Source organism: Bubalus bubalis, chromosome 9 (assembly GCF_019923935.1).
Source record: "Bubalus bubalis isolate 160015118507 breed Murrah chromosome 9, NDDB_SH_1, whole genome shotgun sequence".
Taxonomy (NCBI): domain Eukaryota; kingdom Metazoa; phylum Chordata; class Mammalia; order Artiodactyla; family Bovidae; genus Bubalus; species Bubalus bubalis.
The window spans coordinates 11,261,903-11,333,991 of record NC_059165.1 but is presented as its reverse complement, the minus strand read 5'-3'; the positions used below and the strand labels follow the sequence as shown (position 1 = coordinate 11,333,991).

The window sequence follows — 72,089 nt, the reverse complement described above, 5'->3', positions numbered from 1 at the left end:
AAAGTAATGCAATAAAACCCAACATTCCATTCTATGCTTTGCTTCATGGTATCTCCCCAGAACAATAGCTTATTTATCTGAATAATTGTATTTGTGTTAAAATTTCACAGAAGGTTTTTGGCCTCTAGTGAATTGTTATTGTTCAGTGGCTCAGTCGTGTCTGACTCTTTGCAACCTCATGGACTGTAGCATGCCAGGCTTCCCTGGCCTTCACCATCTCCTGGAGCTTGTTCAAACTCATGTCCATTGAGCCAGTGATACCATTAATTGATTTCACACAGTTATGAAATTCTAGTGAATTCACTATATGAAATCCTCGGCCTTTACTGTCAGTTCCCAAAATAAACATGTCTTTCTCTCCATAGGATAAAAGGAAATATAAATAAAGCTATATAGCAAGTTTGTTTTTCTGAATTGCTGGAGAATGATGTTTATGCTTAGTCGCTAAGTCCGGTCTGATTCAGAGATGTTTATGCTTAGGTCAAGTTGAAGCATTTTATGAGAGGAAGAGTGTAGGAGAGAGGAAAGGACACTAAGTAATTGTGAACAAAAGAAACAGTATGAGTTGGCTTTTGTGGATGAGGATACATGGATGGAGTCAAAGAGGGAAAAGATAAAGATGTGTTAATTTATTCCTGTTCCTTTTCTTCCAAATTGTGTTCTCAACTGCCACCCCGCTCCACCCCACAGCTTCACTCTGACAGCTAGGATAGAGGCTGAGTTTTCATTGTTAATATCTCAAGGAAGTTTTTTTGGCATGTAAACAAACATTCCCGGCACATGGGGCTATAGATCAAAAGACAATTCATGATTTGGAAAGCACCTTAGCTTGAGTAGTCTTCAGGAAGCAGGTGGATGTTAAAAGCAGATCAAAAGACAGACTGCAGACCAAACTAATAGGTAACTGCAGAAGGCAAAATAAGTTAAATGCTATGATGTTTCCTCTAATCGGAACCTGCAGAGGCAGCATCTAATCTCAGTGTCTTATGATTACAATATACAGTTCTAAATTGAATAATTCACAAACACTAACATTAACCAATAATGTATGCCCTCCTTCTCCATTAGTAGGCTGTACATCTGGCTGCATTACAAGAAGCCAATATAGACATCCATGTCTTAAGATTACTGATAGCCTTGTCTTGTTTACAGATGGACCATCGATCAGATTCAACCTTTAGGTCCACAGAGTGACTCATATTAGTAAATACCATTTGCTGAAACAGTGTTTAACAAGGTAAATATACACTTTAAAAGTAAAGGGAAAGTGAATTAAAAGGCTGACCATTTTAAGAAGGCTTATTAGAAATTTATGTTCCATCAGTATATGAATGTTCTTTACTGTGTATTTTAGTCATTTCAACATCTAAACTATCAAGAATATCTTGAATTATCTCATGAATCTCAAGCTTTAAATTTTTATCATATCTTACCCTTAACAATATATTCAAAATATTAATAAGAAGCAAACACCCAATAACCAGTGCTTCCAACTTGTGTTGATAAACGATAGGAAAGATGAAGAAAGTGTGATGTATAAGTTGGCATGCTCAGTCTTTTTACTGTTGCTGCTAATTATGGTATCTGTCCAATTTAATTGTTTGCTTGCTTATTTTGTTTTGATTTTAAAACAAATTTTTCCATGTCTCAGTGTGTTTTAAACTGTTAAGGTTTGTTAATTTCAGACAAATGCAAAAAATCTTAACAAAAAATCAATGCAAAGCTTTTCTCTCTCCATATATATTTGCATTTTTAGTGATATACTTTTTGTATATCACTAATTTGTATATTACTAATTACTACACTACAAATCTAATTTGATTCTTTGATTTTGGATTATTTCAGTCAATATTTGCTATTTTCAATCAGAAGGAAAAAAAAGTTTTGAGAGCCTCTGTTGCTGTTGTTCATTTGCTAAGTCATGTCCGACTATTTGTGACCCCATGGACTGCAGCAAACCAGGCTTCCCTGTTCTTCACCATCTCCCAGAGTTTGCTCAAACTCATGTCCATTGAGTCAATGATGCCATCTAACTATCTCATCCTTTGTCACGCCCTTCTTCTCCTGCTATCAATCCTTCCCAGCATCAGTCTTTTCCAAAGAGTCGGTTGTTTGCATCATGTGGTCAAAGTATTGGAGCTTCAGCTTCAGAATCAGTCCTTCCAATGAATATTCTGGGTTGATTTCCTAGAAGATTGACTGATTTAATCTCCTTGCTGTCCAAGGGACTCTCAAGAGGCTTCTCCAGGACCACAATTCGAAAGCATCAGTTCTTCAATGCTCAGCTTTCTTTATGGCACAACTCTCACATCCTTACATCACTACTGGAAAAATCTATACCTTTGACCATACAAACTCTAAATTTTGACATGAAGATGTACACACACACACATACATACACACAAACACACACACACTTGTGAAAACATTCTCTCAATAGGATAAAAGAAAATATGAATGAAGTTAGATATCAAGTTTGTTATTTTGAATTGCTGGAGAGTGATGTTAATGCTAAGGTCAAGATGAAGCATTTATGAGAGGAAGAGTGTAGGAGAGAGGAAAGTACACTAAGTAATTGAGAACAAAGGACGTGATAGGAGTTGGCTTTTGTGGATAAAGATACATGGATGGAGTCAAAGCGGAAAAAGATAAATGTGCTACAGATAAAGATGTATGTGTTTGATGAACATAGATGTAGAAATTCAGAACAATATATTAGTAAACTGAATTCCACAATGTAAAAAGGGTCATAAACTACAATCGAGTTGGATTTATTCCAAGGTCACAAGGATGATATAACATTTGCAAGTCAATTAATGTGAAATACCACATGAACAAAAGGAAAAGGGTAGAAATCACAGAGTTTTCAATAGTCTCAGAAAAATCCTTTGACAAAATTCAACATCCATCCATGTTAAAAACCAGTAAAAGTGTATAAGGAAAAAACATATCTCAACATAATAAATCCCATTTATAACAAATCTAGAACCAACACGAATACTTAGTGATGAAAAGCTGAAAGCCCTCCACTAAATTTAGGAAAAAGACAACGATGCTCACTCTTGTCACTTTCATTTAACATAGTATTGGAAGTCTTAGCCACAGCAATCAGACAAAAATAAAGGCAAACAAATTAGAAGGGAAGAGGTAAAGCTGTCACTATTTGGAGATGACATGATAGTTTACGGAGAAAACCCTAACATCTCCAGGTCAAAACTACTAGAACTGATAAATGAATTCAATAAAGTTGCTATATACAAGAATAACAGACAGAAACTTATTTATACACTGTAATAATTAACTATCAAAATGAGAAAATAAAAAAAAAACTTTTTTAAAATCACTTTGAAAAGACTACAATACCTAGGAATAAACTTAACCAAAGAGGTGAAAAACTTATGCTCTGAAAACTATAATACAGTGATGTAGGAAACTGAAGATGATACAAAGAAATGGGATCCAAAGTAATCATGCTATCCAAAGCAATCTATAAATTTAATACAATCCCTATCAGAATACCCATGACATTTTTCACAGAACTAGAACCATTAATCCACAACTTATTATGGAACCATAAAAGACTCTGAATTGCCAAAGAAATCTTGACCATCCCCCCAAAAAACAAAGCTGGAGGTTTCACTCTCCCAGACTTCAGACTATGCTACAAAACTACAGTAATCAAAACAGCATGATCCTGATGCAAAATCAGACACATAGATAAGGGAACAGAATACAGAACCCAAAAATAAACCCGTGAATCTATGGAAAATTAGTCTACAGCAAAGGAGACAATATATAATGGAGAACTGAGAGCCTCTTTAACAAATGGTGCCAGGAAAACTGGACAGCTACATATTAATCAATGAAATTAGAACATTTCCTTATACCATATACAAATAAAATGTATCAACAACCTAAATGCTTGACCTGAGGTCATAAAAATCTTTAGACAAGTTTATAGATGATCACTCTTGGACATAAACTGTAGCTTTTTAAAAATTTTTCTCCTAGGACAAAAGATGTGAAAACAGAAGTAAGAAAATGAGACCTATGTAAACTTCCAAGTTTAACTTTACACAGCTAAGGAAGCCATCAGCAAAATGAAAAACATATGGAATGGGAGATAATATTTATAAATGATGTAATAGATTCATGTCCAAAACATATGGATAGCCCATACTACTATATGATACTAATATCAAAAAATAAACATCCCATTAAAATGAGACCTCAATGTGAGACCAGACACTACAAAACTCCTAGAAGAAAACACAGGCAGAACATACTGTGACATAAATTGCAGCAATATCTTTTTTGATCTATCTCCCAGAATAATGGAAATAATACCAAAATAAACAAATGGGACCTACTTAAACTCAAAAGCTTTCACATAGCAAAGGAAACAAACAAAATGAAAAGACAACCCACAGGTTGGGAGAATATACTTGCAAATGATGTGACTGACAAGGGATTAGTTTCTAAAATTTACAAATAGCTCATGATGTTTAACAGTATCAAACAAACAACACACTCCAAAAATGGGCAGATGGACTTAACAGACATTCTCCAAAGAAAGCATACAGATGGCCAATAGGCATATGGAAAGATGTTCGACAACACTATTATTAGAGAAATGCAAATCAAAATTACAATGAGGTAGCACCTCACACTAGCCAAAATGACTATCATCAAAAAATCCACAAAAAACAAATGCTGGATAGGGTGCAGTGAGAAGGGAACCTTCCTACACTGTTGATGGGAGTGTAAATTGGTACAGTGATTATGAGAACAGTATTAGGGTTCCTTACAAAACACCAAATAGAGCTACCTTCTGACCCTGTGGTCCCACTCCTGGGCATATCATCTAGAGAAAAACATGATCCAAAAGACACATGCACCCCAATCTTCACTGAAGCACTATTTACAACAGTGAAGACTTGAAAGCAAACTAAACATCCATTAACAGAGGGATAGACAAAGACATGTGGTGCATATATTCAAGGGAAGAATATTCAGCCATTAAAACGAATGACATAATGTCAGCTGCAACAACATGGATGAACATAGAGAGTCTCATACTGAAGGAAATAAGTCAGACAAAGGAGGGGAAATATTGTATGACATCTCTCACATGTGGCATCTACAAAGAAAGGTTACAAATGTACAAAAACAGATTCACAGACTTTGTGAACAGGCTTATAGTTGCTGGTGGGAAGGATGCGGAAGAAGGATAGTTAGGGAGTTTGGGATGGACATGTACACACTGCTGTATTTGAAGTGGATAACTGACAAGGACCTACTGTATATATAGTCCATGGAACTCTGCTCAATGTTTTGTGGCAGTCTGGGTGGGGGGAGTCCAAGGAGAATGGATACATGTATACGTATGGATAGGTCTCTTTGCTGTTCACCTGAAACCATCACAACATTGTTTGTTAATCAGCTATACCTCAATACAAAACAAAAAGTTAAAAAATAAATATTCCACTCAAAAATGGCATAAGACCACATATCAAAATGATATACGCACCCTAATGTCCATAGCTGCGTTATTTGTAATAGCCCATGTATTGAAGTGACCCAATGGTCCATTAACAGATAAATAGACAAAGAAGTGGTTTATATATGCAGTGGAATATGAGTCAGCCACAAAGAAAGAATGAAATTATGAATTTGGAACAGTATGGATGGATCTAGAGAGTATTAGACTTAGTGAAATAAATCAGAGAGAGAAAGAAACTAAATCTAAAAATGTGTAGAATCTAAAAAATAACAATATGTTTTTGTTGTTTAGTCACTCAGTAATGTCCTACTCTTTGTGACCCCCATTAACTACAGCATGCCAGGTTTCTCTGCCCTTCATTGTCTCCCAGAGTTTGCTCAAGTTCATGTCCATTGAGTCAGTTATGCCATCAACTATCTCATCCTCTGTTGATCCCTTCCCTCCTGTCTTCAATCTTTCCCAGCATCAGGGTCTTTTCCAATGAGTCGGCTTTTCACATCAGGAGGCCAAAGTATTGGCATTTCAACATCAGTCCTTCCAATGAATATTCAGGGTTGATTTCCTTTAGGATTGACTGGTTTGATCTCCTTGTTGTTCAAAGGATTCTCAAGAGTCTTCTCCAACACCACAGTTCAAAAGCAGAAATTATTCGGAACTCAGCCTTCTTTATAGTTGAACTCTCTCATCGATACATGACTACTGGAAAAAACATAGCTTTGACTATACTTTTGTCAGCAAAGTGATGTCTCAACTTTTTAATACACTGTCTAGGTTTGTCATAACTTTTATTCTAAGAAGCAAGCACCTTTTAATTTCATGGTTGCAGTCACTGTCCACAGAGAGGAAAATAAATTCTGTCACTATTTCCACTTTTTACCCATCTATATGCCATGAAGCTATGGGACTGGATGCCATGATCTTAGTTTTTTGAATGTTGAGTTTTAAGGCAGCTTTTTCACTCTCCTATTTCACCTTCAACAAGGAGCTCTTTAGTTCCTCTTTGCTTCCTGACATTATGGTGGTATCATCTATATATCTGAGATTGTTGATATTTCCCCTGGAAGTCTTGATTCCAGCTTGTGATTCATCCAGCCTGGTATTTCACATGATTTACTCTAAATAGAAGTTAAATAAGCAGAGCGAGACTATATAGCCTTGACCGACTCCTTTCCCAATTTTGAATAAGTCCATTGTTCAATGACCGGTTCCAACTATTGTTTCTTGACCTGCATACAGGCTTCTCAGGAGGCAAGTAATCTGGTATTCCCATTTCTTTACAAGTTTTCCACAGTTTGTTGTGATTCACAGAGTCAAAGGCTTTAGCATAGTCAATGAAGCAGAAGTAGATGTTTTTTTCTGAAATTCTATTGCTTTTTCTATGATCTAATGAATGTTGGCAATCTGATCTCTGGTTCCTCTGAATTTAAATGAATATATTTGCAAAATAGAAAAAGACTCATAGATATAGAAAGCAAAACAGTGTTTACCAAAAGGGACATAGAATGAAGTACAGGCAAATTAATGCTATGAGAATAAGAGCTATAAACTACTATGTGTAAAATATATAAGCAACAAAGATATATTGTATAACACAAGAAATTATAGCCAATATCATGTAACAATTTTTATTGAATGAAAAGAATATAGTTTAATATAAACTTTTGGCTAAAAAAGTCTATAAACTATAGTACTATAATAAAAAATGCACATTTTATATGGAGAATTGCCTAATTAATTTTGGCTGTAAATACAAGGTTTAGAGATACTGATACGTGATATATATTTACAGAATAGTTATCAAAACAAAATGTTCTGCAAAGATTTTTGTTTTAGTGTATTCTAGCGGTTTTTAATTATACTTATGTTGTATAGCAACAGCGAGTTATTATTATTTACTTACAGAATCAAAAAAAAGGCACAGCATAACTAAGATAAAAACTCTGCACAAGATACATTTACAGTTAAGAAAATCAGTGCATATGGTGCACTTCAATTTGAAAAATATTAAGCATTAAGTTTTGAGAAGTTGACATTTATTTGATAAATTCACAGAGAAAGGACAGATAATTGAGGCAATAAGAACAACATATTTGTAACTTTTAATGGACTATAATCTGTAAAATGCTGAATCACTATGCTGTACATCTAAAACATAAAATATTGCAAATCAACTATACTCTAAAAAATATTTTAATTAATAATTAACACCAATACAGTATACTAATGCATATATATGGAATTTAGAAAGATGGTAATGATAACCCTGTCTATGCAAGACAGCAAAAGAGGCACGGATGTATAGAACAGTCTTTTGGACTCTGTGAGACAGGGAGAGGGTGGGATGATTTGGGAGAATGGCATTGACAATGTATAATATCATATAAGAAATGAACCGCCAGTCCAGGTTCGATGCAGGATACAGGATGCTTGGGGCTGGTGCACTGGGATGACCCAGAGGGATGGTATGGGGAGGGAGGTGGAAGGGGGGTTCAGGATGGGGAACACATGTACACCCATGGCAGATTCATGTTGATGTATGGCAAAACCAATACAATATTGTAAAGTAATTAACCTCTAATTAAAATAAATAAATTTAAATTTAAAAATAAAAAATAATAATTTTTTAAATAAGAAAGAAAAATATTATTTCAATCCTGAGCATTTTGAATAAAATCGTCATTATATAAGAATAAATATTTAACTCCTTATGTCCATTTAAATATTTCCTTCTTTAAGGCAGGGGTCCACAACCTCCCAGACCAGACCAGTATCTCTTATCAGATTAGAAGCAGTATTAGATTAGAAATGACGTGCACAATAAATGAAATGCACTTAAATCATCCTGAAACCATCCTTCCCACCCCAGTCTGTGGAAAAACTGTCTTCCATCAAATTGGTCCCTGGTGCCAAAAAACAGTTTGGGGACTGCTGGTTTAAGACCTACATCCTGTATAAAGAAAGTACTTGAGATTATACTAGCAATTACAATCTAGCTTTTACTAGTGTCTTGTTCTTGTAAATACACTTCCTATCCTTCCATAAGATGAGTAAAATAATTCTTTTGGGTAGTAAGAGCTTGACAACCACGGCCATTTACTTATTCCAAAATATATTTGAACACATATTACATGCCAGGCACTGTATCAGACACTGCATTTACAGTAATAAAAAATAACCAACATTGTCCTTATTCCTTCACATTTAAATATGAGATTCATGACTTTATGTTAGTTAAATATTCTGAAGCGAGACAGAAGATAACAAAACAACTACTGTGATTTTCCTACATTGTAATCTATCAATGGATTTCTCCATTAATAGCAACTGAAATATTTATAGTTATCACTGTGTTTCTGACTTCTACTACAAAGAATTATTCCATTTCTTGTAAAACCTTACACTGAAAACAGGAAATGATAAACATGTATGATCAGTTCCTCACGTAAAGCTGAATTTTAATGTATCCTATGTTCCTTTTAATGATATAATTATGAAGGAGGTTTTTCTTTAAAAAACTACATAAATTACACAGTCCAGAGACATTTTGCTTGTAATCTAATCTGTTCTAGATAAAAAAATCACACTTACATCATACAATGATAAAACAACTCACTTCTTATGCAGATTTATTTTATGTATTAAACATGAGAGAACACAGTCACTTGTAGGTGTAAGAAGAATTCTAGAAAAGGCTAATTTTATATACATTGCCAGGAAAATTTGGAAATGGATTCCAAGTTCTTGTAAGGGAAGAGCAAACAACTTAAAGATGTAACAATGGCAATCTCAATAAAGATGCTGTTGATTGTGTTTCTTCTCTTTTTAGCTGGACAAGATGATAAACTATCACATTTGAAAAAGCGAAAAGCAAGACTAGCCAGGAAAACACTAACAAAATAAGAAGGTAGAGGGAAGTGAGGGCACAGCTCTGCCATTCAAGAAGTCTGTTACATAAATTATCAGATAAGTTGTTGTTAAGAATAGAAAACCTGAAGTTAAAACAAAAATGAAAATTCAGTAATTTGGTACATAAGTGTATCATCTTAAGTTGGAAAACATGCTTCATTTTTAATAGAAAGTTTGGGGAGGACTAGTCATGAAAAATGAAAGTAGATATCCGAAGCATCACATAAGACATAGTCAAATGTATAAGAAATTTAAACATAAAAAAAGGAAATATACAAGTAGTAGTATTTGAGTAAATAACTATGCTTCAGAACTGACAAAAACTTTAACTATGATTACAAATCAGAAAGTGATTACAAATGTATGATTACAAATCATTACAAGAAAGTAAATGCTGACACATTTAACTTCTGACTATATGAATAATAAGACAAAATCAAACCACTATATATGACAAATCAAACCACCACGAATAAAACTTTTAAATGACTAGTTGGGAAAACAACATTCCTGATTTATATTCCCATTTAATACATACATATCTTCTAAAAATAGAAACTAAGTGAGCCAACAATTCTACTGGAGAATTGGCTAGAGATTTGCAGATAACGGCTCCAAAAGAAAAATAAATAGCTCTTAATCATATGAAAACATGGTTAATTTCCTTATAAAATATGAAAAATTAACTATGAATACATTAGAATACCAAGTCTTTGCTATCAGAATGGTAGGATCCAAGAGTTTGATAGCACTCCATTGCCAAGATTATGAAATGTTAAACGGTACAACCCTATAGAAAGAAATCTGCCTGCCAACATTTAGCAAAATCCCATACATATTTTACCCTTTAAGTCAGCAGTAATACTTCTAGTAATTTTTACAAAGTTATATTTTGTAAAATATTCATTAAACATTTTTATAATGGCAACATTCTAGAAACATAGGCATCTAAATGTCTGCCAGCAGGAAACTGGTTAAATGAGATATGGTTTATCTACATAATGGAAATTATTCAGATGTAAAAGGAATGAGGAACACTTTATGCAAAGTAGATCACAAGAATACTAAGTGAGAAAGCAGGATGAAGAAAAAAGGTGTATATTATGCCACTATTTTTATAATATTTTATGCTAACATGAACCTAGGAAAGGGGTAATATATAATAGATGTATATACATATTTGCTTTCATTAGGTTAACAGTGGAAAACTGAAGCATGATCAACAAAATTATCATAAGGTTTAGCAGGATATGGATAACAAAGACACTGGAATTTGAAAATTTACTATGACTTTGGTCTCATCTCAATATTTTATACAATTATAAAACAAGATTGCATTTAAAAGCCATCTCTAACAATAGCTAAATGAAGCAAACAACCTTAGCTGTGTCTCAGTGGTAGGTTTGCAACACAGAAAACAACTATTCCAAATGGCTTTCAGCGCAGATATTCGTTTGTAAGTTCCCGTTGGTTTATATCCTAGATACAACACACAGCATCAATAATGGGCAGACAGAGAAAGAGAAACTTAAACTGTTTTCAGTAATCATATTATTGGTGGCCCACTTTCTCTCTTGAAATTAAAACAGGGTTTGTAATAGAATCATGCTTTTGGTTTATTGCGTCAAGTGACAAATCCTGGGGCTGCTACATTTTTGTGTCAAGAACAAAGCCACACAAAAGGTCCAAGTGAAGTTCACGCTCATAGCAGACAGAAAGCAAATGGAGTAGGACTCCGAAATGCCAAGAACACTGGTATGTCACCAGAAGTTCTAAGTATTTGTCCGTTTGATCACTTCAATTTCACGTCCTTAAGCTTCATACCTTAATGTTCCTAAAGTCTGTTTTTACTCATTTTAACTTGATGAAATTTACCTTATCTACGTCAATAAATTGTGCGAAAATAAATGAGAAAATGCCTCAAAGTTCTTGGAAAATGGTTTGCTTTTAACACATATGATGCCTTTACTAATGAAATGGATAACAAAGCCAAAAGTGGATAACAGAATGAATGTATGTATCCATATATGTATATGAATTATTCTGTGGCAATTAATTGTTTTTTCAGATGAGAAAGCTAATGTGACATTCTTTCTAGAAACATTTTTTTTGGATTTGAACCACAAGATTTAGACCCCATATAAGTTAAAATACAAAATAGTATTATACAATACTATTACTAATAGAACAATAAATCTGCAGCGCCTCAAGACTCATCCTGATAAACCAGAGATTATATCCTACGTACAAAATTTTGATAGATTAGTAATTGTTTTAAGGGCTAGTCCCCAAATCAGTGCCTCTCTCCTCAGCAAGGTGTTTGCTACTCTAATCTCTGCTAAAGTGCTTTTTTATGGACTGTGCTTTGAATATCAAACAGTTCACATATAGTTTTGTTTCAAATTGGTTTGTTTCAATGCATATATATAGACACATATATAATTACATGTGCCTGTCTTGTCAAGCTACATGTGATTACAACTTTTAAGCTGTCATCTTCTAAAGAGGGTTTTATTTTCTCCTCTTATAAAACTTTCAATATCTAAGCTTTAAAGATTTTTGTTGTGATCTTAAAAAAGTTATGTGTGTGTGTGTATATATATATACACATATACATATATATATATATATATATATTTCTCTTTACCAATTACCTTTCTATTGATTTCCATTTAAATATCAGAGCACCATGCTCTGAGCATGGTGAAATATTTTAGATAGCTTTTATTTACATCTTATTCTAAGTGATTCTAATAAGGAGTCAAGGATTTAAATCCCACAGCTAAATTATTGATTCTTAACCCTATGACTCCTGAGAGTCCCTTGGACTGCAAGGAGATCCAACCAGTCCATCCTAAAGGGGATCAGTCCTGGGTGTTCATTAGAAGGACTGATGCTAAAGCTGAAACTCCAATACTTTGGCCACCTCATGCGAAGAGTTGACTCATTGGAAAAGACCCTGATGCTGGGAGGGATTGCGGGCAGGAGGAGAAGGGGACAATAGAGGATGAGATGACTGGATGGCATCACCGACTCGAAGGACATGAGTTTGAGTGAACTCTGGAAGTTGGTGATGGACAGTGAGACCTGGTGTGCTGTGATTCATGGGGTCGCAAAGAGTCGGACACGACTGAGTGACTGAACCCTATGATAGTATAAAATTTTGCCTTGTATCTTTAAGAAAATTTATCCTTTCTATAATGATGAACTACCAGCATTATTTACTTATATCTAAAAAATAAAAAATAATTTTCCTTCCATGTGAATTCATACTATATATTTCTGACAGTTTGAATCCTTTCTCAGATATTTATTAATACAACTCCATTGTAGCTTTTTAAATAGTATTCATAAAATAGCTTTATTTCCTTAAAATTTATAACTTATTAGTGTCAAAAAGTTACATATGTGCATGAGACCATATTATTAAATTGAATACATCTATAGTATTCCTTTTCTTTATAAATTTGCATCACACTTTTTGTGATGTCAAATATACTCATTGAGGTATACCATGTGAAGTGAAGATTTGCATTTATACTTTGATAAGGAATGTATCAAATTAATTTAAAAGTGTGGGGACAATCTTGGATACGAAAATACAAAATGTTATTACATTAACCAATGAAGTGAAGTGTTAGTCACTCAGTTGTGTCCGACTCTTTGTGATCCCATGGACTGTAGCCCACCAACTCTTCTGTTCATGGATTTCCCCAATCAAGAATACTGGAGTGGGTTGTCATTCCCTTCTCCAGGGGATCTTCCCAACCCAGAGATCAAACCCAGGTCTTCCGCATTTGCATTGCAGACAGACTTTTTACCGACAGAGCCACCAGGGAAGCACATTAACCCATAATATGTTAATAAGTAGTAGTTATTGTTAATGTTATAATTTAATCCATTCTCCTGGTATCACACAAAGAGAACTAGACTTGCAGCTAGAAAATGAGGACTAGAGTGTATTCTTCCCTTTACTAACTCTGATTTGAGATACATGACAATGTCTCTGAGCCTGATATCTGACATATGAAAAAAAAAAAGGACCACAGGAAAATTATGAAATTGAGCATTCCTCAGAAACCTCATATTAAGTAACAGTAAAAAGGAGACAATATAAATTGATTAATGCACATATTCATGTATATACCTGAGTAATCACTGGGCCTCAGTAACATGCAACTCATATGAAGAAAATTAGCTGGCGATGGACAGGGAAGCCTGGGGTGCTGCAGTCCATGGGGTCACAAAGTGTCGGACACGACTGAGTGAGTGAACTGAACTGAAACATGTCTTATGTCAAATAAGTAAGACAAAAGACTCACTCATTGGATTTATGTTATTAGCATCATGCAAAGCAGCTGGTCTGATGGAACAATGGAATGACCTATTGAAAATTCCATAGCTGTGCCAGCTAGGAGACAACACTACAAAGCTGAGGTCTCCTACCTACTGTTCTACATGCTTTGAACCACTGATCAGTATACAGTGCTCTTTCATCTACAGCCAGAATGTAGGTCCAGGTAACGCCTAAGGGATATAAAAAGGAATTCTGCTTCTCATTATTAAACTTAATGTCCTCTGTATAGCATTCTGATTTCTTTTTTCTTCACTTAGGGCTCTACTGTTTCAGAGAAATGCTCCCTCCAGGAAATGTAGCAATGGTTATACAGAAAATCAACACTACCCCTTTGCTGTTCCCAGTGGTAAAGGTAATAGAAATCTACAGAAATCATTAGAGGAAAAGTACTGAGAGCTGAGATCCCAAATAATCTTATTTAATAGATGAAGGCTACAGATACAACTAAGGTTATTTATCAGCTGACTCCGAGATGGGGAGAGTTATCCTAGATTATCTTGTTGGGCCCAATGTAACCATGAGGGTCCTTGTAAGTGGAAGAATGAGGCTAAAGAGCTAGAGTCAAAGACAAAGATGCTGTGCTGCTGGCATTGCAGGAGGAGGAAGAGGTCTTGAGTCAAGGAAAGCAGGTGGTCTCTAAAAGCTGAAAAATGCAAGGAAATTGATTATTTTCTACACCTTCTATAGAAGGAACCCAATCCTTCTGACATCTTGCTTTTAGCCAGTGAGACCCATTTCAGATTTCTGACCTCCAAAGAGGTAAGATAATGATTTTTTTTATTGTTTTAAGTCACTAAATTTTTGATAATTTGTCAACAGCAATAAAAAAAAAAACTAATAAATGCATAAAATTGTTGCTTTTCAGCCAAAACTGCTGATGAGCAAATTAATGCAGTTTAAGCTATAGATGACAACTGATTTTCAAAAATCCACTAAGGACAGCTACTTGTGCATCTGTTCCCATTTTACCTTTATGTATTTAACTTGCCTCTCCCTTTTTATGCAACCATAATTGTAATATTGGGCAACTGTGTGATTTACTGATGCTTGATATTTGACAGAGAGTCAGTCAAAAATGTAGACCCAAGTAAGTATTATCAAGGTAAGGTGAATGATACAGGGGCAGGCTGATTTTCTCAAAACATTGATTCCCCGTCCCTATTATTTTCAGTGATATGAGATCTTATGGTATTAAGTAGAAGATTTTAAATAGTACTTAAAATTGCAATCAGAGTGAAATCTTGCCTTTTTTTCCTCCTGCAAAACTTATTCATTATGTCCACCAAGGAGCTAGGATTGGGGATATATAGTCTTAGCTCCCATAATGTCTTATTAGACATCATAATATCAAAGGAATTTTATAAATGCCTGCAGACTTTTCTAAATTCTCTAAATGCGAAGAGAATCTTCTGAAAGCCTCCCAGCCAGGCTGGATTCTGATTTCTTTCAAAGTATTCCCATGATCTCCAAGGGCCACAGACTCTGAAATGTATATCCAGAAGCATAGAGCTAAATTTTAAGAAGGCTTTGATGTGTTTATGTGTAGTCAATACTCAGGTCATTTAAATCAACCTTTACTTGCACAAAGTCAGGAGGACTTTTGGACTGCAGTTATAATATTTCTGCATTGCTATTTTAATTAACCAGCTTACACTATGAAAAAATTTTCTAAATATTTTTTAATTACAAGGGTATGTGGCTTTTGCATTTTTATAAATTTTCAAATAGATACATCTAAAGAAAAACTAAGACTTTCAAGACATTATATATATATATATATATATATATATATATATATATATATATAAAGAAAAACAGCAGAAGGGAAGAATATTTCAAGTATTTTGAGCATAATTCTGGCCATTTCTGCTATGGAATTTTAATTTCTTTAAGCATTTAAACACAGTTTTTCTGTTAGCTCTTAAACACAAGAATATGGGAATAACACTCTTCCCCCTTCCAAAAAAAAAAAACAATCGCATGAATTCATCACAATACACTATTCAAGATGTTCTTAGTACTCTGTATCTCAAGAGGAAGGGGGTTGTATGAGTTAACATAGCTTGTTTGTAAGTACGTGCGTGCATGCTGTCCCTCAGCTGTGTGTGACCCTTTGTGACTCCATGGACTGTAGCCCGCCAGGCTCCTCTGTCCATGGGACTTTCCCAGGCAAGAATACTACAGTGGGTTACTGTATCCTCCTCCATGGGATCTTCTGACCCAGGGATCAAACCCACATCTCTGATGTCTCCTGCACTGGGCAGGAAGATTCTTTACCACTGCACCACCTGGGAAGGCTCATTCAGAAGTACATGGCTATTAAAATCTCTAAATAATGTAGGCCATGAAAATACCTGATCATTAATTAGGTCAATTAACTCATTTTATGAAAGAATTACATTCTACTAAAAGAAAAGCTATATAATGTGTATTCTTGATTAGAAATAACTCCTTGATATTCCTTGACATATTTAACCCCAGGTAACAATCATTGTGACAAACTTTAGATTTCCATCTGTTTTCTACCACACTGGCCAATCAAAAAATAAACTGCATTTTCTTATTACTTTCATTTTCCACCTATGATCAGCATATTTTTGAACTTAAATGATTCATCTGTGAAGTTGCTCAGTTGTGTCCAATTCTTTGCAACCCCATGGACTGTAGACCACCAGGCTCCTCCATCCATGCATTTTCTAGGCAAGAGTACTGGAGTGGGTTGCCATTTCTTTCTTCAGGGGATCTTCCCAACCCAGGAATCAAACCCAGGTCTCCTGCATTGCAGGCAGACACTTTATGGTCAGCCACCAGGGAATCCCTTTTTATACCAAAAGTGAAAGTGAAGTGAAGTCACTCAGTCGTGTCTGACTTTTTGCGACCCCATGGCCTGTAGCCTACCAGGCTTCTTGGTCCATGGGATTTTCCAGGCAAGAATACTGGAGTGGGTTGCCATTTCCTTTCTTTTCCTTTCCTTTTCCTTCTCTTTTATATTATACTGATCCATGTATTCTTTAAGAAGCTCTATAGTATTTAATATTGTCAGGTAACCCTTTAATACTCATGTCTTATTTGACATTTAGAACTTAAGCAATTTGAAGGTTTTGTATACACCAAGTATCAAATAGACACTGTGGCAAACTCTGTTGCCCTGTTCATATCCTCTACACACTCAACATCTTTACAATTAAGGCAGCCCCTGTAGAACGTCTCAACAGTCTTAGGGAGGGAATCTTTGGATTTCTTTTCTTTCTGTAAGAGTGCACTTGCTTTCAATCAGAACAAGTTTAAAGTGTCAGAGAGATAGTGCCCTTAGAAGTAGTGCTCAGATAATGAATGATGAGAATGAGTGGCTGACTACAGTAGTTTGTTTTACCTTAATTGATAGAGATGCATTTTCAACATCCCAGAGCTTCCCAGCTGGTTAAACTCTAACTGTACCCTGCATTGCCTTCTTTCTCTGATCTTTCTTCACCACTACCTTATTGATGTTTCCTGGAATGGCTTATCAAATAAAATATTTTACTCAAATTCTATCTCAAGGTCTGCTTCTGTGTAGCCTAGACTAAGATATTATTTACTGAAAAATCAAAGAAAAAAATAAATGAGAGAAAAAATGAGATAAAGTGTTGTACTACAGAGACATTGGAAAACTTGATGTGCATAGTTATCTTTGGAAGCCCCACTGGGATAGGAAAAAAAAAATGTCTGGAGAAGTTGCAAAAAGTAACACAAAAGAAAAAATGAAAACTTTCAACAATAGACATTATATTTCTATAGCTCGAGGATAGATTAAAATAGAACTAGGTGATCTTTTTATAATAAAAGACATTGCTACAGATTTTTACAAAGTGGAAAAACAATAATCAAATCCATTTCTAGTGATCAAAGTGTCATATGTAATTCTAAACTCAGTATGAGGTAACTTGGCCATTCCCTTGCAAATTATTGAAGATGGGCAGAAAATACACTGTGGTTGATCCCCAATGACAGTGTCATGCCACGCCATACCTTTCACCAAGCACTGCAACATAAGCCCACATGTTTTGTAGTTTTCCAAGATGATTGGAGAGAATAGCGTTGAAACATGTATATTGCCGTATGTGAAATAGATCACCAGTCCAAGTTCGATGCATGAAGCAGGGCACTCAAAGCCAGTGCACTGGAACAGCCCAGAGGATTGGGATGGGGAGGGAGGTGGGAGGGGGTTTCAGGATGGGGGACACGTACACCCATGGCTGATTCATGTCAATGTATGGCAAAAACCACTACAGTATTGTAAAGTAATTAGCCTCCAATTAAAATAAATAAATTATTTTTTTAAAGGCAGAAACTGAAAAAAAAAATGACATTTTTACTGTCCCATTTTGTTTGAAACACTGGGAATATTGACTACATATTCCCTTGAATCCCTTCAGAAAAATTTAGTTTGCATTTGATAACAAAATATGGCTATAACTCAAACTATTGCTCTTAAGGAATGAGAGCATCCTATGATGCAAGAGATAAAGAAATGGTTTTATGATGAGCAATAAAGGCCTCATCTGCTTAGTATCTTATGGGGATATTCACTACTCAGTATTAAAATAAGGCAGTCACTAAACTATACTTCAAACGAATGTTATTATTGCTATGTAGTCCTCAATGTCAACATACAAATATTTAAAAATAATTATTACTAGACAAAGCAAAATTAATTACATGTCTAAAGCCATGCTGCAATGAACTCAAATTTGCTGAAAGACATTTGAAGGCACTAAAAGTGATTCATGGAGGAAATATGAGCTCAGAAGCAGAGACAGAGATTTAATTGAAGGTAAACGCATACCAGGGAAAGTGTATAGGATAAATAGAAGTACTGCAGTGGGGAATCTTGAATAGATGGAATCAACCAGAACTTAAAGATAGGAAGAATCAACCTGGCTTTTTTCCCCTTTTACTAGAAGAATACACCTGGATTTTCACACTCTATATATGGAGTAAAATTTGAGAAGAGGTAGAAATAATTAACTTTTATCAAGAACCATGCCATTCAAAGTATCATGCTGGACCATAATTCAAGTTATAAAATATTTGGAAATAGACTTCATAATCTGAATTTTAGATCTCATGAAGCTAACTTTTCTATAAGTAAACTCATTTGTTCTAGGTAAACCTCCCAAACTACAGCGGAGTCAGGATTCCACATCAGAATCATACAATAGCACAAATCAAATATTTCCACTAATTTAACTTGTCATCTAGTGGAATAACCACTTGTCATTCAGTGGTCAAGATATTACAGACAAATTCATTTGAATCACTAGTCAGTGAAAATGTCCGTGTCTATGGAGAGATACAAGGAAATGGGAAAGTCATAGCCCACTTCATGAAATATCTTGTATATTTTATATCAAATAACAATTTGATAAACACTTTAGCATTTTTCAGATTCTTCAAAATTAACCAAATCATTCATATTTTCTTTTCTTACAGAGGAATTATCAGGCAAGAAATTACCTCTCATTGTCTTGTGGTCCATGTTACTCTGAAGCCCTCTTTTTTTGCACTTTGATTAGTTGACTTTTGAAATAAGTGTGAATCTGTTTTAAAAAGCAGAGACAAAACTAAAAATAAAGGGCTATGCTAAGAACATATTATGAAAGAAAATTCCATCACATATAAAAATATTAAGATGGAACCTGGTGCAATGTGGTATTTGCCATTTAATGCCTAATCATATTGCTCAATAAATTACTTTAACAGGTATCAGAAATACTATTTGAAAGATCTGGAGGCCTTTGTTGTAGCTTCATCTTACTTTGTTTAATTACTGTCTAGCTCAGTAATATTGATTCAGTTCTGTAACTGCAGTACAGAAACCCATGATTTAGTAAAGGAAAAAGCATGGTGGCCTACTTAAATGTCTTTGAGAAATTATCAAATTGCAACACTTTCTTTAAAAAAAATGAACAGGATGAATTAGAATTTCAAAACTGTTAATTACAATTAAAACTTCAAAATATATCTGTAGCAAAATATAGCTACAGGATCATACAAAGAGATCAAAATATAAGAACCACATTTACTACTAATCAGCCTACATAATAAGTGTATATTTAGTTAAAATAAATCCTCTGTCCATGGGATTTCCCGGGCAAGAATACTGGAGTGGTTGCCATTCCCTTCTCCAGAGGATTTTCCTGATCCAGGGATTGAGCCCTGGTCTCCCACATTTCAGGTGGATTCTTTACTGCCTGAGCCACCAGGGAGGCCTATAGGTGTATATTTACTTAAAAATAAAGCAGACACATATAATACATATAGCTATGTATCATATATTCTTTCATGATCCAGAAATTTATTATATAGGAATAAAACTATTAATAACTCTTCAATAATTTTTCACAACTGAATGCTTTTCACTTTTTATTTTGAATGTGTATATATAAAAGCATACTAAAGGTGTCAAGTAGAATTTTCATGTAGATATGACATAAGTTTTACCTTTTTCTTAATGACTGTTAAAATAGATTTAAACATGCATCTAACTTTATGGAATATTTGGCAAAACTAATACAGTTATGTAAAGTTTAAAAATAAAATAAAATTTAAAAAAAATAAATAAATAAAAAAATAAAAAAAAACAAAAAATAAAAAAAATAAATAAAAAAAAATAAAAGCATTTAATTCAAGCACATTAACACTAAAGTTAAATGAATTTCTTCCTGACATTTTCATATGGTCTTCTAATAAATTCCCCAAAATGATATAAATTCATTTTGTGTATTTTCTTTTATTCTTCCTGGGAATTTAATTATGAGTAAGAGACAGCTGCATAATCAGCACTACTGTTTTCCTATCCATGAGCAGATTTACCCTTGCTCTTCTTATTGGCTATAAAGTACTTGTACTAAGTAATAAATGCTGGAGAGGGTGTGGAGAAAAGGGAACCCTCTTACACTGTTGGTGGGAATGCAAACTAGTACAGCCACTATGGAGAACAGTGTGGAGATTCCTTAAAAAACTGGAAATAGACATGCCTTATGATCCAGCAATCCCACTGCTGGGCATACACACTGAGAAAACCAGAAGGGAAAGAGACACGAGTACCCCAATGTTCATCGCAGCACTGTTTATAATAGCCAGGACATGGAAGCAACCTAGATGTCCATCAGCAGATGAATGGATAAGAAAGCTGTGGTACATATACACAATGGAGTATTATTCAGCCATTAAAAAGAATACATTTGAATCAGTTCTAATGAGGTGGATGAAACTGGAGCCTATTATACAGAGTGAAGTAAGCCAGAAAGAAAAACACCAATACAGTATACTAACGCATATATATGGAATTTAGAAAGATGGTAACAATAACCCTGTGTACGAGACAGCAAAAGAGACACTGATGTATAGAAGTCTTATGGACTCTGTGGGAGAGGGAGAGGGTGGGAAGATTTGGGAGAATGGCATTGAAACATGTAAAATATCATGTATGAAATGAAAAAAAAAAAAAAAAAAAAAATAAAGTACTTGTACTACTATTACATGTTTTAAACAGTACTTAACAGTGTTTCTATTATTTTTATTATTGCCAAGAATAAAATTGGCATTATTTAAAATAATTATTCAATTAGAAGGAATAAACTGGCATATTATAGAGTCTGATATACTACAGCAGGTCATTAAATCAAAAAGGCTACTATCTTTATCTAAGGCTAATATAACACACTAGAGAAAGGCTGTGCAACTTGGAGTTATATGCAATGGACATTAACTAAGCACTTTGGCTGATTTATTGGCATAACTTACTTTTCTGTTAGCTGCACAGGAAGTTTCTAAGAGAGAGCAAGAGGATGGCATTAGCCAATATTAGACATTCTCATCTCCAAGCAAACAGAGGGATTCATCTTCAAGTCTCTATTATGCTTTCTCTTTCATTTAAAAGTCGCTTCAATGTTTCCATTTAAAAAAAAAAAAAAAATGAGGCTTCTGGTCTCAGGAAATGTGAGAAGCTGAAAAGGGCATCTTTCCCACTGGAAAAACTTCAGATTCATGGTTTCCACTTGAAACCATCAGAAATCTGAAGTCAAGGGGTAACCAAGGAACCTGAAATCTGGAGAGAGACAGGAGACTGCAGGAAGTCAGTTCCAAGCATTCGCTTCCTGGAGACCAATGATGCCAGATGGCATATAAACTGACGGAGTCCAGAGAGTGGATACAGTCTCCCTTCCAAAACTACCAAAGAGTGGAAAAAGTACATGATGCTAAAGTAAGCAAGATACTGTATACCAGGCAACAAAATGATCCCTGAAAGATGAGGAAATGGGGTAACAGTACAATTTAGACTCAGCGTATGGACTCCACCTGCAATGCAGGAGACCCTGGTTCGATCCCTGGGTTGGGAAGATCCCCTGGAGAAGGGAAAGGCTACCCCCTCCAGTATTCTGGTCTGTAGAATTCCACGGACTGTATAGTGTTTCTATTGTTTTTATTATTGTGAAGAATAAAATTGGCATTCATTAAAATAATAATTCAGTTAGAAGGAATAAAGGGAGGGTCACAAAGAGCTGGATGTGGGGTCACAAAAGAGTCAGACACGACTGGATAATTTTCAATTTCATTTTCATGAAGTTTCCAGATGCAGTGCAGGCAAGGGAACCCAGCTGGAATCTAGCAGATGCCCTGAGTTGAACTGGGAATCCAAGGAAAGTAAGAGGGCCAGAGTTCTTGGCCCAGACTGTTAGAGAGAGCAGAGCTATACAGAGAATGAGCCTGAGAAGTCTGCAGAGAGGCCCACTTATGTATTTATTAATAAGTGCTGATCAGAGCATGCCTATGAAGAAACCACTAGGGTCTGGAGAAAAAAATCTTCCAGAAGGATGAGAGGTAACAGTACCCAGTGTTCACGGAGGGCCTTGGACAGTGCCTGATCCACCAGCTAGACTCAAAAATTTCAAAAGCCATGGGACTGTATCATCAGTAGGTGCTGCTGCTGCTGCTGCTAAGTCACTTCAGTCATGTCCAACTCTGTGCGACCCCATAGACAGCAGCCAATCAGGTTCCCCCATCCCTGGGATTCTCCAGGCAAGAACACTTGGAGTGGGTTGCCATTTCCTTCTCCAATGCATAAAAGTGAAAAGTGAAGTCGCTCAGTCGTGTCCGACTCTTCACGATCACATGGACTGCAGCCCACCAGGCTGCTCTGTCCATGGGATTTTCCAGGCAAGAGTACTGGAGTGGGGTGCCACTGCCTAGCCCCTAAATGATGCTAAATTAACGCATCAATAGACTGTATCTATTAGATACTGTATCAATAGATGCTAAAATGAATGCTAAAGTACACATATGATAAGAAAAAGTATATCTATTATCTAATCTTAAAATATCTCCCCTTTAATACAAAGGGAAACAATAACAAACCACAGTTCGAAAAACCTGCCCACATGACCTTAAGCAAGTGTTCAAAATTAACACTACCATAATAGGAAAAATAAAAATTATGTGTCTCCTGATATTATTTACTGAGGAAACATAATATTGCTTTTCTGATATCCTCGTGAAAAAAAAGTCAAATAATGAGGAAATACCAGAGAAACACTAGATGAGATATTCTTCAGCATGACTACCCTGTTCTCTAAACAAATCCTTGGTATGTACAATTGATAGTTCTACTGTTCTTATGCATGAAATGTTCATTTTTATAGGAAAAATGCACTGAAATATTTAAATATTATGTTGAACACTTACTCTGAAATGGATCATAACATACGCACAAACACACACAGGGAGGAAATGATATAGAAGATGTAGTAAAATATTAACATTTAGGGAAGCTGGTTTGCTTTAGTTGCTAAGTCATGTCCTACTCTTTTGCAACACTATGGACTATAGCCCACCGGGCTCCTCTGTTCACAGGATTCTGCAGGCAAGAATACTGGAGTGGGTTGCCATTTCCTTCTCCAGGGGTTCTTCCTAACATAGGAACTGAACTCTCATCTCTTTTGCCTCCTGCATTGGCAGGCAGATTCTTTACCACTAAGTCAGCAAGAAAGCATATCCTGACATTCAAAGTTAGATTTTCTAACACTTCTAGCATTTTCCCATTGTTTCCCCAATGTTGGGAAGTTTTAACTTACATTGAGATTACAGTGGCAGAAAGAAATATCTATTAAGGTGAAAATATTTATCATGCACTGTCATCCTTTAACCAAATCCTATGCTATTCTCCTCATGTATACATCTTCAGCACTAATGACCTACTGCTGCTGCTGCTGCTGCTGAAGTCGCTTCAGTCATGTCCGACTCTTCGCGACCCCATGGACTCCAGCCTACCAGGCTCCTCCATCCATGTGATTTTCCAGGCAAGAGTACTGGAGTGGGGTGCCATCGCCTTCTCCGAATGACCTACTACGTATTCACTATTTTACGAAGAGTGTTATATGTCAGGGTCCTTGAACTTACTTTTGCCTTTAGGAATCTTTCCTTTGGAGCATTTCCAAGGTTTACTCCAGGCTTTGGGTTTCATCAGCTCTCTGCCCAAATGCCATGTTCTTAGTGAGGTTTTCACTGATCACTCTGTGTAAAATATCATCTTTTTTGAATCACTTTCCATAAATCAGACTTATTTCCCTTTGAAGCAAGTGAAGCACATTATATGTTTACCTATTATCCCTTCACGAACCCACAGGGTACAGGACAGTTAGAAGCAAATGAATCAAATGTTCGAAATTAATTTCAAATCCAATACCTCTGTTACTCACTTCAAGACACATTTTTATAACAATTAACTGAATGTTGTCCCAACAGTTATTCAGGCATTGGTTTTATTATTTCCCAAAGCTAATAATGAAATACAAGGAAGCTAATATATTTTTCCTGGTTTTATGCCTATATCTGGCTTTTTATGTGAAGATGATGTTCTGAGCCATGAGACTATGACAAACACTCAAACTTCTAGCAAGAAGGCAATGGTGAGCAAGAAAGAAACAAATTCGTGGGCCACAGACTAGGACTCAGAGCCACACACAGAGTTATGCTCAAGAGTCCGTTGGTCTGCTTATTTCAGGTGATCCCTGAGATCTGGGTTTGTCTCTGACTCCTAAGGGAGTCATGTCAAACCTCCAGTTTTAAGAATATATTCACTTTCTTATTTATAAATAATATAAAAGAAAAAATTAGGTCACTCCATTAAATTGAACTTTTAAAAGATATGCACACATGTTAGTGTTAATTTTGGAAAAAAATTATTTTAATTATGCCAAAATAGAGAAACCCTTCAAAAGTTACAAGTAAACACACACACACACACACACACACACACACACACAATACTGATTTGGGAAGAAAACTTTAACTAAAAAAAAAAAATTCTGTAACTGTTTACGAAGTAAAATATATTTGGAAAATGAAAATATTTGCCACACAGTTTAGGCAGCTACACAATATATTAGGAACTAAAATTTAGATCATCCCAAGGATCTTATATTATAAAACATAAGTTGTTCCTGGCTGGCTTTGCAGTTTGAAATTCTGCCTTGCACGCTTGCGCCAAATTTCAAATTGATCTTAGAATGTCTCATTTGTTTCTCTTGGGTACTTGGAAATCTATTTGAATCAAATGGGAAATTAAAATAAAATAAAACCTTAAATGATTTGGCCCTCTTTCTCTCTATCCTCCTCTCTCAAAGACTTCATTGGGCTGCTCTGTCATATTTCGCCTGCATATAATCCATTCGGTTCAGCTCTATCTAATTCGCTGATGGAATTGGAATCTGCTTTGTTCTGTTTCTATTGAATTAAAACAGGAAGAAAAATGGACTCTGTTCACAAGCTCTGGGCTTTGCTTAAAATAGTACCACCTCAGTGGGAGCTCTGCCATACCTGGCTGCTTTGTCTCAGCCCTGCTAGATTGCAAATTGGCTTGGCAATGTGTTTCTGCTTATCCAGCTTGTTTTGCTTGGTTGTTTTATGAATAAGCATCTGATTCTTTATTTCTTTGCTACATTGAAAATCCCTCCACCACTTTTGGATTTGGCAGCCAGCAGAGTGAAAGAGAATACTGAAAGCAAAGTCTGGGAGCAAATTTGATGGCTTTAGGGAATAGAGAGTGAGGCATTTATTTTAAATGATTCATGCCTACTTTGAAAAAATACTCCTAAGTAAGTGGGGAAAAATTAATGTTTGTTTTGTCAGACAATATGGTTTATGAGTTTGTCTATATTTCAATGTCTGGGAAATGTGCACATCAGTCTACTCAAGTTATTACTCTCAGGATAGGAATATGAATTGCAATAGTATAAACCCATTAACTTATGGCAGAAAGCGAAGAAGAACTAAAGAGCCTCTTGATGAAAGTGAAAGAGGTGAGTGAAAAAGTTGGCTTAAAACTCAACATTCAGAAAACTAAGATCATGGCATCCAGTCCCATCACTTCATGGCAAATAGATGGAGAAACAGTGGAAACAGTGACAGACTTTATTTTCTTGGGCTCCAAAATCACTGCAGATGATGACTGCAGCCATGAAATTAAAAGACGCTTACTCCTTGGAAGAAAAGTTATGACCAACCTAGACAGCATATAAAAAAGCAGAGACATTACTTTGTCAACAAAGGTCCATCTAGTCAAAGCTATGGTTTTTCCAGTAGTCTCGAATGGATGTGAAATTTGGACTATAAAGAAAGCTGAGTGCCGAAGAATTGATGCTTTTGAACTGTGGTGTTGGAGAAGACTCTTGAGAGTCCCTTGGACTGCAAGGGGATCCAACCAGTCCATTCTGAAGGAAATCAGTCCTGAATATTCATTGGAAGGACTGATGCTGAAGCTGAAACTCCAATACTTTGGCCACCTGATGAGAAGAGCTGACTCATCTGAAAACACCCTGCTGCTGGGAAATATTGAAGGTGGGAGGAGAAGGGGATGACAGAGGATGAGATGGTTGGATGGCATCACCAACTCAGTGGACATGAGCTTGAGTAAACTCCAGGAGATGGTGATGGACAGGAAAGCCTGGTATGCTGCAGTCCATGGGGTTGTAAAGAGTTGGACATAACTGAACAACTGAACTGAACTGAAACCCATTAAATCTTACCCATCTTAAAGGGAAATCTACTGCAGCTTTTTACTTTAGAATAACATGATGGCAATTGGTCAAGTGATTATGAAGAGAGAGATTTTTTTTTTAAACCCACCAGTACTATTGGCCCATATCCTTCCTTTTATGACACTTAAGACTAGGACATGTAGCTGTACTATTCTTGAATTCCTCATTTGTGAGATGAGCAACCAATTGAGTACCTGCTTAGGACAAATACACATTTTTCTCAAAAGTTTTTGATCTCTTTAACTATACTCTTTCAGCTTCTTACATTTATTTTCTGAATATCTCTACCCCGTGTCCTTTCTAACTCCATACCTAATAAACCAAGGCACCTTGTGTTTTTAGATCTTTTCTAAGACCCCCATTTGTCAAAAATAGCAAAAGAACTTTCTCACTAGCTTAAGGTTTCAAAGGCACTAAAGTTATTTTAGTATGAAGAAAATATTACCTGAAAGTTTAGGAATATGTTTTTACATCAGTGTCAGGATTCCCCTTTTTATGTTGAGCAGATTTCTGACATCCTAAGAAATCTAAAAGAAAAACAGCTATTAATCTGATCTGCAGCAACTTGAGAGGTTTTATAAATTTGTGACAAGTGGTCACATACAGAAGACTGAGAAATGTCCCACCACACACAATGTTCAAAAGTATATATTGCTGTTCATGGCTTATACCTTTTACCAAAGAATTTATATACAATACTTAAAAACCTCAGTTCATTTCTGGCCTTTTCCCAAGCAATACCAGAAGTAGCCAGTCAGGATAAACTGGATAAATCAGTCTGAAAATACACAAACCTTATTTTGGGAGCTCTGTTCCTAATCTTATTGTGAATGTTTGACATTATCACATCCCTCCTCCCTGGCAAGACTAACCTTCTTAAAATGTCATAGAACTTGTACCATTCTGATGTCCAGATGAATAGCCTAGCATGGAACTGCTACATTCAACCTAGGAGGAATGGTCAAAAGCACGATGAAGTAGTAAGAGAACACACATTATTAACAGGTGATTCTTTTCAAACATATATGAAAGGAAAGGACCTATAACTTTATCTTAAGGGGAAATGGCAAAAAGGAAATGAAGCTGTGGTACCCAGAATACTAAAACGACCCTGGTGACCCTTGCTTTTATAATCTCTCCCCCTTAAGTGGGGGTGAAATTTACAACTATAAACAGGTATCACTTATTATATGGCAAAAGGGATTTTGCAGAAGTAATTGAGGGAAGGGTACTTATTTCTCAATGTTAGGCCAATCAAAAGAGAGATGATTTAAATAGGACTAACCTAATCCCATGAGCCCTTTAAATCTGAATACAGAGGTTGCTGCTTCAGTCGTGTCCGACTCTGTGCGGTCCCATAGATGGCAGCCCACCAGGCTCCCCCATCCCTGGGATTCTCCAGGCAAGAACACTGGAGTGGGTTGCCATTTCCTTCTCCAATGCATGAAAGTGAAAAGTGAAAGTGAAGTTGTTCAGTCGTGTCCGACTCTTCAAGACCCCATGGGCTGCAGCCTACCAGGCTTCTCAGTCCATGGGATTGTCCAGGCAAGAGTACTGGAGTGGGTTGCCATTGCCTTCTCCAAAACAGAGGTTGAGAGACAAAGAAAATCTAAACTCTAAAACAATCAGTAACTCTTCAAAATCTGTGTTGGGGTTTACTGTCTCAAATGTGCTGTCTACTGACCTCTCACTCATTGTCCAAAATATTTCTCATTTAAAACCAATCCTTTCTTCTATTTGGAATAGTTACATTTTCTTCTCTAAGGATAAATAAGATGTCTTATAGTTCAGTGACCTGTTTTAAGAAACTAGCTCCATAACTATTGCTGTTAAAAGTGTTACAATCTTTTTTTCAACTCCAGTGTTCTCCTGGAGGGCTTTTTACAATTGCTTCTGATTAGACAAAAGAAAGTTCAGATAATCCAACTCTATAGTAAGGAATTTCCATATAGGATTAGTCAGTAATCCAATTGTTCCTTGATCTTCAGCCTTAAAGCAAATCCAATGGTATAAATGATACAGAATCTGATTAGGATGGTGAATTAGAAGTAGAATGGATTAGAGTGAGACACATATAAATCAGATAAATCCTGTAAAAATTCAGGTGCCTGTTTCATCAGTGAATCTCCTAAGGGAGCTGGGTTCTGGGTATTGTCAGAGTGTCACTCTTTAAAATACAAAACACATTTTTGCATTGATTGTTGGATCTGCTTGGATTTCAGAGTCAGTATATTCTACATTCCCACAATTTCCTCTGACTCATTTATCAGGGAACCCACCATGTTGCTAGGTATGAAAGGGGCCCAGGGTAAGGGGAGGCTTTGAAGTAACTCCAGGCTATTCCACAAAAATATCAGGACACTCAGGTTGGACACGACTGAGTGACTGAACTGAACAGAACTGACAGGTCTTAGGAGCCAGTAGATCTAATGGTGCTTAAAATGGCTGTGGTAAATAAATGCGTTTGCAATTTCTGTAAGAAAACAGTTTCAGAGATCCCTAGGGTTTTGAGATAAATGTCATACCTTCAGCTACTAGCCAGTACCTTACAGCTAATCAGCCCTGGTAGAAAATTAATGCTTGACTGAGTGGTGCCTAAACAATGTGAACTGAACCGCCTATCACAATTATTTGATGTCACCTGACATACCAAGATATACTACTGTGTGTATTTAGGAAAAAAAGAATTTTATCAAATGGAAACATTTGAAAAAACATTAGATTCAAACTTGTGTAGAGGGCACTAGGAAGTTGCAAGAGCCTGAGACTTCTGCACAAGCAAGCACATCCTGTTTCCTAGGCTCTCTGGTTAGCTGGCTTCACTGTTCCCTGGCTGTGGGAGACAGGGGCAGGAACCCAGAAGGCAGAAGTAGGGAGAAGTCACCATCTCCCCTTCCTCTCTGCTTTCAATGCCATCTCAATTACAGCCCTTCCTCTAGCCAGACAGGCTGGTGCATTGCTGGTTTCCAGCAAGTGATTCTAAATCTGAGTTTAGCCATATTTCTGCAGCCCTCTGTTCCTGCACCAGCTTCCTGCTGTGCCCTCCTATTTTCTGATATGACTCACAGTCCATTGCTCGGCTTCTCGGTAGTCCTATTACCCGTGTAATCAATGCCATCTACAAAATTCCTTCCATTTAAGTATTTGCAGTGATTTCTGTTTTCTTGGTTGAGCCCTGAATATAGCATAGATAAAATTGAATTACAAATTACATAATATTCTACTTAAGTTACATGACTATTCATCATGGGTTAACAATTATGTTGCCAATAAAATGGATGATAACATCGTTAGATGGCTGAATGGATCAGAGGAACGTCTGAGATTCCTCCTGTTTAAGAGAATCACACAGAGATTAGAATGTCACTTTGGAAACCAAAAGTGTCACTATAAATGTTTTTTAGTATGAAAATTATCTCTGTATGATCTATATTTTCTTCTGTGTTATACCATATGTCTTTCTTTTTATCCAACATTATAGTTTATTATCCCTTAGAACAGTGTTCTGTTTCAGTTACTCTGGATTCAAACATTAACAACTACATATCAATGCACACATTTAAAAAGAATAGATAGTTTTAAATAATATCTGTATGTCCTCAAAATATATTAAATTAGGATTCAAGGCAAATCTTATTTTAATTGTAATAAAAACCAGTAGGCTCTCTATCTGGCTAAGAATGAAGCTGATGTTAATCTCAGGAGTCAAATGTAGGATAAACTTCACTTTCTAATTTGGTAGTTCTCTATTGTCATCTATACCATTTCTTTGTTTGACGATTAAGATTTTAGTGAATTTCCTTCACCTTCATTTGTATGAATCAAAAAAAAAAAAAAATGAAGAACCTATTGCAAAATATCCACGTGCAAAAATACCCAACATCATTGTTTAAACTTCTCTCTCAGGGACGTGTAAATTCATCTAGGCTAGAATTTTGCCATTACTGCTGTCAGAAATTTGCAGAGTGATTTTTGGATCAGAACAGATGGTTGGTTGGTAGGAAAGTTTCCATCTTTTCATTTTACTGAGATTTTTTAACAAGAACCCTTGTCCAAAAATATATTTAATTCAACTAAAAATCATTTAGACAATTTGAATGAAACTGCATCAGAACATTTGAAAATATAATAAGAAAAGTCAGCTCCAGAGAGCTTGGACTAAGCAATGGAAGAGTACAATTTGATAAGCTTGATAAGTTTTTTTTTAATAATCCATTTTCATCCTTACTTTCCTTTATTCAAAATGTCACCCTTTACAGTTCAGTTGGCATTTGGAATGAAAAGAAATCACTTTTTCTCCAAGTGTGCACAGGGTTGATTATTTCTTTGAATGAACTATCACTTTATCTAAGCAACAGTAACATCTTAAATACCCTTTTTTCCCCATTGACCTACATCTCTGTTCCAGATTATTAAATGTAAAACCAGAAATTCAATCATTTTTTATCCTTGATAACATGGTCTTATCTAATATTTGCCTTGTGAATATAATTTGAAAGGGAGAATTTCATTAACATTTAAGCTCAGTGAACACATAAGGAAAATGCAATTTGTTTTTGATAAATATTCTAATTTCAGTAAATGTCCTATCTTATTTTCTCTGCAGATTTCTATCTATGGGAAGATATATTACTGCTTATGTTACAAATTAACAACATGATACAGTTTTTAGTTATTCTAAATGCAACATTTCTTCTTAGTAGTTGCTAATGCAGTTAAATGAGTTTTTTTTTTTTTAAACTTTACAAAATTGTATTAGTTATGCCAAATATCATAATGAATCCACCACAGGTATACATGTGTTCCCCATCCTGAACCCTCCTCCCTCCTCCCTCCCCATCCCATCCCTCTGGGTCTTCCCAGTGCACTAGCCCCAAGCATCCAGTATCGTGCATCGAACCTGGACTGGCAACTTGTTTCATACATGATATTTTACATGTTTCAATGCCATTCTCCCAAATCCTCCCACCCTCTCCCTCTCCCACAGAGTCCATAAGACTGTTCTATACATCAGTGTCTCTTTTGCTGTCTCGTACACAGGGTTAAATGAGTTTAAATTCCCTTCATACCTTATGGCTAGTTAGATAAATAAAATGTTCTAGGATTTTCCAAAAGTTTTGAAGATACAGTGACCACTTTTTAAATTAGGCAAAAATGGTAAACCTATATTCATAAAGCAGAGTCAAGAGATTTATTTAAACAAATATCTAAGTATTTTTATGTAATCAATAAAAATATTTAACTTTGAAATATCTTTAAAATTTTCTCACCTCTAAAAGCATATAAAAGACGTGTCCTTGTTACAGACACAGACACATGGACATCAATGATTTAAAAATGAAAACATAGGGTCCATTTCACTTATCACAAGTGTGCCAGAATGTCTCCATCACCCCTCTAAAAAAAAGACTGTACTTTAAATACAATTAGGAAATTCCCCTTCATGGGAAAAAATAATAGAATCTGTTACTATTAAATATTTACAATAAAACCCAATGAAACAAGCAAGCAATGGAGAGGGAAAAGATGAAAGAGAATGAAAAAGGCCACATAACTGAAAAGATGTCAAACTCAATATTAATCATCAAAATATGAACTTAAATAATAAAGTATGATTATTCTTTCTTGGATATCCTATTAACCATAAACCTTGGTCCCTGCCACTTGTTTTTACTTTGTCTATTAAAGTCACACTTCTATTTATTAATTCTTTCATAAATTATTTGATAAACAAAGTTCATAATATAAAACCAAAGCCACAATCTGAAAATAACCCATATCTAACTTCTGTCTGAACATTTGGTGCCCTGAGTTCCCACATCATACAATGAAATACATGTCAGGAATCCTGTCATCAGCTTACCCTCATTTATTTCAAAAGACATTTCTTAAGTTGAAGGATGTTATTGCTTTTAACTTTATAAAAAGGGCAGAATCCTTCATGAAACAGTTTTCTTTTCTTGTTTAATAGTATATCACTAAGACTCATCTATGCTATCTACATGAATTTATTTTGTGCATCTCTTTTAAGGCAGACTACTTGTAAGTGTGACAAATACTATAGTTTATTCTTTCACTCTGCAGTGTTACATTTTGAATATTGCAAGAAAAAATAAATGTTCTATCTAACCAAATAGCAAGAGTCTAAGTCGCCTAAAAGTACTCAGGTTGGAAAAACAAATTTATTTTGGTATAAGTATAAATTCTTTTAATGAAAGTGAAAGAAAAGAGTGGAAAAGTTGGCTTAAAGCTTCAGAAAACTAAGATCATGGCATCTGGTCCCAACATTTCAAGGCAAATAGATGGGGAAACAGTGGAAACAGTGACAGACTTTATTTTTTTGGGCTCCAAAATCACTGCAGATGATGACTGCAGCCATGAAATTAAAAGGTGCTTGCTCCTTGGAAGAAAAGTTATAACCAAACTAGATAGCATATTAAAAAGCAGAGACATTACTGTATTGACAAAGGTCCACATAGTCAAAGCTATGGTTTTCCCAGTGGTCATGTATGGATGTGAGAGTTAGACCATAAAGAAGGCTGAGCACTGAAGACTGATGCTTTTGAACTCTGGTTTTGGAGAAGACTCTTAAGAGTCCCTTGGACTGCAAGGAGATCCAACCAGTCCATCCTAAAGGAGATCAGTCCTGGGTGTTCATTGGAAGGACTGATGTTGAAGGTGAAACTCCAATACTTTGGTCACCTGATGCCAAGAGCGGACTCATTGGAGCAGACCCTGATTCTGGGAAAGATTGAGGGCAGGAGGATAAGGGGATGACAGAGAATGAGATGGTTGGATGGCATCACCAACTCAATGGACATTATTTGAATCAACTCTGGGAGGTGGTGATAGACAGGGAGGCCTGGCCTCTTGTAGTCCATGGAGTTGCAAAAAGTCCTGGACAAGACTGAGCAACTGAATGGAACTGGTGCCTCAGTGGTAAAAAATCTGCCAATCAATGCAGAAGATGCAAGGTTTGATTCCTGGGTCAGGAGTATTCTCTGGAAAAGGAAATTGGCAACGCACTCCAGTATTCTTGCCTGGGAAATCTCATGGACAGAAGAGCCTGGCAAGTTACAATCTATGGGGTCACAAAGGAGTTGGACATGACTTAGTAACTAAACAACAACATATTAATGAGAAAATCCTGCTCATATGTATAAGATATAATAAGTATGTATTAAAATACTCAAAAGACAAAACTCTGAAGTATTACACAATTCTGACACCCTTTGATATGTAATTTTAAAAATAGAGCCACTGTTTTTTCATATGTGCCATACATTTATTCCACTGTTTTGTATTTTTGTTTTCCTAATCCTACAAATGGACAGAAATGGTGTGGACCTAACAGAAGCAGAAGATATTAAGAAAAGGTCGCAAGAATACACAGAAGAACTGTACAAAAAAGATCTTCACGACCAAGATAATCACAATGGTGTGATCGCTCACCTAGAGCCAGACATCCTTGAATGTGAAGTCAAGTGGGCCTTAGAAAGCATTACTATGAACAAAGCTAGTGGAGGTGATGGAATTCGAGTTGAGCTATTTCAAATCCTGAAAGATGATGCTGCGAAAGTACTGCACTCAATATGCCAGCAAATTTGGAAAACTCAGCAAGGGCCACAGGACTGGAAAAGGTCAGTTTTCATTCCAATCCCTAAGAAAGGCAATGCCGAAGAATGTTCAAACTACCGCACAATTGCGCTCATCTCACAGGCTAGTAAAGTAATGCTCAAAATTCTCCAAGCCAGGCTTCAGCAATACATGACCCATGAACTTCCAGGTGTTCAAGCTGGTTTCAGAAAAGGCAGAGGAACCAGAGATGAAATTGCCAACGTCCACTGGATCATGGAAAAAGCAAGAGAGTTCCAGAAAAACATCTATTTCTGCTTTACTGACCATGCCAAAGCCTTTGACTATGTGGATCACAATAAACTGTGGAAAATGCTGAAAGACATGGGAAGACCAGACCACCTGACCTGCCTCTTGAGAAATCTGTATGCAGGTCAGGCAGCAACAGTTAGAACTGGACATGGAACAACAGACTGGTTCCAAATAGGAAAAGGAGTACGTCAAGGCTGTATATTGTCACCCTGCTTATTTAACTTCTATGCAGAGTACATCATGAGAAATGCTGGGCTGGAAGAAGCACAAGCTGGAATCAAGATTGCTGGGAGAAATATCAATAACCTCAGATATGCAGATGATACCAACCTTATGGCAGAAAGTAAAGAGGAACTAAAAAGCCTCTTGATGAAAGTGAAAGAGGAGAGTGAAAAAGTTGGCTTCAAGCTCAACATTCAGAAAACTATGATCATGGCATCTGGTCCCAGCACTTCATGGGCAATAGATGGGGAAATAGTGTCAGACTTTATTTCTGGGGGCTCCAAAATCACTGCAGATGGTGATTGCAGCCATGAAATTAAAAGATGCTTACTCCTTGAAAGGAAAGTTATGACCAACCTAGATAGCATATTCAAAAGCAGAGACATTACTTTGCCAACAAAGGTCCATCTAGTCAAGGTTATGATTTTTCCAGTCATGTATGGATATGAGAGCTGGACTGTGAAGAAAGCTGAGTGCCAAAGAATTGATGCTTTTGAACTGTGGTGTTGGAGAAGACTCTTGAGAGTCCCTTGGACTGCAAGGAGATCCACCCAGTCCATCCTAAAGAAGATCAGTCCTGTGTGTTTTTTGGAAGGACTGATGCTAAAGCTGAAACTCCAATACTATGGCCACCTCATGCAAAGAGTTGACTCATTGGAAAAGACTCTGATGCTGGGAGGGATTGGGGGCAGGAGGAGAAGGGGATGACAGAGGATGAGATGGCTGGATGGCATCACTGATTCAATGGATGTGAGTCTAAGTGAACTCTGGGAGTTGGTGCTGGACAGGGAGGCCTGGCGTGCTGCAATTCATGGGGTCACAAAGAGTTGGACACAATTGAGTGACTGAACTGAACTGAAAAATTTATAATCATTATGTGTCTGTGAATTTACAAATACAAAATAACTGTTTAAGTTAGTGAATAATACACTGTAAGGAAAAAGCACCTGAAATCCTACTACCCATAGCAGAAAATGCACAATTGGGTATCATTCTTTAGACTACAACTGCAAACACAAACACGCCCAATTCTACATATACTTCATTCTATAGCATACACTAATTTGTATTTCAGCTATCTTTCTCTTATTCAGTTTATTGAAGTTATCTGCAATGCTTTTTTAAATTTAAACCAAATAAGTTTTGGCCTGACAATTTTGAATAGCTCAATTTATTCTAAGGAAATTGCAGAACGAGTGTGCATGACATGTACCACAGGCATCGTTATTGCTCCGTTGTTTCTAATCCATTTGAAATCGACCAACATAGACAACTGCTTAAGAAAATTAGAATACGAGGCATCTATAGGAAATGAACCCTGAATATTCATTGGAAGGACTGATGGTGAAGCTGAAGCTCCAATACTTTGGTCACCTGAGGCGAAGAGCTGACTCATTGGAAAAGACCCTGATGCTGGGAAAGATTGAGAGCTGGAGGAGAAGGCGGAGACAGAGGATGAGAATCCACCTGCCAGTGCAGAGGACATGGGTTTAATCCCTGGTCCTGGAAAATGCCACATGCCGCTGTGCAACTAAGCCTGTGCACCACAACTCCTGAAACCCACGTGCTCTGGAGCCCATGTCTAACCAGAGAGGCCAGTGCAATGAGAAGCCTGCCCATGCTAAAGAAGAGTAGCCCCTGCTCTCTGCAACTAGAGAAAGCCCTTTCACAGCAATAAAGATCCAGCGCAATCAAATAATCATCATCATCATCATCATCATCATCCTGCTCACGGCATCCTCTGTGTTTAAAGTGATGGGCTAAGTTACCCTCCACTGAATTTCAGTAGAATTCCAGGAATAAACTACACTCAAGCATTTGGACTGGCTTGAAATCAAGGAGCAAAGAACATCTATGATAAACCAGGCATATAAAAACGAGAGCTGACCTAATCTTTGAAATAGGCTTTTAATATAGTTATTGTGATTTCCATTTCTGACATACTAAATTTTATGCTCCAAGAGGTTAAACAACTGCTCCATGGTCACGTACTTTGCAAGTATCAGAGCCAGGATCTTAAAATATATTATTGTGTGTGTGTACGTATGTATCTCTGTGTGTCTCTATAATAAGACTTCCTTCAGGTGAAATATTAGAATGATGTGAATATTTTTAAAACAATCTAGTTTCTATATCACAAATGTACATGACCTATTACCTGAATAGGTATCAATCACAAATTCATATTATGGAATAAGAAGGATGTAGGTAAGTAATATTTCCCACTGAAGACACCCCAGTGTAATCAACTTCTCATATTTCAGAAAATAATCATATGGCCCTCAACTTTTACATAAAAGTCTCTTTCAGACAAAATTCAATTAAGAAAACAAACTACAGGAACACTCTTATGATAAGTGAAATATGGAAAAATCAAGCAAATCCCAAACTGCTGACCATGTCTAGGTTTGGGCGAGTTTCTTCACTGGTAACATATTCGAGCTCTTTGTACTGGACAGATCAGTTTGTGCTCAACTGAGACTTAATAGGATGTATTGCTTCAATGACTTCTACAAGGAACACATGTGTGCTGAGTCTCACTGCAGATTCTAATTTATAGCATGGTAGCATGGTACAGTAACTCTTTGGTAGGACCCAGGAATCTAAATTTTAACAACCATACACATACTTTTGATAATCAGGAAATTGGGGAAACAAAATACATGTAAGACAAGAAAGGAAACTAAAATATGTATTAAGTGCTAGGTACTGTCTTAATCATAAATAAATTAACCCTCATGCAAATACTGTAAGTCAGGTGACTCCATTTTGAAAGGGGAGAAACTGAATTTTAGAGTGATTAAATATCTTGCCCATACTTAAATAAATGGCGAATCATTTTGCTTATAATGTATATGCTTTTTTTTCCCCTTAACTTCATTATTGCGCCTCCTTCAGGTTGGGGACCAAATTTAAGCATCTGTCAATCACTACCATACCCTCAGAATTCAACACAATAATGAAAATTTAATTCACTGGAGTTTCAACCTTAAAGTCACATGGTTCTGGGGAAAGTGCTGCACAGGAGATGATTTATTCAGGGATACCAGTTTGAATTAAACGTGAATATACCTTTTCAAATTTACAATCTGTCAAAGCTACATTTCAGACTGTACAACAGATCTAAGGGACATTTTACTTGCTTGCACCTCTAAGGTTTTAGTATTGCTAAATATTATTAGATAACAGAATTGCAATTTAAACTATTTGAAAAGAAACAAGGTTTTCATTCAAGTATGGAAGAAGCTAGAAGCGGCCACTTTCTCTTAGCAACAAGTAAACTCCAAACAAACTAAAAACCAATAACTTCTTAGATCCACAAGAGAAGTCATAGAGCAAGCTGAAGTCCCCAAGACTGAAGAGAGTAACAGGCAAATACAAAGGAGAACAATCACAACTTACCGGAGAAGAAACCTCAGAAACCAGCTCCCATGTAGAGAAAGCCGACCTGTGACTGAAGACCTGCTGGAGGCTCGGTGGGATATTTAAAAACTCCAGGAAGATCCAGTCACCACTGAGCCACTCACACTCTCATGTGTTCCACCTGCTAGCGTTCTAGCAGGTTCTCATAGGGATTTTTGGAGAAAAGTCCCCTTGTGCTTCTGGCAGGGCAGGGAGAGAATCGTTTTGACATATTCCAGAGCATTCTGTTTTTGCAAATAAAGCCTGCCCTCAGGAGAAGCTATGTAACTAAAGCCCGTACTCCAGAGGTTTCACTGACATCTAACTGGCATGGGGGAAGGGAAACATCCACCCCAGTTGATTCTAGCTTAGAGGAGGGGAAGCACTCAACTCAGCTGGTCCATTTTTGGTTTTTTGTTTTGTTTTTAACTTTTTGGCTGCACTGCTTGGCATGTAGAATCTTACATGGATCCCATACACCCTGCATTGTAAGCACAGAATCTTAACCACTCAACCCCCAGGGAAATCCCAGCTGGTTTTAGCCTTCCATGTGGAAAAGGGGAAATACTCAAATCTAGTTAAATCTAGCCATCCTGGAAAACCTAAAAGAGGCGGGGAGGACCGAGAAGCACATATGAAGCTCACATTCTAGAGGCACAGAGGAGCTAAAAGACAGAGACCTAATCATTTAACTATAGAGCACTTCTCTCCCTACAACTCACTATCACATTGCTAAAGGCTTAATTACAATAGTTCCTTTTTACCCAGTACATCATTCCTGGCTATCTCACACACACACACACACACACACACACACACACACACACACTTACTGAAAGGCAAAAAGCACATTTTGAAGAGACAGTGCATGTGTGTGCTCAATAGTGTCTGACTCTTTGTGACCTCAGGGAGTATAGCCCACCAGGCTCCTCTGTCCATGGGATTTCTCAGGCTAGAATCCTGGAGCAGATTGCCATTTCCTACTGAGGGGACCTTCCTGACCCAGGGATTGAACCTGTGTCTCCTGCTTCTCCTGCATTTGCAGGCTGTTTCTTTACCACTGCACCACATGGGAAGCACCCTTGTAGAGGTAGAGCAAGCATCAGAACCAGTCTCAGATATGGCAGGGATGTTGAAATTATCAACCCAGCAGTTTAAACAGAGCAATGATGAACATGCTAAGGGCTCCAATGACTAAAGTAGACAGCATGCAAGAACAGAGAGGTAATGTAAGCAGACCTTGGACATCTAAGAAAGAACCAAGGAGAAATTCCAGACATCAGAAAACTTGCAACAAAAAATGGAGAATGCCTTTAAGAATGCCTAAAGGATGGACTTATGAGACTAAATATGCCTGAGAACAGAATCTCTGAGCTTGAGAATTCTCAACAGAAACCTCCAAAACTGAAAGGCACACAGGAAAAGACTGAAAAAGAAGCACAAAAGAATATCTGGGAGCTATGGGACATCTACAAAAGGTATACTATACACATAATGGGAATACCAGATGGAGAAAAGAACAGGAGAAATATTTGAAACAATAATGACTGAAAATTTCTCTAAATTCATGTCAAACACCAAGCCATAGGTCCAGGAACCACTGAGAATACCAATCAGGGTATCATAACAACTAGGAATATCATATTCAAGATACAGATTATCAAATGTAAATTAAAAATAAACAGGGGTGGCAGTGGGGAGTGGGCAGTCAACTTACCTATAGAAGAACAAATGTAAGAATGACATTCGACTGCCTCTCAGAAACCATGAAAGCAGAAAAGAGTGGCTTGAAGTATTTAAAGTGCTGAGAGAAAATAAAAACACAATCTAGGATTCTGGTCCATGCAAAATTATCTTTGAAAAGTGGAGGAGAAATAGTCTTTCAGCAAAAGAAAAATTGAGGAGAGTTGTTGCCTATAGAGTTACCCTGTCAGAAATAATAAAAGTTTGTTAGAGAGAAGGGAAGTAATGTGTGTCAGAAACTTTGATCTACCTAAAGGGGGAAAAATTAGGTGAAATAATAAGTGAAGTTAAAAAAATATTGTGTTTTCTTACTCTTAATTGATCTAACAGTGTAGTATAAGTGACTGAAGCTAAGATTTTGATTGCTAAGGCATTTTTTACTTCAAAAGACATCCATCTTAAATATATACGTTGCTATTAATAATTATATGACCCAGATCCTAACAAAACATCCATGTAGCTAACCAGGTCCTCACACTCAGGAAATTTCCCTTTACGAAGGCAATCCTGGGCAACCAGTTCAGCGACCCCACTTCTTCCACTGTCTCAAGCCCCAGATCCCACTCTTATGCTGCAAACTGGCCCACAATGAGTGATCCAGTGGAATCCAGATAAGCCACCCTCATACTGCAATAAAAATAGAGCCTAAATCCAGGCTTTCTCTCTCTCTCTCTCGTCTCTCCCTTCACCCACCACTCTTTTCCCTTACAACCTTCCTTGTGGCCCTGAGGCATGCCATGTACACTCTGGGACCTGTGAGTAATAAGTCTTGTTCCAAAAAGTTCTCTGATGGTTTTTGCTGAATGCATCCTGTGACATAAGACACATCATAATGGAAAACAGAACAGGTGGCCCCAGAATTAGCACTGGCCCCAGTCGGGGGAAATGTGTGTGGTATTCCTTCTGAGTAATATGGACCCAGGAAGATCAGATCAGATCAGATCAGTCACTCAGTCCTGTCCGACTCTTTGCAACCCCATGAACCGCAGCATGCCAGGCCTCCCTGTCCATCACCAACTCCTGGAGTTCACTCAGACTTACATCCATTGAGTCAGTGGTGCCATCCAGCCATCTCATCCTCTGTCGTCCCCTTCTCCTGCCCCCAATCCCTCCCACCATCAGAGTCTTTTCCAATGAGTCAACTCTTCACATGAGGTGGCCAAAGTACTGGAGTTTCAGCTTTAGCATCAGTCCTTCCAAAGAAATCCCAGGGCTGATCTCCTTCAGAATGGACTGGTTGGATCTCCTTGCAGTCCAAGGGACTCTCAAGAGTCTTTTCCAACACTACACTTCAAAAGCATCAATTCTTTGGCACTCAGCCTTCTTCACAGTCCAACTCTCACATCCATACATGACCACAGGAAAAAGCACAGCCTTGACTAGACGAACTTTTGTTGGCAAAGTAATGTCTCTGCTTTTGAACATGCTATCTACGTTGGTCATAACTTTCCTTCCAAGGAGTAGGCGTCTTTTAATTTCATGGCTGCAGTCACCATCTGCAGTGATTTTGGACCCAGGAAAGTGACTCAGGAATTCCTAGCTGATGGCTTCACCATCAACAGGCTGGGCCTGATACAACAGAAAGAGTGTGTTAAAATAGCAGTAGCAGAATCATATTTGATATATATGCTTAGGCATGATTATGTAGAGGAGAAATGTATGCAACAATAATATAAGGAAAAAGAGGGAGGAATTAGGATTATGATAATACTATCTATGAAGCAATATAAGTGTTATTTAAAAGTAGAACTGGATTAGTTGTAAATATATATTGCAAACTCTAGGGCAATCACTAAAAAAAAAGAAGTAAAGAAAGACATTTTTTAAAGTATAAAGAATAATATAACTATAACTGTTTAGCTAAGAACAGATCAAAATTGTTGTTCTTCAGTCACCAAGTCGTGTCTGACTCCTTGTGACTCCGTAAGCTGAGGCATACCAGGCTTCCCTGTCCTCCACACTCTCCTGGAGTTTGCTCACATTTGTGCCCTTTGAGTTGGTGATGCCATCCAACCATCTCATCCTCTGTTGTCCCCTTCTCCTCCTGCCCTCAATCTTTCCCAGCATCAGTGTCTTTTCCCATGAGACAGCTCTTCACGTCAGTTGGCCGAAGTCTTGGAGCTTGAGCATCAGTCCTTCCAATGAATATTCACTGTTGATTTCCTGGTGGCTCAGACAGTAAAGAATCTGCCTGCAATGCAAGAGACCTGGATTCGATCCCTGGGTTGGGAATATTCCCTGTAGAAGGAAATGGCAATCCACTTCAGTATTCTTGCCTGAAAAATCCCAAGAACAAAGGAGCCTGGTGGGCTATAGTCCAAAGCATTGCAAAGAATAGGACACAATTGAGTGACTATACATCTATCAGCAAGAAAAGAGAAAAATGGAATAATAGAAAAGTGCCCAATTAAATCCACAAAAGGCCGAGACGGAGTGGAAGACAAAAATAAAAACAAACACGGGAAACAAATAGAAAACTGTAACAGTGGATATTGATCCAACTATATAAAGAATCATTGAATGACGATGATCTAAATGCACCAATTAAAAAGATAGAGGTTATCAGAGTGAATCAAACAACAGACACAACCATATGTTGTCTACTGTAGACCTATTAAAATATAAAGACAAATGCAGGTTAAAAGAAGTGGATAAAGGAAAATATGCTAACGCTAATCAAAAGAAATGGGAGTAGATATATTAATTTCAAACAAGGCAGAATTCAAAGTAAAGGAAGGTATCAGAGGTATTACATAAGAAGGGGCATACATAATGATAAAGGGGAAATTTCTCCGAGAAGACGGAGCAATTCTTAGTATTTGCTAAGTCACTTCAGTCGTGTCTGACTCTGTGTGACCCCACAGACGGCAGCCCACCAGGCTCCCCCGTCCCTGGGATCCTCCAGGCAACAACACTGGAGTGGTTTGCCATTTCCTTCTCCAATGCATGCAAGCAATAATTGAAAGTGAAGTCGCTCAGTCGTGTCCGACTTAGCGACCCCATGGACTGCAGCCTACCAGGCTCCTCCGTCCATGGGGTTTTCCAGGCAAGAGTACTGGAGTGGGGTGCCATTGCCTTCTCCGAATTCTTAGTATAGCTGCACCTAACAACAGAGCATCAGCACAATTACAAATTTACAAAAAGGGATTGTCAAAAATAACAGTATATACATAACATAGAATGAATTAAAATGTTGTGAGTACTTTATAAGACAAAATTTCCACAGTAATCATCACATTTTATTAAAAAATCTTGAATGTATCTCCCCAAATGAATGTATAATAACAAAATAAAACTATATTGTGCATACATTCTAAGTATTTGTGCCTTTTACAAGGTTTAGGCATTTATTTTCCGTGTACTATAGACCTGCCGTGCTTCAGTATACACAAACATACAACGTATCAGTGAATTTACACAAAATCATACATATGTAACAGGTGATAAAAGCAAATGTGAAATTTACAGAACCTCATGATGTGTATTATTTTCCATCAAATATCACAAATATTTATATCCTCAGGTTACTAAATCCTTAAAACATACTTTGAGGTGCACCAGAAAATTTATTAATGAAGGATTGGGTTCAAAAGTATTGATTTTCTCAAGGTCACACAGTTATTAATCTGCCTTCTGGATTTGAACAGAAGTTTACTGATTCCAATTCAAGATATTTTAAAATTTATATTAACTTCCTTATGCACACTAAAAAATACTTTGGCAGTTACAGATCTGCATTAACACACTGAATATCAATGCCATGTGTACTAGAAGATAGACTGAAATGAAGAGCTGATGGGTTGGTAAAAGTAAATTTAAAAAATAATTTTAGAACATATGAGTTTCAAAAGCTCTTCTTCCTTAGGGATGCTTGGGTATAATTTCATAAGAGGAATACCACCCTAGCAATTATATTTACTGTAATCTCCTGGTGTGGATATAAGTAATTATCAGTGCATTCCATCAAAATCATAAAGGAAAGAGCTGTGAAACATGAATCTTAGGAAGTAATTTAAATTGTTTTGAGTTGAAACTATGCAGAAAAATTATATACAAAGAGGAGTTCTGCAACACAAATTCTGCACATAAGTCTCACAGTACTAAAATTTTAGAAAGAATGTTTTAAAATTAAATCTAAAACTCCCATTTTCTTTTTGTTTGTTTTTTTTCTCTCTCTCTTTTTTTAAATTTAGTTTAATTGGAGGCTAATTACTTTACAATACTGTAATGGTTTTTGCCATACATTGACATGAGTCAGCCATGGGTATACATGTGTTCCCCATCCTGAACCCTCCTCCTACCTCCCTCCCTATCCCATCCCTCAGAGTCATTCCAGTGCACCAGCCCTGAGCACCCTGTCTCATGGTGCTCGAACCTGAACCTGGACTGGAGATCTGTTTTACATATGATAATATACATGTTTCAATGCTATTCTCAAATGATCCCACACTCGCCTTCTCCCACAGAGTCCCAAAGACTGTTCTTTACATCTGTGTCTCTTTTGCTGTCTCGCATATAGGGTTATCATCACTATCTTTCTAAACTCCATATATATGAGTTGGCATACTGTTATTTAATCAATATTTTTTGAATGTTTGTGATATGCCAACTATGCTTAGTTTTGGGATTTATAATCTCTTCCCATGAGGCAGAGTAGGAAGACTGAAATAGATTCCTCAAATAGATTCCTTTTTTCACTTATAATACAATGAAATAAGTGAAGATATGGAAAGAGTATTATAAAAACATAGAGGTTGAAGGGATGAGGGGAAAAAGTGAAAGAGTCATGATAGTTTTCTCAATCTAGAATCAATTTAAATAGGCATAAAGGAGTTCATCAGGTGAAAAGGTGAATAGAAAGGCATCTCAGAGATCACACATTCAAAAAGCCAGTGTGGGATAATATAAATGCGCAGAACATCATAAATATTAACATAAAACATAAGTGACAGGAAAGTTAGAGCATCAGAGAGACAAGGAAACTTATTATCATTTTGATTAAAGTATAAGGCATGATTTTTATAGAGTCTAAGTTGTAAGATGAATGGCATATTTAGATTCATATTTTAAGTAGGTCTCTGTGATTTTAATCTTTATACAAATTAAGACAATATTTAAATATCAAGCATTTCATCATACATTTTCAGTTGTCATTTTTCTTAAATTAATCTGAAATTAATATGCTATCTTAAGAAAAATACCAAGAAATTTTATGTACCCTTTATCCAGTCTCCCAGATTGGCAATATTTTTTAAAACTTGTATAATATCATATTAGGATACTGACATTGATACAATCTATTGATCTTATTTACACTTCCTCAGTTTCACTTCTACTTATTTCCCTGTGTCTGTGTGTGCACACATACATTTCTGTTGCCTGTGTAGTTTCTTGAATCAACTCCTATAACCAAGATACTAAATAGTTCCTTGACCACAAGGATATCTGCTGCCTTTTTTTCTAAAATTAATTTATTTATTTTAATTGGAGGCTAATTACTTTACAATATTATGGTGGTTTTTGCCATTTTAACCATATCTTCTTGCCCTTCCTTTACCCTCACTAAATCTAGGCAATCGATAATACATTCGCCATTTCTAAAGTGTGTTTCAAAACTCACATAAATAGAATCATACATTATATAACTTTTGAGAGTGGCTTTCATGCAACATAATTCTTTGGAGATTCATCCAAGTCATTGTGTCTATTAATGGTGCATGACTGGTTATTGCAGAATAATATTTCATGGTATATATTTATTACAATTGTTTTGTTATTTAATTGTTGAAGGATATCTGGGATGTTTCCAGTGTGACGCTATTAAGAATAAGGTTGGCTATTATGAATATTCATGTACAGATTTTGTGTAAAGACAAGTTTTCTTCTCTCTGGAATAAACAGCGAGTAGAGCAATTGGTAGGTTGAATTGTAATTACAGCTCTAGTTTCATAGAAAACTGCCAAAGTACTTTCTAGAGTGACTGTGCCATGTTCCATTCTCACCGTCAATGGAAATATTATACAGGTTCTCCACATCCTTTCCACTATTTCATATTTGCACTCTATTTTAGCCATTTGGATGGCTATGTAGCAATATCTCATTATGATTTTAATTTGTCTAATGATGTTGAGTGTTTTTGCATGGGCTTATCTACTACCATCTGCATATCCTCACCACTGAAATGTCCAGTCATGACACCTGCCCATTTTCTAAATCGATTTTTAAAAATATTCCACATTTAGAGATTTTCCTGATGTCCATTTTAATTTGATTCCTTCAAGAACAGAGAAGACACTCTGTATATTATAAACTCCTTAAATTTGGTAAGTTGTGTTTTATGATAAAAGCTATGGACGATTTTGATAAATATCTCATTTTTTTAAATTTTATTTTATTTTTAAACTTTACATAATTGTATTAGTTTTGCCAAATATCAAAATGAATCCGCCACAGGTATACATGTGTTCCCCATCCTGAACCCTCCTCTCTCCTCCCTCCCCATACCATCCCTCTGGGTCGTCCCAGTGCACCAGCCCCAAGCATCCAGTATCGTGCGTCGAACCTGGACTGGCAACTCGTTTCATACATGATATTTTACATGTTTCAATGCCATTCTCCCAAATCTTCCCACCCTCTCCCTCTCCCACAGAGTCCATAAGACTGTTCTATACATCAGTGTCTCTTTTGCTGTCTCGTACACAGGGTTATTGTTACCATCTTTCTAAATTCCATATATATGCGTTAGTATACTGTATTGGTGTTTTTCTTTCTGGCTTACTTCACTCTGTATAATAGGCTCCAGTTTCATCCATCTCATTAGAACTGATTCAAATGTATTCTTTTTAATGGCTGAGTAATACTCCATTGTGTATATGTACCATAGCTTTCTTATCCATTCATCTGCTGATGGACATCTCATTTTTGGAGAAAGGTTTATTTTGCTATTACTGGCTGTTGTTCCATATGTAACCAGTAGACCTTGCTAGTTGACCTGTGTTATTCTCTGTATCTTTGATTTCTTCACTGACCTACTTAACAGCTGATCAGTAGCACGTTTTTCAGTCTCCAGGTATTTGTGATTTTTCCAGCTTTTTCTTGTATTTGCTTTCTAGTTTCATATCATTGTGATTGAAAAAGATGCTTATTTTTATTTCAATCTTATTAAATTTGTTCAGACTTTGTTTTGTGTCTTAGATCAGATCAGATCAGTCGCTCAGTCCTGTCCGACTCTTTGCGACCCCATGAATCACAGCACACCAGGCCTCCCTGTCCATCACCAACTCCCGGAGTTCACCAAGACTCATGTCCATCGAGTCAGTGATGCCATCCAGCCATCTCATCCTCTGTCGTCCCCTTCTCCTCTTGCCCCCAATCCCTCCAGGCATCAGAGTCTTTTCCAAGGAGTCAACTCTTCTCATGAGGTGGCCAAAGTACTGGAGTTTCAGCTTTAGCATCAGTCCTTCCAAAGAAATCCCAGGGCTGATCTCCTTCAGAATGGACTGGTTGGATCTCCTTGCAGTCCAAGGGACTCTCAAGAGTCTTCTCCAACACCACAGTTCAAAAGCATCAATTCTTCAGCGCTCAGCCTTCTTCACAGTCCAATTCTCACATCCATACATGACCACAGGAAAAACCATAGCCTTGACTAGACAGACCTTTGTTGGCAAAGTAATGTCTCTGCTTTGAATATGCTATCTAGGTTGGTCATAAATGTATGGTCTATTCTTGATCAGTTTCATGGGCAGTTAAAAAAATTGTATACTTTCCTTTATTTGGATGAGATATTCTATACAAATCTATCAAATCCATCTGGTTAAATGTTTTATTTAAATCTGTTCTTATTGACTTTCAGTCTGGATGATCTATCCATTACTGTAAGTGATGTATTAAAGTCCTTTACTTTTAAAATGGACAAGTGGAATGACTGGACATTTCATGGCATATAAGCACATTATTGTATTACTGTCAATTTCTCCATTTAGGTCTACTAATAATTACTTTATATATGTTGGTACTCCTATGGTAGGTTCATATATATTAATAATTGTTATGTCTTACTTTTTGCTATGCATTCTGATGAATTGTCCCCTTTACCATTATATACTGTCCATCTTTGTCTCTTGTTACTTCTTTTAGCTTGAAGTTTATTTTGCCTGATATGAGTATAGCTATACCCACTTTCTTTTGGTGCCATTGGCTTGGAGTATCATCTTCCATCCCCTCACTTTGAAACTATTTTTATCTTTTTAGCTGAGTTGAGTCTCCCAGAGGCAGCATATAATTTGGCTTTATTTTTTAATCAATCCAACTACTCTACCTTTTGATCGGTAAACTCACTTTATAGTTAGGGCAGCTATAAACAGACAAGGACCTAGTGCCCTGCCATTTCATCTTTTGCTTTCTGATTGTTCTCTATCTCCACTGTTTCTTTTTCTCGTGTTTCTGTCTGCCATTGTATTTTGGTGGTTTTCTATCATGTCTTTCTGTTTCCCCTTTTTTATGGTTTGTGTCTCTGCTCTAGATTTATTACTTGCTGTTACCACGATGTTTGTATAAAACATCTCACAGATAAAATGGTCCTTTATCTGATGATAGACTCATTAATAGCTTTATTTATCTATACAAGTTCTATCTTTTCCTTCTTTTCCTTTTGTGTTTTTGTTCTCCCAAATTATCCTTTTTATATTTGGAATTCGTTACCAAATTGAAGTAGCTGTAGTGATTTTTTTCCCCCTTTTCTACCTTTAACCTTTAAATTATAATGTGTTTAAACACCTGTTCTGATTAGCAGTTGTAAGTTTCTGATTCTATCTTACTCAAAATTTACTGTACTTTTCCCCTTATGTTTCTGGTAGAAGAACACCTTTCAACATTTCTTATAAAGGTCTAGTGTTTATGAACTCCCTCAGCTTCTGGAATACCAGACCACCTTACTTGTCTCCTGAGAAACCTGTATGCAGGTCAAAGAAGCAACAGTTAGAACCGGACATGGAACAATGGACTGGTTCAAAATCAGGAAAGGAGTATGTCATGGCTGTATATTGTAACCCTGCTTATCTTAGATGCAGAGTACATCATACAAAATGCCAGGCTGGATGAAGCATATGCTGGAATCAAGACTTTCGGGAGAGATATTAATAACCTCAGATACACAGATGACAACACCCTTATGGCAAAAAATGAAGAGGAACTAAAGAGCCTCTTGATGAAAGTGAAAGAGGAGAGTGAAAAAGCTGGCTTAAAACTCAAAAAGACAAACATCATTGCATCTGGTCCCATCACTTCATGCAAATAGATGGGAAAAAAAACAGAAATAGTGACATACTTCATTTTCTTCAGCTCCAAAATCACTATGGACTGTGACTGCAGTCATGAAATTAAAAGACGCTTACTCCTTGAAAGATAAGCTATGACAAACCTAGCTAGCATATTAAAAAGCAGAGACATTACTCTACCAACAAACGTCCATAAAGTCAAAGCTATCGTTTTCCAGTAGTCATGTATGGATGTGAGAATTGGACCATAAAGAAGGCTGAGTACCAAAGAATTGATGTTTTTGAACTGTGGTGTTGGAGAAGACTCTTGAGAGTCCATTAGACTGCAAGGAGATCCAACCAGTCCATCCTAAAGGAAATCAGTCCTGAATATTCATTGGAAGAACTGCTGCTAAACTGAAGATCCCAATACTTTGGCCACCTGATGGGAAGAGCAGACTCCTTAGAAAAGACCCTGATGCTGCAAAGACTGGAAGCAGGAGGAGAAGGGGATGACAGAGGAAGAGATGGTTATATGGCATTATTGTCTCAATGGACATGAGTTTGAGCAAGCTCCAGGTGATGGTGAAGGACAGGGAAGCCTGGCATGCTGCAGTCTATGGGGTCTCAAAGAGTCAGACATGACTGAATGATTGAACAAGACAGCTTCTGTTTGTCTGGGAAAGTACTGCTCCTTTTTATCTGAATGATAATTTCTCCAGACACAGTAATCTTGTGTGACAGTTTTTAGTCTTTCAGCATTTTGAAAATGTCATTCTACTCTCTTTTGGCCTGCAGAGTTTCCACTGAGAAATCTGCTGATAGTCTAATGGCAGTTCCTTTGTAAATTACCACTCTTTTTTTTTTTCCTTAGCTATCTTTAAATTTCTTTCTTTGTCTTTGATTTTTGACAATTTTAATGTAATATGTCTTCATGAAGGTCTTTTTGCATTGAGGTAATTATGTGTTCTCTTAGTTTCATGGATTTGTATATACAGTTCCTTCCCCAGTTTGAGGAAGTTTTCAACTGTTATTTCTTAAATAAACCCTCTTCTTATCCTCCTCTTCTCCTGGGATACCCTTTACTTTAATATTTCCCTTTCTAAAATGGCTGAATAAATTATACAATTTCTTCAATATTTTTTCATTTCTCTTTCCTCTTCTACTTGTATTATTTCTAGATTTCCATCATAGATCTTACTAATTCCCTCTTCCATATGGTCTGCTCTATTTCTGATGCTTTTTAATGCATTTTTCATCTCATTTATTGTGCCCTTCAGCTCCAGAATTTACTTGATTCTTTTTAAAACTTTCAATCTCTTTGGTGAAGTACTTATTCTGTTCATTAATTTTATTCTGAGCTCAATGAACTGCCTGCGTGTTCTTGCAGTTCACTGAGTTCCTTCATGACAGCTATTTTGAGTTCTCAACACTCCATGGTGCAACATTCCACGGCATTAAGTTTGGTTTCTGGAGAATTGTCATTTTCTTTTTGTGGCACAGTGTGATTCTTCCTGGTGAATCTTACTGTGATTCTTCCCGGTGTTTGACAAGTTGTTCCTCTGCTGGCCGATCTGAAGTAATGGTGCCTTTCTACCTGATTCTTATGATGCCATAGGTTAGAAATTGGAGGCCTTTCTTGTTTTCTAGTAGGTGGTGCTCTCAAAGAGGTTTTGGATTCTCTTACCCAAGCTGCCTCTGGTCGGAGGCATTTTATGTGAGAGTCATGTAAGGCATTTTACATGAGAGTCATTTTCTATGAGAGTCAGCATTTTACAGCATCTCTGTAAGAGGTGTTGGGTCATGGCCACATTATCGCCTCTTGTGCCTTCAGGGTTCTTAGTGTCTTTCTGCTGCCAGTGGCACTGGCATCTGCCTGGGCACTGGAACGGTGGGCTTTTGCACTATATGTGGGATACCTTGACTCACAAGCTCCACCTCCACAGGGGTATATGGGAGCTGGAATCACCTGGGTCCTTCTGCCACGTCTGACTTCTGTAAGGGTCACAGGCTCTGCTAGTGCGGGTGGAGGGGGCAAGGCTCCAGGGTCATGAACACCTCAGTGACTGCAGGGATGAAGTCTCAGGCCCCACTGCCATTGTTTCCCAATTACCTGTGGCCATAGGCACTGCTGTGGCCAGGAGTCAGGCCCTCTGGGGCGGCAGGCACTGCTTCTGTGGGTAGAGGTTAGGGTTAAGGCACTGCCTCTTTTATTCCCTATGGCTCCACCTCCTCTGTGTTTTCTAGTCACCCACCTTTAGGTGTGGGCTTCCCTGGTGGCTCAGTGGTAAAGGATACATCTGCCAGTGTAGGAGATGCAGGCTTGATCCCTTGGTTGGGAAGATCTCCTGGAGAAGGAAATGGCAACCTACTCTAGTATTCGTGCCCGGAAAATCCCATGGACAGAAGAGCCTAGCAGGCTACGATCCATGGGGTCACAAAAGAGTCAGAATGGCTTAGCAAATAAACAACAACAAAAATCTTTAGGCATACAAATGTATAGAATTCTCTGGTGCCCTTGTTCATTGGGCAGAGGCACCTCTGTTGAGTGGTGGATGTTTATCAGTTGCAGATTGAGGACAGAGACAAAGGGAAGCTTTGCATCTGCTATTCTGCTGACTTTGCTTCTGTATCAATTCTTCTGTATCATGTTGTCTTAACATTCAAATCTAATACAGGAATCAATTCATTTCAGTTCAGTTCAGTCGCTCAGTCATGTCTGACTCTTTGTGACCTCATGGACTGCAGCACGCCAGGCTTCCCTGTCCATCACCAACTCCCAGAGTTTACTCAAACTCATGTCCATTGAGTCGGTGATGCCATCCAGCCATTTCATCCTCTTTCGTCCCCTTCTCTTCCTGCCCCCAATCCCTCCCAGCATCAGGGTATTTTCCAATGAGTCAACTCTTTGCATGAGGTGGCCAAAGTATTGGAGCTTCACCTTCAAAATCAGTCCCACCAATGAACATTCAGGACTGATCTCCTTTAGGATGGACTGGTTGGAACTCCTTGCAGTCCAAGGGACTCTCAAGAGTCTTCTCCAACACCACAGTTCAAAAGCATCCATTCTTCAGCATTCAGCTTTCATTATAGTCCAACTCTCACATCCATACATGACTACTGGAAAGACTGTAGCTTTGACTAAACAAACCTTTGTTGGTAACACCTTTAAACAGGAATAACAAATTTAAATTTAATTTTTTTTAAATAAAATTAAAGTGAAGTTTTTTACTTCACAAAAATTTTTATACCTCCAATTACTTCAGTTACTTAAGCTTTCATATTTCAAACTTTGAAAGTACAACATGCTCAGATATTTCAATTTAACCAATACAATTGAAAAGGAGTTTTTTGTTTTTTTTTTTTTCCTGGCTAGACCTGTTCCTTTGGTGATCTAATATTTAACAGAGATAAAATATTTAACAGAGATGTATTCTCATTGGTGATAATAAATTCTGAAAGTTCTTTCTGATAGCACTAAACACTACTAAAGTTTCTGAATAATTATCATCTAAATATGTTTGCACATTTTATTTTTTAAAAAAAGGAATACTCTTTATTTGTTATTTCTTAGTAAACATAAAATTGCTTATCAGATCAGATCAGATCAGATCAGTCGCTCAGTCGTGTCCGACTCTTTGTGACCCCATGAATCACAGCACGCCAGGCCTCCCAGTCCATCACCAACTCCCGGAGTTCACTGAGACTCATGTCCATCGAGTCAGTGATGCCATCCAGCCATCTCATCCTCTGTTGTCCCCTTCTCCTCTTGCCCCCAATCCCTCCCAGCATCAGAGTCTTTTCCAATAAGTCAACTCTTTGCATGAGGTGGCCAAAATACTGGAGTTTCAGCTTTAGCATCATTCCTTCCAAAGAAACCCCAGGGCTGATTTCCTTCAGAATGGACTGGTTGGATCTCCTTGCAGTCCAAGGGACCCTCAAGAGTCTTCTCCAACACCACAGTTCAAAAGCATCAATTCTTCGGTGCTCAGCCTTCTTCACAGTCCAACTCTCATATCCATACATGACCATAGGAAAAACCATAGCCTTGATTAGACGAACGTTTGTTGGCAAAGTAATGTCTCTGCTTTTGAACATGCTATCTAGGTTGGTCATAAGTTTCCTTCCAAGGAGTAAGCATCTTTTAATATCATGGCTGTAGTCACCATGTGTAGTGATTTTGGAGCCCAGAAAAATAAAGTCTGACACTGTTTCCACTGTTTCCCCATGTATTTCCCTTAACTTGAGTGCCTGTATACTGGGCTTCCTTGGTGGCTCAGTGGTACCGAATGCATCTTCAACGAGGGGACATGAGTTGGATCCCTGGGTTGGGAAGATTCCCCTAGAGGGAATGGTCTTTCCCACTCCAATATTTTTTCTGGACAATCCCATGGATAGAGGAGACTGGTGGGCTGTTGCTCAGACACAATTGAGCAACTGAGCACGCATGCCTGTATACTGAATTATTTGTTATTGTTTAGTTGCTCAGTTGTGTCCAACTCTTTGCAACCCCATGGACAGGAGGACACCAGGCTTCCCTGTCCAGTACTGCCCTGCACCTTGAGCTGGCTCAAACCCATGTCCATTGAGTTGGTGATGCCATCCAACCACCTCATCCTCTGTTGTCCCCTTCTCCGCCTGCCTTCAATCTTTCCCAGCATCAGGGTTTGTTCTAATGAGTTGGGTCTTCCCATCAAGTGGACAAATTGGGAGCTTCAGTTTAGCTTCAGTCCTTCCAATGAAAATTCAGGGTTGATTTCCTTTAGTATTAACTGGTTTGATATCCATGATGTCAAAGGAGCTCTCAAGTGTCTTCTCTAGCACCACAGTTTGAAAGCATCAATTCTGTGGCACTCAGCCTTCTTTATGGTCCAACTGTACATTACTACTGTTAAAACCATAGCTTTGACTAGATAGACTTTTGTCGGCAAAGTGATGTCTCTGCTTTTTAATACATTGTCTAGGTTTGTCATAGCTTTTCTTCCAAGGAGTAAACACTTTTTACTTTCATGGCTGCAGTCACTGTCCACAGTGATTTTGGAGCCCAAGGAAATAAATTCTGTCACTATTTCCATTTTTTCCCATCTACTTGCCATGAAGTGTGCCACAATCTTAGTTGAGTTTTTGCTGAATTTTAAGCCAGTGTCTTCAATCTCCTTTTTCACCTTCATCAAGAGGCTCTTTAGTTCCTCTTTGCTTTCTGCCATTAGAGTGGTATCATCTTAGTAATAACAATGGCAGGTCATTTATAGCTAACTGAATATTTACCTTTTTGCATTTCATAATTAGAGCTAGTCCATCTAATCATTTCATTATGCACTATGCAGTTATTTGGACAATAGAAAATACAGATTCAACATCATTACTTAATGTTCGCAACAATGAAGATCACAAAAGAGTACCCAGTACTAAATTAATCAATTTTAATCACTGAAAGTAACTACTTTAGAAAATAAGTCTATCTACTTGAACATTTTGGAAACACACAGGTGAGAATTAACAAAATTAAAACTAATTGCCCAATTCAAAATGTAATATCAAGAATTAAAGAGAACAGAATAAAAGACCAGTGTTTAATGATATAATTTACTCATACTTTTAAGTCTCTCCCTTTCATTTTTCTTAAGCATTTGTCTCGGCTAGATGGCAACCCACTTTCCTCTGATGTGCTCTTTAATTCATATCATTCTCTCAAGTGCAAAAGCTTACTACCTTCTCATGATTTACACACTCAGCCTCTTGGAAGATGAAAGTCATTGAAGTGATTTGTTGGTTTCCTGATTGATTTTGTAATGCCAAACTACTTCACAGTTGCTGTTCCTAGGTCAGAATATCCACACTTCCCATTAAGCTCTTGAGTCAATATGATTAATGTAATAGTAGAAAGAGACATAATCCAAAGCAGAAATAAATTAAAACAGAAATCTCCCCAAAGAAAACGATATGCACTTAAAGTGAATAATCAAATCAAATTATAAAAAACAATGCACACTCCTTGCAAGAAAATAAAAAGATAAAAGTTTTCTCAAGGAAGCACAATAGTTAATCCTATAAAACTGTGCAAATACATTTGTATGGTGTATTACAAAGTCTGTTCATAAAAATATAGTACAAGTCAATCTTGAGTAAATATAGAAATAATCTGACAGGAGCAGTGAATCAATAAAGAAAAAGGCAGTTAACAAGAGAATGATTATGAAAGGGTTTCATGCTTCAAAAGATAGCATATAAAAACTCTTCAATTTGATCACTGGTATAAAATTCCCATTTCCACCACTGAAATCCAATCTTTATGTGAATACTACTACTACTTAGAATGACCATTTTTTATGAGCAGTAACATAGCTTTTCATGTCATTTGCATTCATATAACTTTGTATATAGTTACTATGATCAAGGATTTCCAACTGTTAAGTGTGTTTAAATAACCAAAATCCATGGGGAGCTATCACCTCCATTAAGTTAGACCTGTTGGGCTATTCTGTGTGTTCTTTGGAGGACATTAATCCTACAATTGAAATTACACTTTGGGTTCATATGTTGGTCAGAAAGATCAATGTAGCATAGACTGGTCAGGACCCACAGGAATCCTGTCCCTTGAAGAGCCATAATAATACTTACTTCCAGGTGGTTGTGACTTTTGAGTAATGATTGAGTAGCTGTCACAGACAACACTAGAGTTTACTGGTTACAGGACACTGCTTGACAAGATTTCTGCAGCTATACTCCTACATGCTTCAACTATGTATTTATGTATACGTGTGTGTGTGTGTGTGCGTGTGTGTGTGTGCATTTCCCAAGTGCAAAACACCTGGATATGATTTTATAGGAATTCAGTGAATAAATATTTTAGTAACTAAATTTTTTAAAAAAAGGCGGCTGTTCCCTGGTGGCTCAGATGGTAAAGTGTCTGCCTACAGTCGGGAGACCCGGGTTCAATCCATGGGTCGGGAAGATCTCCTGGAGAAGGGAATGGCAAGCCACTTCAGTATTCTTGCGCCTCCCCCCAAGAAAAAGGGGGCTCAAAGAAATATTTGTGGACTTCCCTGGTGGTGCAGAGATTAAAGCATCTGCCTGCAATGCGAGAGACCTGGGTTCGATCCCTGGGTTGGGAAGATCCCCTGGAAAAGGAAATGGCAACCCACTCCAGTATTCTTGCATGGAAAATCCCATGGACAGAGGAGCCTGGTGGGCTATAATCCATGGGGTAGCAAAGAGTCAGACACGACTGAATGACTTTACTTCACTTCACTGTAGAAATGCTTAGAGTCAATATATGAAAATAAACAAATAAATATATAAAAATAAATCTCTTCATCAGTCAGAGAAACAGAACCAATAAGATGTGTTTTATACATTATATTTAGCTGATTAGATGAAGCCTGCTCACATTTTGAAGGGCAATCTGCTGTTCTCTACCAATTAAAATGTTAATCTCAGTTAACCTCATCCAAAAATATCCTCACAAAAGCACCTAGTATAATGTTTGGTCAAATATCTTAGCACCAGCGGCCGAGTCAAATTGATGCATAAAATCAACCATAACAATCTAAAAAACAGAGATATACATTGTAAAGTAATTATCCTCCAATTAAAATAAATCATTTAATTGATAATAAAAGATGTACTATTCCCCAGACTTGTCTGACCAAAGAAAGCTTTATTTAGAGAAGTATATCATGATATATCTGTTTGCCAAAATGCAGATATTTGTTTGATAGATTTATCTGGTTTAATTAGACTGTATAGGCTAAATATAATCCCTTAGGCCTGCTGTAACAAAGTTATCACAAACTGTTGGCTTAAAACTCCAGATATTTATTTTCTTACACTTCTAAAGTCCAAAGTCAAGGTGTCAGCTGATCCACATTCCCTCTGAGACTCTTATTCCTTGCCTCTTCTGAGCTATTAATAGTGACCATTGATTCTTGTTATTCTGTAGTTAGAGTTATATCACCTCTCCATCTCTGTCATTACCCGCTGAGGTTACATTCATCTGAAAGTTAAAAAAAAAAAAAAAAGTCTAATTTGGAGATACAGTCCTCACTTGGTATCTGAGAGGGATCGGTTCCGGGATCTATCATCATAGATAACAACATCCACAGATGCTCAAGTCCTTTGTATAAAATGGTGGAGGATACAGAGTGCAGACTGTATTTTAAAAATATCTATATATGTACATTGAAAGCACCCGGAAAAAGAGTGAAGCTGGTCAGTCATTCAATGTGCAACATGAGTACCTACCATGTACAAATAACTGTGCTAGACATTTTCTCTATAAAAAAATAATTTGACCTATTTGCTTCTTGTTAGGAGCTCTAATTCTAGTGAAGGAGATAGATAAAATAAAACCTATAATGTGAATACCATCATTATGCAGTGTGATACAAATCACACTGGTCTCCAAAGATACGGCACAGAGAAGACGATACCTGGAGGAACCACTAGTGTGGTTGTGAGGTTGTGATGGTGAGCAGGAGTGGGAGAAAGAAGTGTGTTTGGCAGGGGATTGTTAGTGGCAACAAGGCTAGTGATGCATGAAGGAGGTATTTGCACATGCTTGTTTCCAGTAGCATTCTGAAAATTGATTCACAGAATTTGAATGGATCAGTTGAAAGCAAAACCTGACAGCTTTTTACTCAGAGTTGTCCCCATCAGGAAGCAAAGGTCAATTTGTTCATGAAAATAAGTACTGAACCTTATTTTGTGCTATCGGATAAAAATAAATGGGCAATTACAAAACAGTGAAAGAGGTAATGAGCATGTCACAACTTGCATAAAAATTTTAAAAAGTGATTTCAGTAAATACGGAAAGTAATGAAGTAGCAAAACCCACACAGAACTGTGATACTTTCCTATTCCATTCAACTAAAGAAGAACAATACAGAGTTGCTAGATGCCTAATACGCCTGATTACACACAGCCAGGAGTCATAGCTAAAAGATTTTCATACTGCAAATGAAATGTTATGACAAATTGAAATACTTTACAAAGCTTACAAGAAACCATTACAAATACTCAACATCTATAAAATTAAATGAATTAAAACAATTACAAATTTAAAATATCACATAATACAATTAATGGAAAATACAGTACTAATTCTGGACTCAGGTGATAGGAACAAATGCCTACATCATGGATTTTAAGCACTGTAGACCAATGTCAATGAAGAAATGGAGTAAGAGGGCTCAATCAGATGGTGAGTTAAACCAGAGACTCTGATGTGAAGCTGAAAACTTTGAGCTTACACAATCAGTGAAAAGGGAGTCTAGATAAATTTATCCTGCCAGCAAGTGTAGCCTATAGATAACCATATTTGTCTGCTTTAGACCCAGAACTTTACAATTCCTAACTTCCCTGAATGCATTGATATTTTGTAAATAATTATATGGCTGGATTCTCCTTGGTCTTCATGTCTTAACTCAGATGTTGTCTCCTCAGAGATGCCTTCCTTGGATTAACATAGTATAATCTTCATAACACTTCACAATGTCTAAATTTCCCTCTGTGTTGTATTTATTAACCTTTTTCTCTTTTACTATCTCATGTACTCAATATAAACTCTATGGAAGCAGGAATTTTTTAAGACAATTATCTTATAGCAGTGCCAGGTTCACAGAGAAAATAAGAAGGTACATATAACTTCTGCCCTCACGCACGCATAGTCTTCTCCATCAACATCTTCCACCAGAGTCACACATTTGTTACATCTGATGAACCTACACGGACAAATTGCAGTCATCTGAAGTCCACAGTTTGCATTTCAGTCACTCTTGATATTTCACATTCTGTGGCTGGACAAAATACAGTGATACATATCCATCTTTATGGCAACATACACAGTATTTTCAATGCCTTAAAATTTCTTTGTGGTCCATTCATCCTTTTCTTCTCACAATCATGGCAATCACTGTTCTTTTAACTGACTCAATAGTTTTGCCTTTTGCAGAATGTCAGGCAGCTGGAATCATACAGTATGTACCCCTTTCAGGTTTGCTTCCTTAACTCAGCAATGTGAGTTTAAGTTTCCTTCATCTGTTTTCATGGCTTGGTAGCTCATTTCTTTTTATTGCTGCAGAGCATTTTGTTGTTTTTATGTATCACACTTCACTTCTCTAAACATATTCTGAAGGACATCTTGAAGTGAAGTGAAAGTTGCTCAGTCATGTCTGACTCTTTGCAACCCCATGGGACTATACAGTCCATGGGATTCTTCAGGACAGAATACTGGAGTGGGTAGCCAGTTCCTTTGCCAGAGGCTCTTCCCAACTCAGGGATCAAATCCAGGTCTCCTGCATTGCAGGCAGATTCTTTACCAGCTGAGCTACAAGGGAAGTTCAAGAATACTGGAGTGGGTAGCCTATCCCTTCTCCAGAGATCTTCCCAACCCAGGAATCGAACTGGGGTCTCCTGCATTGCAGGCAGATTCTTTACTGACTTATCAGGGAAGCCCGAAGGACATCTTGGTTGCTTCCAAATTTTGGCAATTATGAATGAAGCTGCCATAAATATCCATGTGCAGGTTTTATATATGGATACAAGTTTTCAAATTTTGGGGGAAAAATACCAAGGAGCACAATTGTTGGATTGTACACTTAAAGTATGTTTGGCTTTTTCTGTTTAGGGCTAAGGGATTTCCACAACATCAGCTAGGTATCGCATGGGTCTTAAGAAATGGAATCACAAAATTAAGTAAATTTTGTTTCTTACTATTATCTGCGTTGTTTTCTTCAATTTACACATCAACCAAACCAAATGGTATAAAAATCACATGCAGAAACAAGAGGCTTATATAGACATAATCACAGAATGGGCTTTCCAGGTGCTGCTAGTGGTAAAGAGCCTGCCTGCCAATGCAGGAGATGCAAGAGACATGGGTTCGATTCCGAGGTTAGGAAGATCCCCTGGAGGAAAAATGGCAACTCACTCCTGTATTCTTGCCTCACAGACAAGAATCCCATGGACAGAGAAGACTGATGGGCTACAGTCCTTGGGGTCACAAAGAGCTGGACATGACTGAAGCTACTTAGCATGTATGTAAACATAGTATATAAAATCAATCATAATAATAGAATCAAGCAATCCTCCCCATCTTTTTTAGTAATTTTAGATAAGTTCCACCCATATTTTAAACTCTTTGGGGGACATTTTAAATATAACTACTTATTGAGTTACTATTACCAAAGTTTCAAAAAAGGCAAACCAGATATAAATTAATCCCATTCTGTGCATTTCTGGAATACTTATTTACCATTAAAAAATCAAACATATTTGATATACTTTGTAGTGAGGAACAGTTACTGTATAGTTGTAAAGGGTACTTTTTCCACTTTGATTTTATATTTAACTCTATTAATAAAGAAACTTTATTTTAGAACACATAAATTTAACTGTAAGAAAGAAAACTTCTTGATGCACATTTACAAATGGTTCTCAATAATTCAAAGAGAACTTTTTAGTGATAAGATCTTGGAACTGCCATCTTTTAATTAAGTCCTATTTTAAAGTCTGAAATATTAATACTATTTCATTTAAGTCAAATCACCTCTTATTACTAAGAAAAGTTTCAGTAGAATTTAAGGAAAATCCTGAATTGTTATAAGCCATCTCCTGTTAATGACCATCAAAACTTCAGTGGAGAATTAGAAATTCAGAGGAAATATGTATATTCAAATAGAAAATAGCAACACTCAAAAATAAGTCTAAGTTTTATTTAATATTACACTCTATCATCAATGTTTAAATTCAAGGATATGGTAATAATTACTGGATGTTTTGCTTTTATACTGCCTGTCTTTCTAGTTCAGCATTCGTACTTCCAATAAATTCAAAAATAAAACCCAGAAATTCCAAGTCCACTTCTAGATATTGTTCTCCTTCAAACTGAAAGTAAAATATATAGCAACACTTAAAGAAAAACACCCTTCATGGATTAACACTAAATGGCACCATGATCTTCTTCCTTGGAGATACAAACTCTTAAAATAATTGAGTTCTACCAAAGATGTCCAGAAGTTTCTCTAAATACACTGGAGTGGACCATCCTGACACAATAACATATGCCACAAACTGCCAAAGGCTGTAAAACGTGCCACCAGTATAAACTGTTTTAAAAACAGAGTTGGGCAAGTATTTGGGGAAAAGAAATATTGAAGGGCAGACCCGCTAAATCAAAAGGAAGCTATGGGCAATAAATGCCAAGCTACTGAGTTCTTTCAAGATTTACTGCAAATTCTTCCTGTGCAGTAGCCTCATTTCTTTTTCTTGTGAGCAAAATGAAGTTATTATAAGATATCATGCCAAATCTCATGAAATGTCATGACAAAGCACTAAAAAAATGGCCACTTTCTGCATGAAGCTTTTGAAGATGGTTCTATGGCATTAAAATCTCCTGTGAACTACAGTTATTTTTAGGGGTGAAAGAAATTTTGTTCATTTTATTTAATTTCTTAATGTAGGACATGTTTTACTATTTTATGACTTTAGATTAACATTTATTTGGAAGACTTCCAACAAAGTCACTATTCATGGAAACTAACCTGTTATTTTTTAATAAGGAAAAAGTTACTGACTCCTTCTCAGATATGGTGTGTATTTAGCTTTTTTACTTCTAGTAAACAAGATGCATTTCAGTTTTAGTAACTTTCCTTGACCATATATTACTAAATACCCTTATTTATACAAATGAGATTTATTTAACAAATTAACTGGTATATGCAGAGATGCGGCCTATAATATTTACCTACAAGTATTGGGTTAAATTCAGTATTCTTGCCTGGAGAATTCCATGGACAGAGGAGCCTGGTGGGCTACAGTCCATGCAGTCACAAAGAGCAGGATACGCCTGAGCACACACACGCATATTCAGGGGTTTCCTTGACTTCAGTGTGCTGGCTTCAGCGAAAGTCATGCCATTGGGAGTGTGGGCCCACATTCAAGGATTAATTGTGTAGGGAGTATAGAAATACACTCCTTTTTAGCCCAAAGCAGGACATCTCTGAACAGGAATTTCAGCCTCAGGATCTCCCTTGGGTCTGTTAAGACAGTTTGGACTATATCACAGCTGGATGTCTCTCTCTGCCCATCCTTCTTCTTTCTCCTTTCTAAGGTATTGATACCATCAGGATCCCATATAAACACTCTGAACGCTAAGCTGTATCAGTGTCTGTGAGAAAACCTATTTGCTATCCTCACATACATCATCCCTTAAATATTTTCAGCTGTACCTTTAATTATATCAAAAATGCATCTAGGCACTTCCCTGGTGGCCCAGTGCCTAAGACTCCATCCACTCTTCCAATGCAGGGCGCTCAGGTTCCATCCCTGCTCAGGGAACTAGATTCCACAGGCAGCAATGACCAGTGTGCTTGCTGCAACGAAAGATCTTGAAAGCCACAACAAACATCCAAGATCCTATGTGCCTCAACTAAGACCCACTGTGTCTGAATATTAAATAAATATTTTTCTAATTCATTTAGTTTTATCATCTTTTTTGAGTCAGTCTCATTATAGTCTATCATTTTTACATGAGCTCAAAGAGAGACCTCCGAACTGAGGTCACATTTTCTAGTCCTGTACCTTTCAGGTACATACCCAACAAAACTAGAAAGAGTGTCAGTTCAAAACAGATTGCCTTTATCCCCTTAGTGATCACCCAACAACTATGGAATAAGGTTTATCTCCTTGACACTTGCATATTGAGTTTTCTATTTTTAAGCCACAGCATACTTTTCCAAACTCAGCACCTTTTATTCAATCTTGTACACACTGGACTTTGGCCTTGTTAATTGTTTTCCTAAATGTCTGCTTCCCCTCACCCTTGTATGTTTGCACTGGTTTCTCTGTGACAGATTTTATTATCCTGGGCTTGAAAATCACTGCAGAAGGTAACTGCAGCCATGAAATTAGGACACTTGCTCCTTGGAAGAAAAGCTGTAACAAACCTAGATAGCATATTAAAAAGCAGAGACACCACTTTACTGACAAAGGTGCATATAGCCAAAGATATGGTTTTCCCAGTAGTCGGGTACAGATGTGGGGGTTGGACCATAAAGAAGGCTGAGAGCCAAAGAATTGATGCTTTTGAACTGTGATGCTAAAGAAGACTCTAGAAAGTCCCTTGGACTGCAAGGAGATCAAACCGGTCAATCCCAAGGAAATCAACCCTGAATATTCATTGGAAGGACTGATGCTGAACCTTAAGTTCCAATACTACGGCCACCTGATGCCAAGAGCTGACTCACTGGAAAAGACCTTGATGCTGGGAAAGAATGTAAGCAGAATAAGGGGGCAGCAGAAGATGAAATGATTAGATAGCATCACTGATTCAACAGACATGATTTTGAGCAAATTCTGGGAGATAGTGGAGAACAGAAGCAGTTTATAGAGTCACAAAGATTCAGACATGACTTAGTGACTGAACAACAACTATTCCTGAAATATTATTCATTGTCTTCTAAGATTTTCTTCCCAGATTTAGCTAAAACCTCACTTTCTCTTCTGATACCTTTTTGAAATAAATCCCCTCTAACTTCCAAACACATTAAATACCTTAAAGTTCTCAGTTGAAAATAATTATGGTTAGTAGAGAAATATGATACATTTTTACATTCATCTGACAAACTACTTCTGAGGGGCCCTATAAGTGGATAATTTTCTAAATAGGATTTTTATCTTTCAAGTATTGACTAACATATGGTTTTAAATTACTGCTTACTCCTTTTATAAACATTTGGCATTAATATTAAAGAAAATAAAGTTTGTAAACAAAAATATTCCTTCCTCTGTAAAGTATGGACTAATTTAGCCAAGAGGCTTTAAAATGACCTACACTGTGCCCGATATGTGTGGGTTGTTTGCATGTTTACATTTATTATATGTATACAATTTAAAGAGATAAATCATGCTTATTTTGATATTATATATATTTAATGCTCTATAGTTTTAAGTTCAGAAAGGACAAATAAAGGCCAAACCACAATTTCTCTGGTTTATCTTATTTTTTCAAGCTCTTTTTTCCCTATCCATCTTATCTTTAAATTAACTTGTAGGGTCTAAATCAATATCCTTCCAGGGCTTTTGTTACCTTATCTTGATACGGTGTTTCTGAACTAATGATGAAAATGCAGCTTATGTTTAGGCTTAGCCCTTCAATTTGAATCTACTGAAGGGCACACATATTTCTTCAACCTCTCACAATATTTTGATTAAAGATAATTATTTTCTGTTTTAATACAATAGCGATATAGTTGCTATTCTTCATCTCCTCCTTGACCTCTCTCCCCCTCTTCTTCTTACCGTTAAACTTTTAGCTAATTCTTTCCATAGCTATTACTCTTCTTTTTAGAGTCTCCGTGCAGGAAATTTAAACATTCAAAAATAATTTCCCCAAAACTACTGAGGGATCCACAGATCTCATTCAACATGATTTTCTGTGATTATTTGCATCAGACTCCCTGAGAATAAGTCTGTGGGATTCCTTCTATTCATTGAAAGTCACACATTCTTTGCAAAAGGAAACATAATTTTCTGTAAAGAACATAATTCTGCCTTTAGAAAATAATTATTATAATAAGAACAATGATAAAAGATTTGTTTTCATTGGAAGAAGAGACATTTAGATTTCAGAGAATCTGTGTTCCATTTAACAATTTTTTTAGACTAAATATTCATCTTGTTTTAATGGTGCTTCATACATTATTTAATCTAGATCCTACCTTCTCTGAGTCACACTAACCGTTCACATTCATTTTTACCTAGGTGACACTAAAGGGGGGCATGCAGAACTGAATGCTACTGTTCCAGCAGGCTGGCAGGCCAGAGCTGCAATGAAAGGTAATGTAATGTAGGTAACTGAACTCACTTTAGGTTTTGAGCAAATCATGCTGGAACATATATTGGAATTTGCAGAAATGAAATGTTTCATTCTTTTCACACACTGATGATTTTCTTTTAGTATTTTCCACCTTCTATGGTTTCTTTGTCTCAGCATTTCTTTGTAAGTCTCCTTCACAGTTCTCTTCTATTTGTTCTCTGCTTTCTTTGTAAATAACTGAAATTATATTTATGACACATATACGAAACTCCAGTACTTTGGCCACCTCATGCAAAGAGTTGACTCATTGGAAAAGACTCTGATGCTGGGAGGGATTGGGAGCAGGAGGCGAAGGGGACGACAGAGGATGAGATGGCTGGATGGCATCACTGACTCGATGGACGTGAGTCTGGGTGAACTCCGGGAGTTGGTGATGGACAGGGAGGCCTGGCGTGCTGCGATTCATGGGGTCGCAAAGAGTCGGACACGACTGAGTGACTGAACTGAACTGAACTGGACTGATACACACACTTTTAGCATTTTTTTTTTGCTGTTCTTTTTTTTTTCTTTTTAACAAAAGAATTTTTGTGAAGGATCTCATTAGGTCCATTCTCTTAACCCAACTATCCACACTTGATACAACTGAACTGAGTGTTGTCTTTTTCTGATTTATTAGCTTTTTGCGCTATTGAGATGAATGTTGGGCACATAACAGATGCTTGATTCATTTTTCCTGCTGTAAATGCCCACAATAAAAACAAAGAATAGGTTCTAGCATGCCTTTATTAATTGCAATGCAATTAAAAAAAATTAAAAATTAGCAAAAAAAATAATCATTCAAAATTTTCAGAATTGTAAGAGTAAAATTATTATAAATCCTCAACCTATTTAGATAAGCAAAAATATATAAACCACTTTAAATATAAGTCTTTTAGATGATATTAAGTTACATGATGAAAAAATTTCAAATCATATATTACATATAAAAGATAAAAATGTGTTTTGTGGTAGATTATAGCTATTAATGGGGCTTCCCTGGTGGCTCAGACGATAAAGAATCCACCTGCAGCGCGGGATACCTGAGCTCGATCTCTGGGTTGGGAAGATCCCCTAGAGGAGGGCATGGCAACCTACTCCAGTATTCCTGCCTGGAGAATCCCCATGGACAGAGGAGCCTGGTGGGCTACAGTCCATGGGATGGCAAACAGCTGGACATGACTGAGGACTAACCACACACACATGCGACTATTAATACATAAACAGTGGTTTGGATGAATACTTTCAAGTCTCATTAATTCATACCTTTGGGGTCATTTGGGATTATTTTCAAAGCTATAACTCCAAAACACAGTTTACAACCTCAGGAAGTTTTTTAACAGCTTGAGTGCTTTAGAAAAAAACAAATTTTATTTTAAACAAATATTTTATTAGTGAAATTTGAAGGACCACCAAACAGGTGAAGGAAATACACCAGTATTTAAAAGTAATGGTAACTGGTTGAGGAACAGATAGATCTTTCTTTGCTTTACTGCATGTCTGTATTTTCTAAACTTCAGTAGATAAGGAGAGCATGCTTTTTTAAACACAGCGGCAACTTATTCCCAAGCACATGAAAGATAATACTTTAAAGAAATATCATGAAGTCTTTTTAAACTGAGTCCAATGATAGTTATATATCAATTTTAGATACAGTAGTTAGCAAATGGCATTAATGAAAAATAAACTGCATATTTTAAATATTATAAGTTATATGAAAGTTTTTCAAAATCCATATATAATCAAAAAGTATACTAAATGAAAAACATGAGAACGTAAACAGTGAAAACAGAAAATATTAATGTAAATAATTAAATTCATAGGCACAACAAATAGATATTCAGAATATGAAAATATAATTATATATCTTTAAATTAATGGTTTGTATATTTTATACAATTATGCTTTTGTTCATTGTGTATTAGAATGTAAAATTAAGGTGGAGAAATCATCAGAGGAATTTGAAAAATAACTTGAGATGTTAAAAACTGAAATAATGCTCATGAATGAAACATTAATATGAAGATTTGGAAACTATTACACAGTTGATTCCCTGATGACTTAAGTGGTAAAGAATCCATCTGCAATGCAGAAGACACAGGAGACATAGTTTCGATCCCTGGATTGGGAAGATCCCTTAGAGGAGGAAATAGCAACCCACTCCAGTATTCTTGCCTGGGAAATCCCATGGACAGAGGAGCCCGGTGGGCTTCATTACGGTCCATGGTGTCACAAAGAGTCAGACACAAGTGAGCGACTGAGAACAGACATTCTATATATGTATGAATGATATTACTCTAAATTTTAAACTGTCAAAATCATTTCACATGTTGTCTAAAATAAACTACCCTGATGATTAATAGTTTCCAACTCACTGATAAAGCTGCTTTGGTTTATTCATAACACTTGTCTATATTTAATGTTTTCTCATTTACTTATACATTGTTTGCATTCTCTCCCTGGTAAGTTCCAATACTCTAATAACTAGAGCTGGTAAAGAATAATGCCTAGTTCATTTTAAGAGCATGGTAAATATTTGATGTATGAAGTCAGCTGGAAAAATATTCAAGTAAAAGCAATTATACATTGATTTAGTGAAGTTAAAGATGTGGATGTATATAGGGTGAAAGTAAAGTCTGATGCTGTAAAGAAAAATATTGCATAAAAACCTGGAATGTTAGGCCTACGAATCAAAGTAAATTGGAGTTGGTCAAGCAGGAAATGGCAAGACTAAACATCGATGTGTTAGGAATCAGAGAACTAAAAGGAATGGGAATGGATGAATTTAACTCAGATGACCATTGTATCTACTACTGTGGTCAAGAATCCCTTAGAGAAAATTGTGTAGCACTCATAGTCAATGAAAGAATCTGAAATGCAGTACTTGGGTACAATCTCAAGAACAACAGAATGATCTCTGTTCATTTCCAAGGCAAAGCATTTAAAATCTCAAGTCTATGTCCCAACTACTAATGTCAAAGAAGCTGAAATAGAACAATTCTATGAGGACCTACAAGACCTTCTAGAATGAATCCTCCCTCCCCAAAAGAAGATGTCTTTTTCAGCATAGGGGACTGGAATGTAAAAGTAGGAAGCCAAGAGATACCTGGAGTATCATGAAAGTTCTGCCTTGGAGTATAAAATGAAGCAGGGCAAAGGCTAACAGAGTTTTGCCAAGAGAATGCATGGGTCATAGCAAACACCCTCTTCCAACAACAAAAGGAATGACCCTACACATGGACATCACCAGATGGTCAATACCGAAATCAGATTGGTTATATTCTTTACAGCTGAAGATAGAGAAGCTCTACACAGTCAGCAAACACTAGACCAGGAGCAGACTGTGGCTCAGATCAGAATTCTTTATTGCCAAATACTGACTTAAATTGAAGAAAGTAGGGAAAACCACTAGACAATTCAGGTATGACTTAAATCAAATCCCTTACAATTATACAGTGGAAGTGACAGATTCAAGGGATTCAATCTGATGAACAGAGTGCCTGGAAGAACTATGGATGGAAGTTCATGACATTGTACAGGAGGTAGTGATCAAAACCATCCCCAAGAAAAAGAAATGCAAAAAGGCAGAATGGTTGTCTGAGGAAGCCTTAAAAATAGCTGAAAAAAGAACAGAAGAGAAAGGCAAAGGAGAAAAGGAAAGATATACCCAACTGAATGAAGAGTTCCAGAGAATAGCAGGAGAGATAAGAAAGCTTTTTCTTGTGAACAACGCAAAGAAATAGAGGAAAACAACAGAATGGGAAAGACTAGAGCTCTCTTCAAGAAAATTGGAGATATCAAGGATGGATAGGCACAATAAAGGGCAGATATGGTAAGGACATAACAGAAGCAGAAGAGATTAAGAAGAGAGGGCAAGAATACACAGAAGAGCTATACAAAAAAGACCTTCATGACCCAGATAACCATTATGGCGTTATCTCACCTAGAGCCAGATATACCAGAGTGTTAAGTCAAGCAGGCCTTAGGAAGCATTATCGCTAAACAAGCTATTGGAGATGATGGAATTCTAGCTGAGCTACTTCAAATCCTGAAAGATAATGTAGTTAAAGTGCTGCACTCAACATGCCAGCAAATTTGGAAAACCCATCAGTGGCCACAGTACTGAAGAAAATCAGTTTTCATTCTAATCTCAAAGAAGGGCAATGCCAAAGAATGTTCAAATTACCACACAAACTACCACATAATTTCACATGCTAGGAATGTAATGCTCAAAATCCTTCAAGCTAGGCTTCAACAGTACATAAACTGAGAATGTGTAGATGTACAAACTGTGTTTAGAATAAGCAGAGGAACCAGAGATCAAATTGCCAATATCCAATCAGTTGGATCTCAGAAAAAGCAAGGAAATTCCAGAAAAACATCTAGTTCTGCCTCATTGACTATGATAAAGCTTTTGACGATGTGGATCACAACAAACTGTGGAAAATTCTTAAAGAAATGAGAATGTCAGACCATCTTACCTGCCTCCTTATAAGCCTGTATGCAGATTAAGAAGCAACAGCTAGAACTGGACATGGAACAATAAACTGGTTTCAAATCGGGAAAGGCTGTATATTGTCACCCTGCTTATTTAACTTATATGCAGAGTACATCATGCAAAATGCCAGGCTGAATGTATCCAAAGCTTGAATCAAAATTCCTGGGAGAAATATCAATGACCTCAGATATGCAAATGATACCAATCTAATGGCAGAAATTGAAAAGGAACTAAATAGCCTCTTGATGAGGATGAGAGAGGGGAGTGAACAAGCTGGCTTAAAACTCAACATTAAAAAAACTAAGATCATGGGATCCAGTCCCATCACTTCATGGCAAAAAGATGGGGAAAAAGTGGAAACAATGACAGATTTTATTTTCTTTGACTCCAAAATCACTGCAGACTTTTACTAACATAGCCATGAAATTAAAAGACATTTGCTCCTATGACAAACCTAGACAGCATATTAAAAAGCAGAGACATTACTATGCCAACATAGGTTCATCTAGTCAAGGCTATGGTTTTTCCAGTGGTCATGTATGGATGTGAAAGTTGGACTATAAGGAAAGCTGAGCACTGAAGAATTGATGCTTTTGAACTGTGGTGTTGGAGAAGACTCTTGAGAGTCCCTTGGACAGCAAGGACATCAAATCAGTCAATCCTAAAGGAAATCACCCTGAATATTCTTTGGAAGGACTGATGCTGAAGCTGATGCTCCAATACTCTGGCCACCTGATGTGAAGAACTGACTTATTGAAAAAGACCCTGGTTCTGAGAAACACTAAGGGCAGGAAGAGAAGGGGGGCAACAGAGGATGAGATGGTTGGATGGCATCTACATAATGAACATGAGTTTGAGCAAACTCCTGGAGATAGTGAAGGACAGGAAAGTCTGATGTGCTGCAGTCCATGGTTTCCTGAAGAGCCAGATGTGACTTAGCAACTGAACAACGACAAATATAATGGGTTTTTATTCATGACAGAACCATGGATTTGGTAAATTAATGCCCTCTGGCTTTGTCCTAAATAAAATGTCTGATTTAGGATACTATTTTAACCTAGATTACATTTTCATCCACAGGAGTCTAAATTTCAAAGGCATATGGATGGGAAATAAATAGTTAATTAAGCCTAGGACAAAAATGGAAGTGATTCTTTGTCCACAAAATGGGAAAGTGAAAAAGAAATTATACTGCATTAGAAAGAAGATGGTTTCATGCAATAAAATATCCACTATTACTTGTTTTTGAGTTTTGATGAGGTTTTTGTTTTTTCTTTACCCCCTTAAGTTACAGGGCCAGGATATAACTTTTAGAATGAACCAGAGAAGCAGAGTTTTCTCCTATTTTACTGGATCTAAAGTTGATTCAGATTATCAAGTCCCTGGAGAATGTGAATAGACAGGAGTCTGCAAGGAATGGAAGAGAAAAACTAAAGCTACCCAGGCGTTACAGCAATTTAAGTGGAACAAAAAGCAATGCTAAGCTCAGAATAGGAGCAGATTTTCAACTTCCTTGTATCACTTACTAGCTTTCCATTTATTTTCTGGCAAACACTATCAAACTTTTACAGCTACAGTCTTAATGGAGTTTTCAGAAATCTTAACTCAGGTATTTCCAAAAGTCCGAGTAAAGGGAAACATAATGGGCTGCCAAAGATGGCATTTTATAGTACTAGTTAGCCATGGAACTCATGGGGATGCAAGCATTTAGGGGGTTTGAAAATGATTTCTATGATCCCTTATTATATAAGCACAATTATAAAGAAACTAGATTAATTTTTAAAGAATGGCAGTAGGCATCAATTTCATGCTGATTGACCGTCTTTATAAATTTTAGTACATTTAATTCTATTTTTAGTACATATGTCATTGGTACAACTGTGCATAGCTCATGAAAGGCAATAAATTAATGAACTGTTATTAACTTGTTTGCTATAAAAAATATTTCCAGGATTTGAAAAAATACAATACTTCCTAATGTAGAGAATACACATGTACAGTTATTTTAAAAATTATAATGATATATAATTACCTATGTAATGAAATAATATTTCTCAGTGGCCAGACAATATACTTCTCAGGTCCTGCAGTGTTTACAGATTCTTGAAACACACTCTCTACACATCTGAGACACCTAGCCTTTAACATGCAGTTACCTCTGTCCACTATCTCTAAGGGCCTCCATGGTGGCTCAGACAGTAAAGAATCTGCCTGCAAAGCAGGAAACCTGACTTCAACCCCTGGGTCAGGATGATCTCCTGGAGAAGGGAATGGCTACTCACTCCAGTGTTCTTGTCTGGAGAATTCCATGAACAGAGAAGCCTGGTGGGTAATAGTCCATGAGATGGCAAAGAGTCAGACATGACTGAGTGAGTGACACTACCT

The 72,089-nt window shown here is 36.8% G+C and overlaps 1 long non-coding RNA gene across 1 annotated transcript; it reads left to right on the top strand.

The window, feature by feature from the left end:
* Window positions 1–13,787: 13,787 nt before the first annotated feature.
* On the top strand, window positions 13,788–65,196 carry LOC123334969. Its single transcript, XR_006553140.2, has 3 exons — window positions 13,788–13,929; window positions 14,024–14,118; window positions 65,116–65,196. It is a non-coding gene; the product is annotated as an uncharacterized LOC123334969 (long non-coding RNA).
* The last annotated feature ends 6,893 nt before the right edge of the window (window positions 65,197–72,089 follow it).